The sequence below is a fragment of the Arachis ipaensis genome, chromosome B5, assembly GCF_059453495.1.
Source record: "Arachis ipaensis isolate K30076 ecotype BB chromosome B5, ASM5945349v1, whole genome shotgun sequence".
Classification (NCBI taxonomy): domain Eukaryota; kingdom Viridiplantae; phylum Streptophyta; class Magnoliopsida; order Fabales; family Fabaceae; genus Arachis; species Arachis ipaensis.
This window is the reverse complement of record NC_142440.1, coordinates 73386226-73458314: the sequence shown is the minus strand read 5'-3', so window position 1 is coordinate 73458314 and position 72089 is coordinate 73386226. Positions and strand designations below refer to the sequence as shown.

Below are 72089 nucleotides of genomic sequence, written 5' to 3'. Positions count from 1 at the left end.
AACCATTATAAATTCTCCTTATAAGTCTTTCACACACACATATATATAGATTATTAAAATCAGTTTTTAATAATTATACTAGTTATGATATTAATCTTTTTAATTGAACAAATACATATAATAATAAAAAAAATTATTTGAAAAATAATAGATTAAATTATGGTCATAATACTACTTATTTCTAACCGTGAGAATTTTAGAAAACCAAAAATTGCATGAAGTTTACCAAAAATAACTCAGTCATCAAGACCCAATATGAGAGAGCTAAAATCTTACGTGTAAATGAAATCATGAAACACGGTATATTGTCTTGTATTATATAGTCATAGATGTTGTCTTCTGTACAAAGATAAACTATTATAACATACATATATGCGACTATAATTATCATTTTATAGCACTTTATTCATCACCTCATCATAGGAAAATAGGGACTAGCTAGTAACAATAGATACACAAACCCAAGCATAAAGCTAAGACATTATTAGTTTATGATGTTTTTCTTTCCATTCTTTGATGTTAGCTTCTATTTTTGCTTGCACACTTGCTTGAAATCCAGGGTACGGTTCATAACCAAATAAAGTTTGGAGAGCCTGCATCAAAACAAATGAATGAATAAATGAACAATCAAGCAATGAACTAATATCAAGGAAGAGCATAAAGCCATGAAACATAAAAACACAATATAGGCCATATTTGATAACTGTCTCCAAGCAAAAATAGGGGGACGCTAAAAGATATAAATCTGTTTGGAAAAAAAAAAGCATACAGAGTGAGAAAAAACATGTCTTGGTACAAATTTCACTTGATTTTCTGATTTACCTCCATGATCTATGTTTATGTATCTTTTTGTCTTTTGAAATATTTCTTAAGCATAGTCTTAGAAATAGAGTGAAATTTTTCATAGATAAGTTTTGATGGTTAGTTATAGGTGAAGCTCTTTTTTTTTTTTCTTTTTTCTTTTTCAAAAAAATCACTATTTTTATTCCAGAACACCATAGGCATAAAAGTATCTTACCTCCAGCAACACAAAGAAAGGAGCCATTACAAGGGCCTGAGCGAGGTTATCAAAAAGAGCAGGTGCCCGTTTCTGCGAATGAAAAACAATTTGTTCATGTAAGATGCAGTAAGTCAATAAGGGTGTGTATTCGCGAGTATTATATTTTAAAGGAGGGAAGAGAAGGGTTTTAAAAGAGTGTCTATATAACCATGAGTTCATCTTACTTTTCAAACCCCTTTTTGATTCTCTTGTTTCAGTTTCAGAGTGAGACTCATAAACACATTTAATAAATGTTAGTGTAGCAACAACTTGCCTCAAATACTCCATGGCCAATGAACTGCGCCGTCCAACATACAACCTGAGCCACCAGGACAACCTACAAAACATGATGTTTTTCTTTGAGGATTGAGATTTAATTAAAATTGACAGCTGTGTATAAACAAAGCAAATATTAGTCTTCTTTGCATGATTATTGATTGCAATTAGCTAACCGAAAAAGAAAGACAGGTACTGATTTCAAAAATGAAGCTTTGTCAATGCCATAGTTCCATGATCAACAAGTTATATGAAAAGAAAATTAAATGTCTCTTATATCTCTCCTCTCTAATCTCTCTCTCATTCAATAACTCTTTTTCTTAACTGAATTTTCTCTCTCAATAGGGATTTGAACCTTGATCCCCTCCCTAATTTCCAAATCATCGTACTTCTAAAATCTTACTCATTATAATTCCATCTTATAAAGGGATGGGATATCATATATCTATTTATATATATATATATATATATATATATATATATATATATATATATGGATGAGGATAAATGCTTAGCCATTAATTATGATCTCTATGAATGCCTACCAAACTCGATGGTTATACTCTATGATAGTGGAGATGAGAATGAGTGAAAGCACAAATGTACAAGAAATGATGAGTTTAGGAACTAATGTACATAGTCAAAGTTATAGTAACTACAGAGTGAGAGTAAACGATCATGCCATAGCCAGAGACAACCCAAGTTACTTCACTATATGTAACAAGGCTTTGTTTGCTGTTTTCAAAGTTATTTTTTCATTGCATCTTATGTTTGATCATATTAACACATTGCTCTTTCATTTATAAGATTTTACCACTTAACACAAAATTTTCCATCTCAGAAAAGGTTGAACAGCACTCGCTGGACTTTTTTCTATCCCAATCTTAGCATGGTATGCTAAAGTAGTTTCTGATTCCATAGGTTACTTACATTGCGGTTAAGTTGGAAAATCATGTAGGGATGAAGAAAAGATGAATCAAAACAGGGGTCCTTCTCCATTATTTGTAGTCATAGATGAAAAACACATGTGACTTTATATAAAATCATTGACGTGCACAACTCAAACTCAGAGATAAACAGTTCATGATATTGGTACCAAAGCTTCTATAACTAAAATGTCTAGATTTCGATCTAGACTGTCATTCTAGATAGGAGTGATTATACCAACAACATGAAAGATAAATCTTATTTAACAAATTTCACCAACCATCAGCTAGAACTCGGTCAATCATTCAAGGGATAAATTAACGATTTTACTCAATAGAAGTTGAAGAGTTAAGAAAATAAGCAATAAAAAGAACAATCACAAGACAGTATCTCATTCTTATAATCTTATCATTTACCTTCCAAGCCAGAGAGAAGCCAAGTGGTCTTGCAACAAAACTGCTAACAACCCAACACAGAGCACAAAGCAAAGCACCCAAGGAACCAGCTTTAGGATCCAAGATTACATAATAAGCAGCGTAGATCAGAGCAACAATGAAGCCTACATTCCAAACCAAAACCACATGGCTCTGCCATAGAGAAAACTCAAGGTTTGGGAGATTGAAGAAGGGGGGGATGAAGTAGAGAATGACAAGTGCTGTGAAGAATATTGGCCAAACAAAGAACTCGTGGATTGCTATGTTAACTGGGTTGTTATGGTATGCTCCATAGAAAGCAAACTGGTCTTCAAGATTGAATAATCCAATCTTTCCCATCGAGTGGTTTTTGTTGGGGATTCTTGAAAAGAAATTAAATGGGAGCTATGAGAGAAGAATCAGGGAACACGGGATTTTTATGGTCAAGGTTTGACGAATAGGATGACGTAATTAACGTTTGGAATGAACGAGTGTAAAGTTGAGAATGTTTAGTAGTATAAATTAATACTGGTTAGGTTTGTTTAGAATGAGTGATTGATTGAACTGAAAAGCGGGGAAACAGAATCACCGATCATTCATATCGTATGTTGCTGAGATACTCTTAAGATAAGTCGTGGTAACTTACAAGGGACAAAGAAGGATCCATGGTAGGTCAAATAATCCGTCTCTGCACGCAGTGTCGGAGTGGGACGGGCAACTGTGACCAACGCCCGCTTATTTATTTTTTCTGGACCTTTCATTCAACCCAATTACTATTAAAATAAAAAAAAAACATTTATCAACTTGATATATACTAATATTTGTTTGATACAATTATAAAAATCTTTATTTTTTTTTCAAAAAAGAAAGAATAAAAAAAAATCATTGTGGCATGCCAAGTAGGCTGGCAGCATGGACCATATCCGCGGGTATCCAACTCGATACGCACCCTCCATAATATGTGTTATACTTAAATATGTTTAAAAATGTTACATATGAGAGTTGAACCAAAGACCTTAAACATGTGCAAAAAGTTCTTAACCACTGAACCAAATTTATAAATTTATAAGCTTTACTTATTAGTTTTGTCAAATATTTACAAAAAAGGAGAGATCAATTCAAAAGCAACCTTCAATCAAATAAACGGCGTCGTTGTACGTTTAGGGTCCAAATAAAGAAAAAAGCATCATTCAGTCCTTCACTTTCTCTCTCTTCGAACCATGGAAGCCTTCGCACACTAAGCCCTAGCCCCTTCGCCGAACAGCTTCGTCTTCGTCTCACTCATCGTCGTCGTCTTCGTCTGCACTTTGGGTGTTCGTCGTCTTTGCTTGTCTTCTACTCGCCGTCGTCCTCGTCTACCCTCTGCTCGCACCGTCGTCTTAGTCTGGTCGCCGAAGGTCAGCACTGCCTGCTCACTGCTCTTTATTCTTCGTTTTTTTCATGCGCTTTGTTTCTGGCTTTCTGTTCACTGCTCTGTTCTCTCTTTTTTTAACTACTCACTGCTCTGTTCTTTATTTTGTTGTGTTTGTGATTTGTGTTTGTAGTACTTGTTATTGAAGTGTGTTGTGATTTTGTGTTTGTGTTTGTGCTGATTCATCTGGTGATTCTGCTCGCCGCCTCAGATCGAAGGTTAGTGCTTGCTCACTTATTCTTGATTTTTTTTTAATTTTATTAATGCTTTGTTTAATATTCTATTGTGCTACTGTTTATGGGTGGGTTGTGATTATTTTGTGTAGTGATGTGCTGCTTTCTGTTTTATTAATGCATTTATTTGCCAATTTCCTTGGCATCTTTATCTTCGTACGGGTGATAGCTTACCATATTGTTATGGCTGATCCAAAGTATGAAGGGAACTAGGATACTTTATAGTTGTGATTTTTATGTTGTAGACTTAGCTATTTTTCTAATTGAAGTTAAGTTGATATAGAAAGGAACTTTCTTTTTTCTTTTTATTTTATTTTATATGTATGTGTGTAATTTGATTATGTAATTTGATTTTATTTGGACTAGTTGTAATTTGTATATCTGACTATTTGTACAAAGTGTATTTAAACATGTCACATATATATATATATATATATATATATATATATATATATATATATATATATATATATATATATATATATATATATATATTTGTAGGGAATTCACTTCGAAATGTCAAGTACCAACATGGATGTAGTGGCACAAGATGTGGCTGCAGAAGAACAACAACAAGAACCTCCGGTGGAAGCAACTGCTAATTTTGTTCCAGATGAGTCTGCTTCGATTGAAAATAGCAACAAATCGAGTGTGAATAATGTTTATTGGCAATACTTTAGTCGATTTCAAGAGGAAAAAGACTGGAAGGCAAAATGCAATCATTGCAAATCTGTTCTTGGAGTCAATCCAAGAAATGGAACTACAAATTTGAAGAATCATGTGCTCCACTATTATAAAAGGATCAAATTAGCAAACTCTAGGCAATCAATAATTGCTGATTCATTGTCTAAACATGCAAGGAATGCTGCGGATGCTTTTGTATTTGATCCATCTTATACAAGAAGGTGTATTGCCAAGGCCATATGTATGCATGAGTACCCTTTATCTTTTGTGGAACATGTTAGAATGAAGGAAGTATATGCATCAATGTAACCAACTTTTAAGGTGCCTAGTCGAAACACAATCAAGAAGGACATTTTTGAAATGTATGAGTTGGAGAAGCTTAATATGACTAAGCTAATAGATGGAAATGATAGTCGAGTAGCAGTTACAACCGATATGTGGATTTCCAATCAAGAAAAAGGATACATGGTTGTCACGGCACACTACATTGATAGTTCATGGATTTTGCAAATGTGCGTATTAAGGTAATCTTCTAAATTATACTTCTAGTAATTGATATGACTTTCGATATTTTTTTACTTGAAATTAATTTATCTTTTAGATAATAATTGAAATATATTTTTGAACGATTTTTAGTTTTCCTTATGTTCCCGCTCCTCATACGAGTGAAGTGCTCTCGAATGCATTAATGAAAGTTTTGTTAGAGTGAAAAATAGATAGAAAATTGTCAACTATTATATTGGATAATTACTCTACTAATGATGCTATGGTTGATGAGTTGTTGGGGCGCTTAGATTCAAAATATTTGTTGTTGGGGGATTTCATGTTGCATATGCGTTGTTGTGCTCATATCTTGAACCTAATTGTGAAAGATGGTCTAAATTTAGTTAAGGAGAGTGTGAAAAAAATTCGTGGCAGTGTGGTGTATTGGACTTCAACCTCTAAAAGACATGAAACCTTTGTGAGTTGGTGTAGTAAGTCAAATGTTCAATTTACAAAAAAATTAGCTCTTGATTGTCCAACTAGATGGAACTCCACTTATGTGATGTTAGAGACTGCATGGTTGTATCGAAATGTGTATCCTCAATTAAGACAAAAAAGGATCCTAATTACAAAAGTTTGCCAAGCAATGAAGAGTGGGACCTTGCTAAAAAAATTTGTGGTAAATTAAAGTTGTTTTATGATGTGATGCAATTATTTTCTGGGACTCAAGTTCCAACAGCCAACATTTATTTTAACAAAGTATGTGATATAAATGTTGCCTTGAAAAAATGGTCTGCTTCTCCAAATCCACTGATTTGTAATATGACATGTAATATGAGGGTAAAATTTGATAAGTATTGGGAAGAAATTTATGGCATGATGGGTGTTGCTGTCATTCTAGATCCTAGGTATAAGCTTACTAGGCTTGAGTATAAATTCTCAATGTTATGTCAAAATCAAGATGAGTGCTCAAGTAAGATTGAGAGGATCAAATAGATATGCTATGACTTGCTTCATGAATACCAACAAAATCCGTCTAATTCAAGTAACGCATTTGAGGATTATACACAAGAGCTACAGATGAATGCAGAGCAAGATGATGATGCTGCTTACCAGTTGTATATTAGACAAAAGAAGAGGAAAAAGGGTTCATTTGTGAAGACTGAATTTGATCATTACATAGAGGAAGATGTTCATCCTTTGAGTGCCGACTTTGATATTTTAGCTTGGTGGAAAGTGAGTGGGGCTAGATTTCCAACACTTTAAAGAATTGCAAGAGATATATTTGCTATCCCTGTGTCTACTGTTGCTTCTGGGTCTTCTTTTAGCACAAATGATCGAGTAATTGCTCCTCATCGTGGTAGTCTTCATGAAGATATTGTGGAAGTTTTTATGTGTAATCAAAATTGGTTGTGGGCAGCACATCGTCAAAGAGGTTATTTATGATTTAACTTTTCTATTTGTTTATGGTAATGTTAAATTTATATATAGATTGATTAATAAATAAATTTATTATCTTTGATTTTTAGGTGGAAAACCTAATTATCAAACTGCAAATGATGATGATGATGATGATGCTGTATCTGAAGTCATAGACTAGTGATGGTGTTGTTGCAACAAATGGAATGCTCATGGAGACATGACATTAAATAATTTTATTTATGTTTATGTTATTTACTTAGACAAAGACTTTTATGTGTAATTTAATATTTGATGGTTATGTTGTGTATGAGATACTTATGTTATTTGTGGGATAATTTGTGTTGTTTGAATACTTGTGTTATTTGAATGCTCATGGGATAACTTCTGTTATTTGATGGTTATGTTGTGTGTGAGATATTTGTGTTATTTATGAGATACTTGTGTCATTATAATGTTTCTTTTTGTCAACCCGCGGGTAAGGTCAGATACCCGCGGGTTGAATGCGGATAGGGTTAGGGTTGGGTATTTCTCAACCTGCGGTAGGGTTGAGTGTTGGTTAAAAACTCAACCCACGGGTAAGGTTAGGGTTGGGTTCAAACCCTACCTAACCTACCCATTGCCACCCCTAATGCCAAGTCTGTTGGCCTAACTACCTACCATTATGTAGGGTAGCTCACATTTTGAAATCACTTAAGTAGTTTTTGTTTTGAGATGCTGAGACAGAAATTGGGAGACTGAGACTTATTATCATATTTGTTGGCCTGAAATTGAAACTAAAATTTCAGTTTTCGTCTCCAAAATTTTAGTGTTTCAGTACCTCTAGAAATTGGACACCTAAGAAACTAAAATTTTTTGGGACAGAAACTCAACTATAACTAATAATTTCCTCTAAAATTATCCTTAGCCCAAATTAATAATTTCAACTTTTCCCTTTGTGCTAATTTCTTTAGATCTTCTCATCTCCTTCCCGAGTAAAATGCAGGAGTCTGTACCACCATCAAAAATTCCTAGCGGAAGCCTCAACCTTGTTGCCGCCACAAGACTACTACAACCTTGTCATCGTCGAACCCACCATTAGTCATCGTCGAACCTTCGTCTTCGTAGTCACTGTGTTCATGTCATTCTTCAGTTCATGGTTTCCTCTTCAATCCTTTCTTCTCTTCTCTTCTATATTCGCTTTTGTGTTATTGTGAATGGGTGTTCTTCTCCTCTTGTACATGGGTGTCTTTTGGTAGTTTGTCTTCTTTGAGTGTTTATCTTTTTGTTGCAGTTTTACATGAACTTGTTTGCAGTTATATCAATTTGTAACTACAGAATTTGTCTTCTCTGGGTATATGAATTTTTACTAGCAATGTGATGAACTACTTGCATGATTAATTACTCGCGTTTATGCAGAATTTGTATTTGCAGTAAGATTGTCTTCTTTATATTCAATTTTGTTATTCATTCTATATTTAAGTGTGTTACTCATTCTAGATTTGTTAACTTCAATTTCTGATGAATTGGTTACTAAAATTGAGATGCAGTGATGATGAGGAAATTAAAATGCAGTGATGATCGAAATTTATTTCTCTCTTGATACAGAAAAATATTTTGTTTTTTGATGTGCTTGGCTGATGCCATACTATATTACTTTCTTTTGATGGATGTTTCATAGTATATTATTTTAAAAACATCAGTGTCTTGTTAAATATTTTCAACTTGCAAACACGCCTTTGATAATCATATGCTAATTAACCAAAATTATGAGAATGAGAATAGCTTTGGTTAAAATTCTAATATCACAAAAATAGCTTAATAAGAAATCTGTGTCCAAACGTGAATTTCATTTTTAGCATAGACAGGTGTGCTAATCCCGTCTTGGATTTGTTTACTAATTCGACAAAACTAATTTTCAAAATGTACTTGAAAACTCTTTCACATAGCTTTTTAAATCAACTAGATGGATGGGATTTTGTAAGTGTGCGACAATGCATAATTTTTTATTACCCTGGTTTAGGATACGTGACATATAGTCCGGATTAGGACAATTTTCGAAAATTATGTTTTCTCTTTAAGGAGCTGGATTGGATTTTTGAGTTTAAACTCTTTGATTAATCAATTGACCAAGACATTGGCAGTTGGTTAATTAAAGAGAAACAGAGGAGTCAAGACATCGGAAATTGGTTACTTTAGATTCGTCGTAAACAGAGATTTGCAAACTTTAGAACTAAGTTAACAAGGTTTAATTCTCCTGAGTACATGAACATCTCCAAAATCCTGGACATTCACTCTTACTGATTTCTCACAATTCACTCACTATCCGAAACATTCAGCACTCAAGCAACCTTTATTTCAAGCTTTTCAAGATTCCAGCAAGTCTCAACAATTCTCCAATCCAGGTTTTATTGATTTGATTGGTGATTTAATCCAATATTTGTGTGTTCAATCCTTTAATCCTCATGGGAACGATATCCACTCACCATGTTATTACTTGAACGATTCAGTGCACTTGCCGATATCCGTAAAATTCTGTTTTTGCTCATCGCAGCAGGATCATGATGTCTTCAAAGTACTTGCAAGATTAATACCTTTGATCCTTAAGCTTTGGTCCTAAGTTTAATCCTTTACCCTTCATTTTGATAAGAGGAAAGTGAATCCTTTCTCTTTCTTTTTTTCCTAAATTGTTGCAGCAGATTAAGGTAGCTTCAAGTAGCTATTTTGTTTGCACATTTTGGTTAATATAACTATAACACTTTTCTTCTAAACCAGATCAGAATTTGATTTTGTCTTTGACTCTATTATTTGACTTTTTTTCTCCAATGCCTTTTGATGAAAGATTTTGGTGCCAGCAAAAAGTAGTGAACCTCCTTTCACTTGCTTAATCCGAATTGGTAAAGCTCCAACTACATCAAATGTTTTTAACCATGCAACAAGCCATGTTGCTGATCTTGTTTAAATATGGGCTACCCAAACAAAAACTGTCTTTGACCTGCAAACATAAATCATACATCAAACACATTTTGGGCTTTTAACCCAATCAAACATCTATATTTGTCATCATCAAAGATTAAGTTATTATTTAACCAAGTTGGATTGCTCGAGTGGTCAACTCACTCGTCCGCTTAAGCAAGTGTCGGGAGTTCGAATTCTTCCTTGTGCATGCAGCAACTCATTGGCCAGCGGCAGACCCTTAAATGAAACTCAGATCCGCAACGGATTAGTTCTTAACCTGTCGAGTTGAGAGATACCGTGGAAAACAAAAAAAAGATTAAGTTATTATTTCATAAACTCAACAATAACTTTGATATCTCATTAGAGATTTTGGTTTAGGTAAAATTGTCGAACCACATAAATTTTTTGTGTCATTTTGTTATTTTTGCTTGGGTTCTTGCGCAATTCTGCTTAAATTGCTAATGCCTTTTATGTCAGCATTTTCTAAATTTGTGCACGAAGAAAAAGTAAAAAAAAAATTATTGAGACCAATATTTGAAGTGTATGCACGAAAATGCAAAATAGTTTATGCAAAAAAGGAGCAATGGCGAGAGAACCATGAATGGGTGGCTGAGTGTATGATTTAAGAGTTGTGAGCTGAGAGAAAAAAAAGAAAATAAAAAAAGAAAATCACTTAATTTATTTGATTGCTATTATCACAAAATTGTTCCATTATAGAATTTTAACTTTATATAGTTCACTGGATATTTTTTTGCAAATTAAAGATATTTACAATTAAGAACTTAATTGAATCTTTAACCATATTTTTTTTAGAAGAAATATTTTATTAATTTTAATTTTTTTGACATAAAAAATTGAGTAAAGGACAAATTCGTCCCTGACCTTTTTTACCGCGAACATTTTCGTCCCCGAGGATTAGGAAATACTTAAATGTCCCTGACCCCGTAAAAAACTGGACATTTTTACCCCTCCGTTAGAGTGTCTCCGTTTGCCTTGACGAAAAATGGTGACGTGGCTCCCGTGGCGCTGAGCTGGCCGAAACGGGCTGCCACGTCGGATGGGCTTTCCAAAAGAGGACAAATGTGTCTCCAGAGTCAAAAATGCTGCCGTTAGAGCCCCCATCCACAATGTATGAAATACTGGAGCCCAAATCTTTCGAATGCATTCTGAGGGTGAAGCAGGAGAAGGAAGAAATGGAGCATTCCGACCATGGCATCCGAAGGTGTGTCCTCAAGCTCGAGAAGAGGCCCAGTTCCGACTGGCAATGATGGAAAAGAGAGTGTGTCACCAAAGTGCTTCTGTGGAGAGAACGCAATCCTGTTCATGTCGAGGATGACCAGCAATCCAAACATATTATTTTTGGGATGTCCCTTTTACAAGATATGCAAAGAAAATCTGTGTAACTCCGTTTGTGTTAGGGTTTATCCTCAATTCCTGATTTTCTGAGCTTTGAGGATTGATTTTGTGTAGGTAAGACAATCATGTTGCAAGTATTTTTTGTGGCTGGACGAGCACATAGCTGGTCTTGGTGTTGGTGTTACAAGGTACCTGGGGCAGGAGCAAATTTTGCATGGTGAAGAGCATCACTGGAACAAAGACATGGAAAACAGGATAATGTTGTTGGAGAAGAGGATAGAAGCGTTAGAGGTTAAAAAAAATCCATTTGGGTGGAGCATATGTGTGATGTTTGTTGTCCTGATATTTGCTTTATTTAGTTGTAAGAAATGATGTAAGACATGCGAAATGTTGAAAATAAAATGTATTAATCAGTTGTGTATCTGGTATCACTTTGGGTCATGTTTGCGATTATGTATGTATGAAACGAAAGTTGGCAAAATTACAGGAAATCAAAGTTTCAACCACTGATATTTAGAGTCTGAAACTATACATTCATCATGTAAACTGACATCAAAATCAAAGGAAACTAGTATGTCATGCTACCATTAACATCTTCTTACTTCACAAGTAAAGTTTGAACCAAAATAAAGACCCAAACAAAAAAAAGGAAATTGTATCTAGAATTTGTGGTTATCACTTACATTGAGTCACACCTAAACAAAAAAAAAAAAAGCTTAATATCGTCAGCCTTCACTCATGTTGATTCCTTAGATGTTGGGTCAGTTGGTGTTGTTGTTTGGGAGACTTCCTGAGCTGGTGCTACCTGCGGTGTGCTAGACTGTCCTTGAACCAGTGGTGCCGATGGCCTGAAGATCTTCTGCTTTGGTCTGAATTTTGATGGTTTTGGGCGAGAAGTGTTGTTAACCATCGATGGAACCTTGCCTAGATCTTTACATGGAGGGATTGTAGTTGGGGCTGGTGGCCTGCATGGAGTGACTCTTGCTCCCGGATGTGCTATCACAAGTGTGGATCTAGTAAACCTGGATGGAGCTGGTGCAACATTTGCAGGATTTGGTGCAGCTGCACTCATAACCTGCACGCAGGAGCAGACCAACCCATGGGAAAAAATAAAACACATCAACTGGGTTCAAACAAGTCATATATCAAATTGATCACAAAGACAACAAATTAAATAGTTACAGTAGTTGGTTGTTGCAGGGGTGTTGCTTGGTTGGCTACTTGAAGAATCCTTGAGAGTTAATGAACATGATCTATTAGTATGATAATAAGACAGATTAGTCCCCTAAGTTTTCTATACTAAGACATACTGATCCTTGAGGAATTCTATACTAATACTCATTAATCCCTAACCTATGTGGCAGTAAGACAGATCAGTCCCTGCCAAAGTTATTTCTAAATCAGCAATTCTATAGGAGTGTGTAATTCAAACCAGAAATAGAGAATGTAAACTTACCCCTGGAGATGGAGCTGACTGTGACAAAGGAAGCACAACCAGTTGTTGGGAGCTGCTTCCTCCTTTCTTCTTAGGCTTCTTTGTTTTCGGCTTCTAGTTGGGGTTTGATGGAGCTCCCTTGCAGGTTTTGTAGTTGTGACCCTTTTCACCACACTTACTGCAAGCCACCGAGAATGACTTCTTCAATTTTCCCCCTTGCATCAATGGCTCAACAGGATCTTTCTGTCTGTTGTGAACTTTTGGCCGGCCAATAGGTCTCTTGATGATGGGGGATTCTGGTTGTGAGTAGTCAGTTCGGGGCCAGAATTCTGCACTGGGACTGGTTTGATGCAATGTGAATAAGTCCTCTTGAATAATTCCATACACAACCAGGGGTGCACATAATCTTCTGCCCTGTCATGCCTCTTCACTATAGCAGCAAGTGCATGTGTGCATAGCATCCCTAACCAAAAAATGTATTCAGTTTGATCGCAGATTAAAGAGTAGTTAAATTACAGGTGAACAAACAATTAACAATTCATAGTCAAGGCATTCTAAGTAGATTTCTTGTTTACCAGTAAGTTGCCATCGATTGCAGGAGCAGGTGTATTAAATGAGGTCCACATCAACCTTGCTTCCTTTGCGGCTCACCTCAAACTTTTTTCTTTCATTATCTCCAACCCACTCTGCCGTCCACTTTGTGCTAAGAGTAACTAATTTTTCCATCCGTTTTTGCTGAACTGGTGCTAGTTTACCAAGGTGATTTTCCAATACTCCCTTGTGGTTTACCATCCTCTTCATCAGGTAACACCTGATTTCTTCACACATAGTGAGGATTGGCTTGCAGCGATAGTTAACAATTTTCGCATTGAACACCTCACACATGTTGTTAGTGAGGTTATCAACCTTTGGCCCATGCGAAAAATATGCCTTGACCCATGTCTCTGGCTCAAACTTGGAGAGGTACTGATGAGCAGATTTTTGACGGTTTAGAATTTCACAAATGAATTCTCGTTGCAAGTATAGTTTCTAAACCAACAATAATCTTTTCATACAAAAGATTGTTTGTCATAAGTAACAAACCCCTAAAGTTAATAACCGAAGTATTCAAACCTCGGGTCGTTCTCCCTAGGAATTGTAATGAAGTGTTTTGTTATTGGTTGTGAGTTATTTTTGGGGTTTTAATAAGAAACATGAAAAATAAATGGCAAGAAAGTAAACTAAGGCCTAAAAAGGTCTTGGCAAGGGTTGGTGGTCAAGGATCTCTATCCTAATCACTGACCACAATATGAGAATTGGCAAGGATTAATCTCATTAAATCATCCTCTAACTAGTAGTAAAGGAAAGTCAAATGAGCTATATCAATCCTAGTCCATAAGTCCTAACTCTCCACTAATTCAATTAGTGAGAACTAGAGTCAATGGATCCCAATCATCAATTACTTGGACATTAGTAACTCAAGAGTTCCTAAGTTACCTTTCCAAGCCAAGAACATAAAACTCTACTCTAAAATCCAACCAAGCATTTCATCAAACACTTGGAAGGCATAAAAGGAAAGCATAGTAAATCAACAACAAGAACAAAATCTAACAGCAATTATTGCAAAGAATTAACAACAACAATTAAAGGAAACAAGATCTACATGAATTACCTCCTATAGAATTGAAAGAAAATGGAAGGAACAATAGTAGATCTACAACAAAACATAAGAACAACATAAAGGAAATTACAACAAAAAAATGGAAGAAGAATGAATGTAACAACAAAGAATTGAGAGGTAAAAGGAGATGAAAGCATGAATTAAAATCTAGATCTAAGATTATTGAACTAAACCTAATCCTAATTCTAGAGAGAAGTGAGAGCTTCTCTCTCTAGAAACTAACTCTCACTAATCCTAATGAGTGTGTATGATTGGAATCCCCCTTTGCTCTTCAATCCTTGGCTTTAAACAGCAGTTTAGGCGCCAAAGTTGGTTGAGATTGGGCCCCACAACCCTTGAGAATTTGTTGGTCATGTTTTCATTAAAAAAATCATAAACCAGCACCGACGCGTACGCGCACAGCACGCGTACGCGTCCATGGGGTGATTCGCAGGTGCGCGCAAGCGCCAGGTGCGCGCGCGCGTCCATGGGCGAGTTCAACTTCTTTGACTTTTCATGATTTCTCCACTTTGCATGCTTTCCTCTTCACTCCTTTGATCCATTCCTAGCCTTTTCAATCTGAAATCACTAATAAACATATCAAGGCATCTAGTGGAATCAAAGGGAGATTAAAACCATCAAATTAAGGGTCTAAAAGTATGTTTTCACATCTAAGCACAAATAAGGAGACAATCACAAAACCATGCTAATTCATTGAATAAATGTGGGTAAAAGGTATTAAAATCTCTTAAAATCAATACAAGATAAACCGTCAAAACGGGGTTTATCAACCTCCCCACACTTAAACCAAGCATGTCCTCATGCTTAAACCAAGCATGAAGTAAGGGTATGGCGTTTATTCAATGGAAACTAACTAAATGCAGTCTATCTATATGCAACTATCTAGATGAATGCAATTGCTTGGTCAAAATAAATCATTTCCCAAGAAGCATATATGCACAAGGGCTAAGGACTAGCAAGCCTAATCCACAATTGAATTGAGTTATTAAATATTTTTACAAACTTGCATGAAAAGAGATGATCATAGGTGAAAACATGTAATTGAGCATCAAACCCTCACCGGTAGTGTTTGCACTCTATTCGCTCAAGTGTTTAGGGTCGATTCTCTCAATTCTCCCCTAATCATGCTTTCCAAGATTTGTTTTTCTTCTAACAATCGACATACATTTCATGCATGCATACAAGTATCATGAGGTCTTTTCTTTAGGTTGTAATGGGGTTAGGGTCAAGGTAGGATGCATATATGGTCAAGTGAGCTTGAAGTTTGAATCTTTGATAAGCTTAGACTTCCCACCTAACCTATGACATCCTATACAATTAAGTTCTAACCTAACTACCCATTCTTCACTTTTTCACATACTCATGCATTTTCTTTTTCATTTCGTAACACTTATGCATTGATTTTATTGGACCTTGCTTTGGGGCATTTTGTCCCCTTTTTATTATTTTTTTCTTTTCCATATTATTTTTCTTTTCTTTTTCTTTTGTTTTTCTTATTTTTTTTTCTTTTTATATACAAGAACCTCAATGCATAAGGTTTTACATTTGATCAATACATGAGTATGTACCCAATTCCCAATATTTCCAATAACATTACAAAACTACCCTTTTATTCACCCAATGTCCCAAGGTTCCCACACTTGAATGATACTCACACACACTAGCCTAAGCTAATCAAAAATCCAAATTAAGGACATTTATTGTTTTTCGCTTTAAGGCTAGTAATGTGCTAAATTAAAGAATAAGTGGGTTAAGCGTAGGCTCAAATTTGGCTAACAAAGGAAGATAAAAGGTAAGGCCATTTGGGTAAGTGAGCTAATGAAATGATGGCCTCAATCATATAAATGCATGAATACACAAAATAATGGACATAAAGAATCAAACAAATCAAGGATTACAATCATAGAAAGAGAATAATGCACACAAGAAGGAAAAATAAATGGTTATAAGATGTAACCACACCATTAGGCTCAAATCTCATTTGCTTGTGTTCTTAGCTCAAAAACATGATCCACAATATATATAATTCAAGCAAGTTCTATGAAAGGTTTTCACTCAAATCAATTGAGATGCCCTATAGATAGAAATCTTGAAAAATTTCATTATTTGAAAAATTTCATTATTTTGATTAAGCTTATTGTGTATGCATATGCAAAAATAAGAAAATGAAAGTAAAAATCCTAAAAACCTAAAATGAAATGCAAAAGTGTTGGGATTAGAAATTTGTCACCCAAAATCGCCAACCGGTCGGACGACCGTGACTAAGCTTATTGTGTATATATATGCAAAAATAAGAAAATGAAAGTAAAAATCCTAAAAACCTAAAAATGAAATGCAAAAGTGTTGGGATTAGAAATTTGTCACCCAAAATCGCCGACCGGTCGGACGACCTCCCCACACTTAAAAGTTTGCACCGTCCTCGGTGCACTCAAAGATGAGCAAGGGGGTACGGTGAGTCTCTGGATTACTATGTGTTCTTTCTTCCGCTTCCATGGTTGCTTGTGGTGCATTCGTTATGAAAAACAAAAATATAACACCATAAGATGAGAAGATATAAAAGCAAGGAAGCATACATTATTGGAATGAGGTAAATCACTAGAATTGAGTGAGTGAATTAGTGTGACATTAAGAAATATTAGGTGTGTGAATTCTAAATTGCGCGGTTTAGAATACACATTAGCATAAAAGCTATGTCACAAAAGAAGCATGCACTTCGCTTATCCTAGTGTGCTTGAGATGCTTTGAGTAAACTTGTAAGGTAAAACAAGTATTAGAGGAGCATGAAAGCATTCAAGTCAAACACATATGGATGCATATGATCATAAAATATAATGCATTAAGGTAAATGCACAACATCATCCATCAAGAGGTTGCCTAATCGAGGAAAAGGATTCAAATTACATGGTGGCCAAATCATGAAATTCAAGAAGAGTTACAAACTCGAAGGCAATTCTCATCACTTTGTATTTTCAAAAGGTATGCATGAAAAACTCAAAACCAAGTAGCAAAATATAACCTCAATCATAGAATCCAACAAAGATTATCTAAAAACATTCATGCTAAAATAGCATTTAGGCAATAAGGGATATAGCAATGTATAGTAAACAAAGTCAATACTCCAACACTTATGATGAAAAGAGAGAAAATAAAATGAAAACTAAACTAAAACTAACTAATCAACTAACTAACTAACTAATTAACTAACTAACTAACTAACTAACAACCAACTAAAATAAATGGTTATCGATGGTGTTTGGAAGTGTTGGATGAGGGGTAGGAGAAGGGAAGAAAAAAGGAGAAGGAAAGAATTGGAAAGAGGAGAAGAAAAGAAGTGGATGGGAGAAAGGGTATCCACGCGTACGCACGCATGGCGCGCGCGCATCGTTGGCTTATTTTAAGAGTGGCGCATACGCGTCATGTGCGCGTGTGCGCAAGTGGGGTTTGTGCCAGAGGCACAACGTTGGCGCGGCGCAGGCATAACTCTCTGGAAAATGTATGGAGGTTGGAACTTCTCAATCCACGCGTACGCACGCATGGCGCGCGCGCGTGGATGGTTGAAAATGCTGGAAGTGCGCGTACGCGCCATGTACGCGTACGCGTGGATGGTGCTCTGTTTTTCAAAAAGTTTTTCTATGTTTTTGCACCAATCCAAGCATTCCAAACCTCCAAACAGCTACCAAAACACCATAAAACCTTATTTAACATACTTAAACTACCAAACATACTCAACTAACTAAACAAAACATGAAATTAAACTAATTCTACCAATATATACAAAAGAGAAAATGAAAGGATTTTACCATGGTGGGGTGTCTCCCACCTAGTACTTTTGTTTATTGTCCTTAAGTTGGACTTATGGGGAGCTCCTCATCAAGGTGGCTTGTGCTTGAATCCATCCTTGAACATCCACCAATGCTTGGACTTCCATTGTGCTTCATCATTCAAAGTTAATAACTCCAAGCTTTGATGGAGTTCTTCACAAACCGTAGGCTCCCAAAGTTGGTTTTCCTTGTGCGATCCGGGATCCCACACTTTGTTTTCACACCCGTCCTTGAGTTGATCATGGTGATTTCCTCCGGGTGGCAAGAGAGATGAATTCTCATGAAGGCACCAAACTATCCTCCTAGACTCATCTAGGTGAGCACTACTCCAACCTTTATATCTCATGTTTGATGCATCAACCATAATGAGCCTTGATTTGCAACGCCAACCACGAAACATCTTTCTTTTACGCTTCATCCCACAAAGCATCCTAAGTTGGCCATCCGTTTCAAGTAAACCATATTCAAGTGGGATAATAAAGCTAATAGAAATGAGTTTCAACCACTCAAATGAAGGTGTAGATGGCAACCTAGGCAAAGGTGATTCCAAAGGTCTTGACAAAACGTATTCAATTCCCATCCTCCTTTTTCTAAGGACTTCCACCTCTTCACAAGATCTCTTACTTTCAATCCTTTGTTCAACAATTTTATCTAAACCTTTTTCCTTACTCAAATCACAAATGGGAGGACGAGAGAGATTTACCTCCATATTGCTATCAAATCCAATGGGGGAAAGTTCTTCATGTTCAAAGGATTCTTCACCACTAAGACTTGATGCTTGATCTCCATCACCAAGGGAACTCAATGCTTGCTCTATCCCATCCAATTCTTCATAAGAGATATGCCTTGGAGGTTGTGCACATTTCTCCTTAGCATCAAATTTAATCATCTTGGAAGGGTTTTCTTCAACTCTATGTTCCCAAGGATGTTCCGCATCTCCTAAGTCTTCAATCACTTCTTCCTCTTGTTCAATAATCTCTACCTCCTCCTCTTGTTGCATTACTTGCTTTAACTCCTCTTCTTCACCTTGGAGCTTCAAGTTCACTCCCTCACTAAGCTCCTTGGTTGCTTCTCCACATTCCACAATGGAAGTGCCTTGATCGCATAGGCTTAGGCGGGATGAGACTATGTTGCTAATGGCTTCTACCATGATAGCCGTTTTTGCTCTTAACTCCTCAAATTTCTTTTCATCCTCCTCGTGTCGCCTTGAGATATGAGATCCAAGATCCCTTAATTCTAGCATAAAGGCTTCATCGGGGGGTGATGGTGGAAGAGAGGGTTCATTGTTTGAGGGAAAGGTATTATCATCGGAAGGTGATTCTTCTTGGTAAGGTTGTGGTGGTTCAATATTTTCCATTCTTTCCATTTGTTGCACAAAACACTCCATGGTTGCCTAAAATTGATCCAATGTCTCCTTGAAACGATCCCTTGACTCTTGTTCTTCTTGGATATCATGAGTAGGATCATATGACTCTTGGGTTGGAGGGCATGAATATTCTTCCATGGGAGGTTGTGGTGGAAAGTAGAATTCATCTTGTGGTTGAAAATTTGCATGCATTGGAGGTGGTTTATCTTGGTAATAATATGGAGGGGGTTGCTCTTGAAAACGTTGATGTTGGAGTGGTGGTGGTTCTATGTGTGGTTCATATGGCTCATATGATTGTTGGTAGAATGGATATGGATTAGGGTCATATGAAGATGGTTGGTGAAAGGTGGCTTGTGAGTATGGTTGATGGCTATGTTGAGGATATGGCTCATAGGTGTATGGTGGTGGTTCTTGGAAGTCACAAGGGGATTCACCATAGCCATTGGATTGGCATGCATCATAGAATGGCTCTTCTTCATAGTGCATTGGTGGAGGTTGTTGCCATGCGGATTGATCATATGCATATGGCTCCTCCCACCTTTGGCTATCCCATCCTTGATGCACATCTTCATTGAGGTTCTCATTTCCTACAACATAGTTAGAACCAAACTCATAGCCAAAGTGAGAACTCATGATAGCAAGAGAGAAGAAAAATAAAAATCAAATAAGAAACAAAGAAAACCAAATCCTAAAACTAGCAAGAACTCACAAAAGCAATATTCACAATATTCACATATATACAATAACCAATAACATAACACCATTGCAACTCCCCGGCAACGGCACCATTTTGATGAGCAGATTTTTGACGGTTTAGAATTTCACAAATGAATTCTCGTTGCAAGTATAGTTTCTAAACCAACAATAATCTTTTCATACAAAAGATTGTTTGTCATAAGTAACAAACCCCTAAAATTAATAACCGAAGTATTCAAACCTCGGGTCGTTCTCCCTAAGAATTGTAATGAAGTGTTTTGTTATTGGTTGTGAGTTATTTTTGGGGTTTTAATAAGAAACATGAAAAATAAATGGCAAGAAAGTAAACTAAGGCCTAAAAAGGTCTTGGCAAGGGTTGGTGGTCAAGGATCTCTATCCTAATCACTGACCACAATATGAGAATTGGCAAAGATTAATCTCATTAAATCATCCTCTAACTAGTAGTAAAGGAAAGTCAAATGAGCTATATCAATCCTAGTCCATAAGTCCTAACTCTCCACTAATTCAATTAGTGAGAACTAGAGTCAATGGATCCCAATCATCAATTACTTGGACATTAGTAACTCAAGAGTTCTTAAGTTACCTTTCCAAGCCAAGAACATAAAACTCTACTCTAAAATCCAACCAAGCATTTCATCAAACACTTGGAAGGCATAAAAGGAAAGCATAGTAAATCAACAACAAGAACAAAATCTAACAGCAATTATTGCAAAGAATTAACAACAACAATTAAAGGAAACAAGATCTACATAAATTACCTCCTATAGAATTGAAAGAAAATGGAAGGAACAATAGTAGATCTACAATAAAACATAAGAACAACATAAAGGAAATTACAACAAAAGAATGGATGAAGAATGAATGTAACAACAAAGAATTGAGAGGTAGAAGGAGATGAAAGCATGAATTAAAATCTAGATCTAAGATTATTGAACTAAACCTAATCCTAATTCTAGAGAGAAGTGAGAGCTTCTCTCTCTAGAAACTAACTCTCACTAATCCTAATGAGTGTGTATGATTGGAATCCCCCTTTGCTCTTCAATCCTTGGCTTTAAACAGCAGTTTAGGCGCCAAAGTTGATTGAGATTGGGCCCCACAACCCTTGAGAATTCGTTGGTCACGTTTTCATTAAAAAATCATAAACCAGCACCGACCCGTACGCGCACAGCACGCGTACGCGTCCATGGGGTGATTCGCAGGTGCGCGCGCGCGTCCATGGGCGAGTTCAACTTCTTTGACTTTTCATGATTTCTCCACTTTGCATGCTTTCCTCTTCACTCCTTTGATCCATTCCTAGCCTTTTCAATCTGAAATCACTAACAAATATATCAAGGCATCTAGTGGAATCAAAAGGAGATTAAAACCATCAAATTAAGGGTCTAAAAGAATGTTTTCACATCTAAGCACAAATAAGGAGACAATCACAAAACCATGCTAATTCATTGAATAAATGTGGGTAAAAGGTATTAAAATCTCTTAAAATCAATACAAGATAAACTGTCAAAACGGGGTTTATCAGGTACTCCCAAGCCCCCTGATTCACTGTTTTCAGCCTTTCCATACAGTCCTTGAATTCTGGAACTGTTGTGCATCTGGCACACTCCCAGACAACCTCTCTTATGTATAAATCCTTGAACCTATTTATGAAGTTCTTCCACATGTGCATGACGCAGTTCCTGTGCCTGGCCTGTGACATTACCTCCTTTAAGGCAGGGAGTAAACCCTGCATTGAATGGGAGCAGCAAACATTTACAATTCAGCAAATATATAAAAGGTACAATAATCAACCATTAATGCATCATACCTTCTGTTGGTCTGAAATGAAGTTCCAGGCGTGGTTTGTTTCGTCTCCTATGTCTGCCTGAAGGTTAGTCAGGAACCACTTTCAGGCATCCTTTGTCTCAGCCCTGACAACCCCATATGCAACAACATAGAATTGGTTGTTTGCGTCTTGGGCAACTGCTGATACTGATAGAAGCCACCCCATGTAGTATGTCTTCAGAAAGCAACCATCCAGGTGTAGCAAAGGCCTGCACCCTTCCTTGAACCCTCACTTACAGGCATCTAAGCATATGTATATCTTGTCAAAAACAGGGGGGATTCTGGAATTGTCATAAGTTTCAATCTTGCAGTAGATCCTGGATTACTATTCAAAATCTGCTCACAATAGTCCCTTGTCCTCTTGTATTGTTCCTTCTCGTTTCCCATTATCTTATCTCTGGCCTCAAATACTACTCTATACACCATCTTGGGATGGGGAGCTAACAAAAATTTCTCCCTTAGGAATTCAGTTGCCTCCCTAGTGGTCATATGTGGTTGGGTAGCCATCCGCTTCACTATCTTCCTGCTTATCCAATGCTGGTCAGCTGCGTTGCTCCCTAAATCTCTTGCACAACTATGCTCTGGTTGGTACGTCTTAACTTGGTAACATTGCAAGATTAAGACAGGTGAACCAAGAAATTGCACTCTTCATTCTTGCAGCCCACTCTCACTCTCTCCCTATCATTCTTGATCCACTTAACCTCCCTCCCCTCAGCAATGAATGAGTCCTTCACCACATCTTTAAACCGTTCAACAGTTGCAAACCTCATCCCTAACTCAAATCTACCCTGACCATGAGCATAGTCATCATCAAACTCTGGAAACTTGTGGCCTTTACCTTTATCCTCTGACCCCATAGGTGTGTGCAATTCCTCCAACTCATACTCAAACATAATTTCCTCAGGCTCTATCAGGACTTCACTTACATACCATCTGCCTACATTATCAGGAACCACTTCAAGCCTATTGCCACCACCTCCTCCATCATTCGGCCCAGCAGCTGAGTCCATTCCACCATCACCAGCTGCTCCTGTGTTAGCCTGACCACTCCGTTCTCCACTTGCATTCTCCCTCGCACCATACTGCACCTTCTTCTTACCTTTCTTATGATTATCATTCATCCCTTGTCTCTTTGTGACTTTCTTTTTGGGGGTTATCACCTTCTTCCTGGGCTCTCTTTTTCTCTTGCCACAAGCAGCCCCGCTATTGCTGTCAGAATCACTTTCATCACTCTCAAACCCAGCTGGTGGAGGTTTATACAATACATCTTCGGTGCTCTCGTACCCATCATCCGATGGAGAGGATGTCTTCAATTCCTCTAGAATTTCATCCACATCCACTTCATCATCACCATGCTTACCAGCATCATCTACTACCTCCGGAGCATCAACGAGGTGGTCAAAGTAAATGTGGAACTCAAGAGAGTGTTGGTCCTTCAGTAAGTTTTCTTGCATTGCATTGATCCCTGCGTCCCCGGTTAACTCGTTCAGTCCAGACTCAAGATTGCCATTTCTTTGATCATACCAGTATACTGCCTTGTATGACTGGTATCCCAAACCCTTAAATAAGGTTACAAGGTCCCCGAAGTTCACAAAATCTAGATCCATCTCCGGGAACCTCTCTTCCTTACCATTTTGATATACAAGGACACCATCACTACCTCTCACGAAGTTGCCTCCGTGGTGAAAAACTGGCACCACAAAACATCCACCATCTGAAATTTACCAAGAAACAACTTTGTGTCAGTACTGGATACATTGAAAATTTATTTCAGAACCCCCTTGCCCTAACACAATACTTCCTACTACTACTTCTACACACCATGCTCTAAAAACTATTTTTAGCCCTCATTACACCGCTGTTACACAGTGTCAACATGCACACATGACGACTTCACCCTTAGTACAAACATGAACTACATAAACTTCAGGGGTAAGGAAGGCGATCATACCTTGACAGGAAGACGGTAGTGCTAACCTCGACAGTAACATTCTTTCCTACCTCCGACAGCAACTCCACTGCACACCAATTGCTCTTCCACGTAGTGCAGTTTTTGGAGGGAGAAATAGGGGGGAACTTTGATCGTTTTGGTGTTATGGGTGTTGCGTATGTGAGTTAAGGTCAGTTTCGAAAGGTTGGGGAGAAACGGCAGCGTTTTTGACTCTGGAGACAAATTTGTCCTCTTTTAGAAAGCCCATCCGACGTGGCAGCCTGTTACGGCCAGCTTAGCGCCACGGGAGCCACGTCACCATTTTCCGTCAAGGTAAACGGAGACACTCTAACGGAGGGTAAAAATGTCCAATTTTTTACGGGATCAGGGACATTTAAGTATTTCCTAATCTTCGGGGACAAAAATGTCCACGATAAAAAAGGTCAGGAACAAATTTGTCCTTTACTCAAAAAAATTTAATTACAAAATTAAAAACATTGTACAATTAAAATAAATATAAAAATCTAATTATAAATTTGGTTAGAAATTTTGATTTAGATAAAATTATCGAACCACATAGGTCTATGGTCACGGTTTTTTTATCTATGGTCACGGTTTCTATGGTCACGGTTTCAATTTTCAAATTCTGACACTTTAGGCCACGTTTTTTCACCGTGACCATAGGTTAATCTATGGTCACGCGTAAAAACCGTGACCATAGCCTTATCTATGGTCACGGTTAGCTCTATGGTCACCCCACCTTAAAACCGTGACCATAGCCTTATCTATGGTCACGGTTTTTGCCGTGACCATAGACTCTATGGTCACCCCTCCTTAAAACCGTGACCATAGCCTTATCTACGGTCACGGTTTTTTGCGTGACCATAGCTCTATGGTCACCCCACCTTAAAACCGTGACCATAGCCCTATCTATGGTCACGGTTTTCACTGTGACCATAGCCTCTATGGTCACCCTTCCTTAAAACCGTGACCATAGTCCTATCTATGGTCACGGTTTTTCGCCGTGACCATAGCCTCTATGGTCACCCCCATCTTAAAACAGTGACCATAGCCTTATCTATGGTCACGGTTTTTCACCGTGACCATAGCTTATCTATGGTCACCCCACAAAACCGTGACCATAGCCTTATCTATGGTCACGGTTTTTACCGTGACCAAAGCCTATTTTGTTTTATGAGATTTTTTTTAAAGCATAATGACATCCCAAAATGATGATGATCACAAAATAAATCTAAAAATAAAAAATGATAATAAAAAATTAAGATAAGTTGTGATTAAAGTAACCATCTAACATATCAATATAGTTGAGTGAATACACTTGTCTCAATCTTAGTTTCATACAGTGATATATACACTAACACTAAGTAGACACTATTAACAAAATTGTTCCACAGGCGTGAAAGCAATACAATTTAGACTCTGCCAGGAAATATTGTTTCTGGTATTGCTATTCTTTCTTCTCAACGCTCGAGAACATTTATTTCAGCCACTTAAACATTTGAAAGCTCAACACCTGCTTCATTAACATGCAAAGTAAAGTCACATTAGACATAAACACCTACATTTATTCTTCTTCAACTTAGGAAAAAAATATATCATTAAAACATATATACATCACACATATAATAGCTAGTACACACTATACAGCACACATCCACATCATAGTATATGACACATCATAAAACAATATAAAGTACTTGAAGAGATAGTTGTATATATTACCAAAGTACTTGAAATCCTCTGAGTAGCTTCTTTTTGTTTTTAACACTTTATTTTTGACAGACTTCATTGCAGCTCTCAATTCCTATAAAGCACCAAATAATATAAATATACCACAAGTAAAAAGAAAATGGAAATAAAAAATGAAGCAACATAAACAACAAAGCAAACCTGAAAAGCCCTAGATTGGCAATCGACAAAACTTAGGTAAGTATGCTCCTTATCATTCCAATTTACAGATCTGGATTCTGAAAAAAATCCTAATTTTCAAGTTTCTTCTCCTCAAATTTACAAATTTACTTTGTTCAAGCTGCAAAGAAATTATTAAAGCATGTTTTGTTCAAGCTGCAAGGAAATAGTGTAACTTGTGTGTCACTTGATATTTTATATATAAAATGCAACTACTTTCAACTATTTATAAGCCAACTGAACTAACATGGTGTCATGTGCATTTTAGTCAATATCTTACTAAAAACCCTAAGAGCATCACCATTCAATCATTCCCTTAAATACCTCTTTTTTCCAAATAAAAGGAAAGTGACATGTCATGTGGATGTAACTTTGGTAGACTGTCACTCAATAGTTTAATTATTATAATCCCTCATGGTTTAAGCATGGTAGTTATTGTTGAAATAACAGTAGCACCAAGCAACCAAAAAGAAAAAAAAGGATTCATGCGCATCAGTATATCTATAATAACATAATATCAAGACATGTAATGGGTGTTATAAAGATAACATAATTCAGATATCTATAATAACAATGATATCCAAACTTTTCTCAATATGAAAGTTGCTCAAGAATTGATAATTTTAACACAAATTTAAAATTTACAACATATTTAACATAAATAACATTTTTAGGCATGTAGCTATTATATTTGGCTTCTTAATAACCATGTACTTCCAAATTGTAGGAAACTTACCACATTATCTAGTTCAAGCATCTCTACATATCTCTTTTTCGATACATCGTTACTTGAAGTGGCCCTTTCAATAGAAGCAGGATCCTGAGACATATAATCCATGATTAGCTTAATGAATAAACCTCATACTTATTTAAATGTGTCAGCCATAAATCTTGATGATATATTACAGAAGGAAAAAGTTAACACAACATACAACTTCCCACTACCTAATCCTTCTATGAGTATATAAGAATACATGATAAAATGGGGATTTCTAATCTTTATCAAAAAGTAACAGAGCCTATCAATGAAAAAGAAAGAATTTTAAGCCATACAGGAAAATATTATCTTGCAAGAGTATAGAAGCATACAGGCCATACAGGAAATACTCCCATGTCTCACAAGAGTCATCTATACCCTTCTAATATGAATGTAATAGATATTTTACACAACCTTGGAGCAAATTCGACTATCAACTCAAATTACTTTGAATCAAAACTTGGCCAAGACCTTCAATTCAAAATTAATGTTATGGATGCGATATAAGCTTGGGTGGGATCAAATATGATAAATAATATGGACAAGAGAAAAAATAGTATCGGTAGAACTTAAAAGTAGTTATAAATTTTAATAAATGGAATACCTTCAACTAACAGCTATACTAACTTTCTTCGCATGCTATGTTGGTCAAGCTCAATAACAGATTTGACAAAATGAAAATAATATTGAACACAATGGAAAAGTTACATACTTTGAAAGGGCAAGAAACAAGCATGCCAATAAATCCTCTGTCAAATCAGCAGCTCTAATTGTGTACAAGGCACTCTTGAGTCCACGTGAAACAAGATAATTCTGAGTGTCCTTCGACAAAGAATATCCCTTGTACACACTAACAGGAGGATCACATACCTGAAAGGCAAGACAATAACACAATGGGAAAAGTCAATACCTCATTCTCAATAGCCTTTGAATATTCCTTCTACATTTCACTATTGTCATGGGAGACAAGAACCACAAACAAAACAACCACATAAATAGCCACTAGTGTCCTGTCCAATAAAACAGATAAAGTAACCACACCACCCATTGTAATCATGCAGAGAAGAGAATAATTATCTAAAAAGGGGAAACAACAAAAAGTAATTCGAATAGCAGCAACAATAGAAACTAATTGTTAGAAACATGAATAAGAGAGCATTATAGAGAAACTAGTTGTTAGAAACATGAATAAGAGAGCATTATAGATAATATAGGGTTCCAAAAGAGAATAATTACAGAGGATCCAACTTGAGACTGGCAATCAACGAGTGTATCATATACTCCAACGATGTCCCCATTTCGGACTACAAAGAAGGTGACCTTCTCCTCGTGCTCCATAACAGACGCCACAGGTTCAGGCTCCACCACCTTCTTCTTGCGGCCTTTCTTGGCAGAGGAGGAGGAGGAGTAGCAGCAGCGAGAGGGAAACCTAGCGAGCACGAATTGAGGGCGGGGAGAGAGAGTAGGAGGAAGAGTTAGCTTAATGGGGAAGTTGCAGAGGGAACGGCGGCTGGATAGGAAGCGAGCGAAGATGGCGGCAGTGTAGGATGAGAGGTTGGAGAAGCAGTTCATGACACAGCTGCAGGGTTAGTTGCAACCGATTCCCTGCTTCTTCTCAGCTCGATCGCCCTCACTCTCCCTCTCTTCCTTGCGAGCATCGACTGCGACGGCGGCTGCCAGCTCCGTCGGCGCCGTCTCCTTCCTCCTCCCTCTCTTTCCTTCTCCGTTTTCCCTCTCTCTCTGCGTTTCCGTGGGTGTGTGCGTGTGTTACCGTGAGGAGGGGGTGTTGAGGGTTTGTATTTTGGGAAATTAGGGGTTTGGGGTTTAGGGTTAGGGATTGTGATTTTTAATTTGGGAATTAGAGTTTAAAATTAAGAATTTTATAAAAAAATTTGGATTGAATAGATATTTTGATAAAATCGATGGATAGAATAATAATTTTAAATTAAATATATTCTATTAAAAATATTTTAAAATAAATCATATAAACTATTATTAGTTTTTAATTATTAAAATTTTAAATTTTAAATATATGAAAAACTCAAAAATTAATTATTTTTATTTATATTTAACAATTAATTTTTTTTAATTTAAAAAATTAATTTTTAGTCAATATTTAAAATTTAATTATTAATACAAATTATATACTAATTTTATAAAAAAATATAAAATAATATATATTATTTTTAAAAATTAATCATTTTGTGACAAACCGTGACCATAGACTCCTTTAAGTCACTCTCAAAGTCGTGACCATAGACCCTTTTAGGTCACCCTTCCGAAAAACCGTGACCATAGACGCTTTTTGGTCACTGTAAAAAATCGTGACCATAGACTCCTTTAGGCCACCCCCAAAATCGTGACCATAGACCCTTTTAGGCCACTCCCAAAACCGTGACCATAGATCCCTTAGGCCACTCCCCAAAACCGTGACTATAGACCCTTTTAGGCCACCCCCAAAACCGTGACCATAGATCCCTTTAGGTCACCCCCAAAATCGTGATCATAAACCCTTTTAGGTCACCCTTTTTTGAAAAACCGTGACCATAGCCCCCTTTTGGTCACTGTAAAAAATCGTGACCATAGGCCCATTAGGTCATCCCAAAATCGTGACCATAGACCCTTTTAGGTCATCCTCCAAAACCGTGACCATAGACCCCTTTAGGCCACCCTTAAAACCGTGACCATAGACCCTTTTAGGTCACTCTTTTTTGAAAAACCGTGACCATAGACCCTTTTTGGTCACTGTAAAAAATCGTGACCATAAACCTCTTTAGGTCACCCCTCAAAACCGTGACCATAAACCCTTTTGGGCCACCATTTTTTCAAAAAACCGTAACCATAGGTACTCTATGGTCACGCTTTCCAAAAAAACCATGACCATAGCTTTTTTTTTTTTGGTCACCCTAAGTCTATGGTAACCGTGGCTATAGACTCAAAATGTTGCAGTGGTTATTTCTGCTTTGATTTTTGCGCAACTCTACTTAAATTGCTAACGCTTTTCGTGTCAACATTTTTTAAATTTGTGCACGAAGAAAAAGAAAAAAAATTATTGAGATCAATATTTGAAATCTGTGCACGAAAATGCAAAATAGTTTATGCAAAAAAAGGGGCAACGGCTAAATAATTAAACATTTTACTTAATATGTTTCGCATGTATCTTAAAAATACATATTAGCTAAAACTTAATAATATTATGAAATACTAAATTTATCGCTACAAATATTTTTCTTTTAATATCATTGTATTTTTTATTTGAATACATTGAGTGCAGACAAAATAATAGAGGCTAAAGTCATTCATTTATATCCACAATTTGAATTTGTGAGTACGACTCATGGCTTTGAATTCCTAGTATTCTTCTTCTTCTATAGAAAAAAAAATAGTAAATCATCAATCCAATCCACCAAGTTTAATAATCTATTCAAGTTCTTTTCAAAAAACGAAATAGAAGATAATGGTGGCACGTGGCATAACCTTGAGGCACAATTATACTTGGGCAATATCAGCTGAACTGAACCTGCTCACTACCATAGCCACTCACCAATTACATAATCCACTCTATCTAAGCAAACTTATCCAAAAAAGAAGTGACGACACACAACACCATGTCCAGCTTCACTCACGCCACCACATTACTCCATGCCCACATCAAAACCAAGCAGAAAACAACCACTCTGGCCGCCGCCACCACCACCAACAACCAAGCACCATTTTATGCTGAACAAAAAGATAATAATAGCACCAACAGTAGTAGTAGAAGAAAAGTAATGTCAACATTTGTAGCAACTTCGATGGGAGTAGTTCTGGGCGGCACAACGACAATGACACCACAGGCGGCCGCTCAGAATTGGGGGACTCGTTCGTTCTTGAGAGAGCATTTCTTTGAGGCGGGGCTGTCTCCGGAGGACGCAGTGGCGAGGATAAAGCAAACGGCGGAGGGGCTACATGATATGAGGGAGATGCTGGAAACAATGTCATGGAGGTATGTGATGTTCTACATAAGGCTGAAGCAGGCTTATCTTGATCAAGATTTGAAGACTGCAATGTCCACTTTGCCCGACAACCGCCGCAATGATTACATCAAAATTGCCAATGAATTGGTAGATCACATGACCGATGTAAGTTCACAAATCTCTTATATCTGCTCTCTTTTACCGTTTCACTCCTTCAACTTAGAATTAAGTGATATGGTATATGTTTAATTGGATGATGTACCATTAAATAAATTCTTTTATGACACTAGTTTTTCTTAGGTTAATAGTTAAATTAGTTTTTGAAAAATAAAATATTTTTTAAATTTATTTTTGAAAGATTTTTCAATTAAATTGATTTTTTAAACATTACGAATTAATCATATTGTTATTTAGTTACTCTATTCATAATTTTTATCAACGATTGATATATAAAATGTTAACTGATAATAACATATATGACACATAACATGTTCAATTGGACGTTGATTATTAAATGTGTTTACGGAAATCTATATCAATTTAGTTAGTAGATTATATTGGGAATATGATTTTTATAATTGGAGAAAATGGCTAAATTAATAAATTTTCATAAACATATTTAGTCAATATCCAATTAGAGATATCAAGTATTATATATGTTATTAATTAACGTTTTACAATATCAATTTTTGAAGAAAATTTTTAATGAAGTGACTGGAAGACAAATATGATTAATTCGTAATCTTTGAAAAACCAATTTGATTGAAAAATCTTTTCGAAATGAATTTAAAGAATATCTTATCTTTCAAAACTAATTTGACTATTAACCCTTTTTCTTAATATAATAGCTACTATTATATATATATTGTATATAAAACTTTTAATCTAAAATCATTTCATATATTTTTTAAGTTTAATTATTTTGTAGTCTATATAATTTTATTAAAGTTTTAATTAGGTCTTTACGATTTTAAAATTTGTAATTTGGTTTTTACTAGTTATTATTTTTCAAAAAATAAATTGTAATGATCCTAAAATATTTATTTTTAAAATATTTTATAGTTCATCTCACATCAAATATAAAAACAAATATCTTAAAAATGTCCTGTATTTTTTTAATAAAAATTAGTTTGAGAGAACTTAATTAAAATTTTTTATCTAACATAAGGATTTAATTACAATTTTTAAAATTATAAAGACCTAATTAAAAATTTGATAAAATTATATAAAATCTAATAGAGTAATTAAACATATTTTTTATAATAAATAAAGTTGACGGGAATATTAAAAAAGAGTTTAAAATGTAAATGAACATGAGTCGTTACTTGTTAGATATGGTCATGTTGTACCGATACCAAAAAAACAAAAATAGCACCAATCAATTATTGTATATATATGGATACATATTTTGTGTTTATGAAAATTGATTTTGTTGCAAAAAGATGTTTTATTATTCTAATGTGAAATATTTGATTAATGTTGAAATGTGTACGAAATACATTTAAATATACATATAGGTAATAACTTAATTTTTATGTTTATGGAGTTTCTAAACTTATTTTTTGTGTTTTTGAGTTTCTTTGTGATAATATAATGTTGATGATACTTAATTTTACAAAATTTAACACAAATAATCTTTATGATAGGTTATCGATGTAACTTTTCTTAGTTAAATTCACTCCAGTAGCATTGGATTGTAAGGATGTTTTAATATATATAGCCATTTTTCTTTTCGAATCCTGCTAGAGAGTTAATGGAGTATTTGTACAATGTATACAATGAATTATTTATTTAGCCTAATATGAGTTAAAAAATGAACATCTAAGGTAAAATACTACTAATTTCTCAAACACAATACACCCATACTATCCAAAATAACCATCTAGATACCAGGAATAATAAACATCTGATATCTATTAAATCGAACATCCCTAAACTCTATTGTACACATTGTACAAATACTCCATTATTTCCTATACTTCCTCTTTTCTTAATTATAGCATACTTTTTTCCTTATCCAATCTTTTCCGCTAATTTTTCTTATCTAATGATAGATCTCAACACTTTTCTTCATGCTATTGCACAAGGTGTGGAGGTAGACTAGTATTTTTTCTATTGAAAAAGTTTTAACTCTAGAGAGAAAATAAAAATATATCTTAAATAAATCCATAAACTTGAGGGCCATGCATATAATAAATTTCTAATAAAATATATAAATACACAAGACTGCCAAAATGATCTTGTAATATTATAAAATACTTATTATTTTATATCAAATATATTTTTTAGATAACAAATTTAAACATTAGTTATCTTAATGTCCTGTGATATGGTTATGAAAGACTAGCGCGTTAACTTATAATTAATAACTGTGTACCTTTCCAATTGATGTTGTGGTTTAATTGGTCTTTTTTTTTCCCCCTTCAGTTTGACAGGTATGTTCGGACACCAAAGGTATATGAATCTTACCTATACTACGAGAAGACCTTGAAATCAATAGATCAACTTGTCGCTATCTTAGCATAACAGCGGCAGGGTATATTTGGAATTCTAATTTTTGTGGTTTTTCCAATTTAAATATCAAATTGAAGATATACATACATCACAAGGTATTTGCACACAAAATATCAAGTATATGTTTATGTACACACGTGTGTCGTTAGAATATGAAACCTTTCTCTTTTTTTGGTTCGGAATTAGAATGTGAAAGGTTGAAGTATTTCATGTTTATTAACTTAGAAGGTATTATGAGAAACAGAAAGTGAACCCTATTATACATAGAAAGATACATTGACTCATAAATGTACAACTACACAACACAAGTTCAACATTTTTAAATTTCTCATCATATAGGTATATTAAAGCGCCCAACATACACTAGAGAAATTAAACACACACTAGGAAATTAAACTTTTCATTAAAGAAAAGCATAATTGGAAAACTAAACATACATACACAGCACAAGAGATTAATAATAATAATAATTAGTTTCTGGAGATTGCAACAGCTGAAAATATGATAAGTATAACGAGGATAGCAGCAGCAAGATAAGAGCCAATAAGAGAAGCGGAAATGCGTTCACAGAAACTGTTGTATTGTTGACAAATAGCGAACCAATTGGGTTTTGGATTACCATAATGTGCTATGTATACAATTGCTGCTGCTGCTGACGCTGATGCTGTCGCCAGACCCAACATAATCTTCACAACAAAAAGTTAACACTTTACTTGTTAATAACAATTATTATTTATCTTAAAAATGACTAGTTAATTAATTATCATTAATAATAAAGAGAAAAAATACTTATACTAATGTTCTTAAGTAATAAAGGTGAAAATTCAGATGCATTTATTTTTTTTATGAAATTTATAATTAAAAATTATTAAATAATTTAATAAATTTAACTAAATTATTATTCAACGATTTTTATTTATCAATTTTAATTTATATAAAGACCAATAATAAAATATGAATACAGACCTAAGATATATGTATATATTTTTAAAAATGAATAATTATAACTGTCAAATTAAAAATATTCAAGCTATACCACCAATATTCAAACAACCAATATCGGCATTTTGAACAATACTAACGCTATATCTGTTATATTTTAGGTTTCTTCAAAAAGAATTATATATTTCTGGTGTGAATAATTTTATGAAGAAAAAAAATTAATTAGATAATGACATACGCTTGTCAAAAAAAAAAAAAAAAAAAAAAACAAACAAACAAAACAGATAAAGATGCGTATGACATATGTCGTACGAATGTTTAATATTGTAACACATTGGCACCTGTTAGATACAGGGACACATTGATTGATTTAGTGTATTCGTGCTTCATAATAATTTAGAGAATTTTTTTTTAAAATTATATTTAAAAAAAAGGATTAAAATTAAAAGACAAATTAAAAAATAAAAATTTAATTAAATTTTTATATTATATTTGATATAAAATATTAATGTATAAAATTGAATTATATTTCAATATTTTATTCCATTTAAAATAAATACAAAAACTGAAACAAATAAAATTATTTAAATAACCTTTTTCATTCTCATTTTGGCATTGCACTCATTCACTCACGTCTACACCCAGATATACGAAACATCAATCGGTCACTCTTTTTTAACACCGAAGACTACTCATCAAAGATTGTCCGCTTTTTCTCACGTTCGTCCTTCTTTGTCGCATTTTTTTCTTACCGCTCTTTCTTGCGTTTGCGTTCATCTATCCCTCTTCGTCGCGTTCTTCCTCCCACCGTTAGTCGTTCTCATCGCCACCTCGCGCCCACAATCGTTCTCACTGCCTCGTCGGGTTATCACTATCAATCGTTTTTGTTGTTTTGTGTTCATTGTCCGCTCCTTGTTCTGCAACAGTGAGTTTTTCTTCTCACGACTGGAGCCGTTCATCAGCGTGTTCCCTCCATTTCTTGTTCAGCAGCGACAATGACTTTTTTGTTGCTGCTATCTCTTCTTTCTTTCTTTCTCTCTTCTATTGCTGTCTATTCTATCTTTTGTCTCCTATTCTTCTCTTTCCTTTTATGATTTTGAAATCCTCTTATTTACAAAATTGTTATTATTCTTGGTATTATATATAGTTGGTTGTGGTGGTGGATCAGTGATGGAAGAGGTGGGATAGTAAGTTTAGGGTTGGCAAAGGTGTGAAGAAGTACATTAGAAATGGGAATGGTAAAGGATAGACTTGAAATATGAAATTTTTAATGAGATTATTTTAGGAAAGAAATATTAATAAAGTTTCAACTGCCTTCTTCTAAAATTTTCAGTTTTTTGTGTCTCTACTTTTTGAAGGTACTGAAAGAGTTAAAATTTTATGTATAGGGATTGAAAATTTAGTTCCAGTCTCTAACTATCAAATACAATACTGAGTCTCAGTCCCCCAATAGTCTCAATACCAGTATCCTATGCCAAACGCTACCTAAGAAATGCTAAAATGACACTTCCGTTCCCTCTATTTGTAAAATATACAATTTCTTCTCTTATATTTTTTAAAAAATCTCTTTTTTTAACTCATTTTAAAATTTTTGTGTTAACTAATAATGTCAATTTTACTCATTTTTAAAGAAAAATAAATTATTTTTTATAAAAACATCCTATAGCAAAAATTTTATTTTTTGTGATTAAATTTAATATACTAAAATATTCTTTAACAAATTATTTTTTTAATGATTAAATTATATTTTTACTAAAATATCTTTTAAAATATTTTGTAATAATTAAATTATTTTTTATTAAAATACCATTTAATATTATTTTTCTAGTGATCAAACTGTGATATCAATGCAAATTATTTTAACATTAAATGGAAACATTATTTTCTGTCAAACTAATAGTAAAATATATAAAAAAAACGGTAAACCAAATTTGTAAAACCATGTTTAATAATATGCATTGATATCATGATCAAGATTAACAGTAAAACATACAAAAATATTGTTAAAAAAATTTTGGTAAAATTATAATTTAGTAATTAAAAAAATTATTGAGAAATATCTTCGTAAAAAAATAGTCGATTATGCTACGGATATACCAAAATCAGCCACGAAAGTCTGTTACCAGTATAAAATACATATTGAAATATATATACACATTGAAAATAAATTAAACTACATATGTAGATAATCATTAAAAAATATGTTGAAGGATATTTTAGTAAAAATACAATTTAGTCCTAGAAAAATAATTTGTTAAAAGATATTTGATAAACAAAATTTAATTAAAAAAAATAAAAAGTTTTTCAAAAGGATATTTTTGTAAAAAATAGTTTACTTTTTTCTTAAAAAATCATTAATTTATTTCATTAGAAAATAACGTTAGTTAACACAAATTTTAAATTGGATTAAAGAAAAAGGTTTTTAAAAATTATAAAAGAGATGAGAATGGTACATTTTACAAATAAAAAGAATATTATTTTAATATTTCTTAAGGAAAGGAAATGGAATTTTTTTCAATAATTTATTATTGTTTTTATGGAGTGCTTGTATTTCATTATCAAAAGTATTGGTCAATAATTTCGAATTTGATCAGTAATATTTATGATAATCACCTATATTTGATTTGTATTTTGTACATATAATTCAATCACATCGGATCCACAGATAAATAAGATCAAATATCAGATTTTAGAGTTGTATCCGTCTATTTAATCTTAAGTTCTGATTAAATAATAAAAAATATTATAAATAAATAAAAATATAATATCTAAGGATTTCTTTTCTTAATCTAATTTTTAATTTGTAGTGCATTCTTAAAATATTAGTATATTAAAATTTGTAATTTTACATGTTTCTGTTAAAATTTTAAATAATTAAATTTGATTATTTTATTTTTATTATTATTCATATATGTGTGGTTATTTTATTTTTATTAATTAATAATATTTCAAAAATAAAGAGTGAAAATAAAAGAGAATTTTTTACTTTTCAATTTCTATTATAAAGAAAGGATATTTTTTTTTCAATCATATAATATCTGATTTGATCGATTCACAAGATCTCGAGCCTCAAAAATTGCAGATATTAATTTGTCTATATATATTTTACCCAACTTCTAGATTTAATCTGCGTACACTTCTAATCAAAATATGGCCTTATAACTCGTTTTCTTTGTAATTGAAAAAAAAAAAAGCAAAAATCAACACCAATCAGAAGCCAAATAAAACAGGTAGTGACCTTTGTTTTTTTTAAAGTTTTGATTATTTTGTAGAGATCAGTAAATATATTTTTAAGTTGGTTATTTTCATTAAATATAAATTGATTTTTGTTAAGTGAATTATATCAAATCAACTTTAGTTATAATTTATTATGTATATTTTTTTTTTGTTATCCACGGTATATTTTAGTCTATAAAAATTAGAAGTTCTGGAACTTGTTTGTGAGTGCGAGGTGGGGAAGATGAAAGTGAGAGAGAGTGCGACGTGGGGAAACACAGGGAGGGGAACAAATACATTGGATAAACATGGTAAAAATTCCTAGGGTTTGGAACAAAGAAGAGTATCAACGATTGGAGTTTGATTCTTTCTTCATTTTCATTGATAATATGTCGGGCGACATATCAAAAAGAGAACTTTTTAATATATTCAAATAGACAGGTAGAATCATCGACATATATTTGTCGCGAAAGAATAAAAATGGCCAAGTATATCTGTTTGCTTTTGTCCGCTACACTACAAAGGGAGGAGCGTTGAAGGCTGTTGCAGAAATGAACGGTATGGTATTGAGAGGCAAAAGAATGTTCGTAGGTGAAGCCAAATATAGAAGAGGAGATGCGATGAAAAATACGAAGGGTACAGTAGCGAAGGTGATCACCAGGCACGAAGTGGGAGGAAGCCAGACACGGATAACAAGTGTGGGAGAAGCGGAATTGAAAGCGGGGAGGCAGCCGTCAGATGTTCCTGTCAAAGATCCAAATAGTAATGGATGGACTAAGAAGATAGAAGTACCGATAGCGAATGAAAATGTCGTTTGGCTACAGAGAAGCATTGTCAGAGGTACGAAATCGGCAATTAATTTTCAGTTGCTGCAGGAAAAGGTCAATAAGGACTGGCCTTGTGTAACATAGGTAAGAGAGTTGGGGGCATACAAAGCAATGATTACGTTCGATACGGTGCTTAGTGCTGAAGAGGCCTACACTTTTAGAATAAACGATTTATTAAAATTGTTTTATAAGGTATGGAGATGGGATGAGACTGAGCAAAGTGAGTCTAGAAGAGTTTGGTTGGAGTGTTATGGAATTCAACTGCATGCATGATCGAATGATACTTTTTGCAGAGTAGGGGAGCAATGGGGCGAAGTGGTAGAGTGCGATAAATTAACGCGATCGTGTACCTCATTCAGTGTGGGTAAAGTTCTAATCGATACGTGTGTTTTCGATATGATTAACAAATGGATTCACGTCACAATAGGGACAAGTGGATTCGACGTTCTTGTAAGAGAAGTGGGTGGAGAGGTGTATCGGGAGGAATGTTTTCGAAAGATAAAGGAAGAGACAAGAGACAGGCACATGATTAATATAGAAGAGACGTGGCATGGAAGCTCTAGTTGCATATTGAATCATGGAGCTGAACAGAGAATGGCAAATTGCGATCAGGCGGCGGTGCTGATGACGGTAGAACGTAAAAATGAGGAACAAGATAAGGATAGGATGGTCATTTCAAGCTTTGATTTGAATGAATGGAATCACAAAATTCAAATTTTTCTGAAGGAAACGGCAATAATACGACATTAATTGACAAGGCAGATTCCCAAGGATCATATGATATTGATTCAGAGGAAACAACTTCCTATAATTATGCTGAAGGATTAGATTGCCAAATAAATCATAGAACTAGACATAATATTGGGCTGGGAAGTAAAAAGTCCAATAAGAATTTCATGGACCACGTTTGTCAGGTGAGGGAAAAGGCTTGCTGGACTATGCCTCCCGCTGGGCTACCAAACCGGGTTGGGTCTGACCCGATCCCATCCTCGACCCGGCATGACTACACGTCCACGACTCAGACTCCTGTGAAGACGGCGCCTCCAAGGTACAGCTGCGAGCACGATGGAAAATGGCCTGAGGGGGAGCACGGTCCAGGCTGCCCCGAGTCGGGGGTAAGGGGTAAGTCCGATCTGCCAGCCTGGGAAGGATGGAGCAAGCCAGCAGCGGGCCTGGAGCCTGGAAGATCGAAGGTTTCACGGTGCGAGGCGCAAAACTGGGTCAAGGAGGGCTGCGGACAGCGCGGCGAGATGGAGGAGGGTCCACCAGAGGCAGAGGCTGGCGGGCTTGATGAAGGTTTGACCCCCGCAGTGGAAGTCACCAGTGACGAGAATGAAGGAAGGTTGCGGAGGAAGGAGTAGGTCCTGAGCACTGAACCTGCACATGTTCAACAAACTCCCTGCAACTTGGACGCTTCGAGGAGGACGCGAATTCCAGGAGTTATGGGCCAGGGTACTGTTGTTGGCCTGATCAGGAAATGTAATGTACCAGAAGTAGACAGGCGGATTCGGGGACTGGAAGAGGGGGAGATCTTGCTAGATGGATTGAATCAGAACGGCAACGGACAGGATGAAGAAAGGGAGAATAATCCAGAATCAGGTTCGGAGATGGGAGATCGTTTGGATGATGGTAGGAATCCAGATACTGAGGAACAGAGGCCGAGTTGCGAAGAGGAAATAGCTGAGAATAAAGCGGCTTGAAAACTAGCTGTGGAGTCAGGAGCACAATGCAGTGATGAGGAGGACATCATGGCTATTTTACAAGAGCAGAATGAAGCTATTGCTATGAAATGGAGGCAGGCTAAGCAAAAAGAAAAAGTCCAAAGAAGCCGGCCAAAAAACCGAAAACAGGTGTATAATAGTTTCGTTAAATGATTTTTAGTTCTTGGAATATACGGGGGTTGGGAGGTGCTGCAAAAGTTAGTATGCTAAATACTTTCAAAAATAAGTTTAGGCTGGATATGCTGGGCCTAATAGAAACAAAAAAGGAACTAATAAATAAATTTGATGTTGTGCGTATCTAGGGAAGCGACAGAACATGTTGGGAGTCTCTCAGTTCTATTGGGACTTCTGGAGGGTTATTGCTAATGTGGGATGGAGCGGATTTTAAACTGTATAACTGCTATAAAGGGGATAGATGGTTGTGTATAGAAGGAGTTGTGGTAAAAGATAACTTTCATTGTGCTATTTTCTTAGTGTATGGATTGCATGAGAGAGCTGAGAAGATCTCCATGTGGAAAGAATTGAGTTATATTGCAGGATTGTGTCAGGTGCCGCTTTGTTTTTTGGGGGATTTTAATGAAATTTTGCATTTGGAGGAAAGAAAAGGAGCGACTACATTACCAGCGTCTGCGGCAGAATTTAGGACATGGATAAATGATATGGAGTTGATTGATTTGGCTCTGAATGACTGAAAGTATACTTGGTTCAGAGGACAGTCGTGCAGTCGCATTGATAGGAGCCTAGTCTCCTTGGGGTGGCTTGATGTGTACCTGGAGACGCGTCTAAGGAGTGGTCCGAGAGGCTTATCGGATCACTGTCCTTTGGTTATGGAAGACAGCAGAAGAGTTGAGGGTCCACGACCATTCCGTAGCTTGGACTCGTGGTTCACGCATGAAGGGTTTTTGAGAATGGTGAAGGAAGAATGGAGGAAACTGGGTGATGTACAATTCTTACAGAAGATGAAAGCACTGTCAGAACCACTACGTAGATGGCATAGGCAGCATTTTGGGAATATGGCTGAGTGAATTAAGAAGCTTGAGGAAGAAATCAGGAAGGTAGATAATATGGTTAGTAGCAGACAGTATGACGGTACAACAGAGGCTAGGAGTTGGGCATTAGTGAGTTTTTGCGAAAAGTGGTATCTAAGACAGGAGATGCATTGGAAGCAAATGTCAAGATCTCGACACACCAATGAGATGGATCGAAACACAAGGTACTTCCATAATATAGCTTCGGCGAGAAGAAGGAATAACCGGATTGAGTCATTGGTGATTAATGGGAGGCTAGTGAGGAATCAAGCAAGAATCAAGATTGTGGTTCGGAACTTTTACAAGTGCCTGTACCACCAGGAAGCGTCCCCAAGGGTGACCTTTAGGGATGGATTAGTTAATCGTCTAGAGAGGGAGGAAGCGGAAACCTTAGAAGCACTACTATCAATAGAGGAAGTGAAGGAGGCAGTTTGGGATTGTGAATCTTTGAAGGCTCCAGGGAGTGACAGATACAACATGTATTTTATAAAAAAGTGCTGGGATGAGATTGGAACAGAGTTCACTGTAGCTGTGATGGATTTCTTTCAAACAGCAAGACTGCCGGCAGAAGCTAATGTCACCTGGGTAGCGCTCGCTCTGAAATTCGTTGGGGCTAAGGAGATAAGAGATCTCAGACCTATCAGTATGGTTGGGTGTGTCTATAAGGTAATCTCTAAATTGCTGACACGAAGGATGAGGAGTGTTATGCCAGGCCTAGTTGGAGAATCACATAGTGCCTTTGTGAAGGGGAGAAAGATACATGATGGAGCATTAATTGCTTGTGAAACTGTGCAATGGTTGAAACTGAAGAAGAAGGCATTAACGATTGTTAAACTTGACTTCCAAAAAGCCTATGATAGAGTCAAATGGTGCTTTGTTGATACTGTGCTGGAGAAGATGGGCTTCGGAAGAACATGGAGGGCGTGGGTTAAGGAGTGTCTTACATCGGCTTCTATCTCTATTCTAGTTAATGGGTCACCATCGAAACCATTCAAAATGGAGAGAGGACTACGTCAAGGCGACCCTTTATCGCCGTTTTTGTTTGTTCTAGTGGTGGACGTGCTTAACAGGATGATTGGAGAGGCGGTTAGAAATGGTCGGATATCTCCACTCTTAGTCGGTAGAGATAATATAGAGCTATCATATTTACAATTTGCTGATGACACTATATTATTTTGTCCGCCGGAGGAGGAGACAATGAGGAACTATAAAAGGCTTCTGAGGTGCTTCGAAATGATGTTTGGCTTGAGCATTAATTTTGAGAAGTCTAACTTGATACCAGTGAACTGCAGTTCGGAGTAGGTTGATCGGATGTGCCAGCTACTAGGTTGTCAAGAGGCAGCTCTATCGATGAGGTATCTTGCCATTAGCCTAGGAGAAAATCCGCGGTTGGTAAAAACTTGGAAGCCGGTTCTAGATAAGGTGGAAGAGAAACTCAGCTTATGGAAAGCAAAGGTCCTTAGTAAGGCTGGTAAACTGGTACTTATTAAGTTGGTAATTAACAGCCTACCTACCTATTACCTGAGTTTGTACAAGATGCCTAATGTGGTTACACAAAGAATTATATCCTTGCAGAGGAGGTTCTTTTGGAGGAAGGACGATGGTCGACCTGGTATGGCCCTTGTGAAGTAGGAGCTGATCTAGGCACTGAAGAAGCTAGGAGGATTAGGGGTGGGTGATGCGGTGATCCGGAATAAAGCCTTACTGTTTAAATGGTGGTGGCGGTTCTCTAAGGAGGACTGCCCTCTATGGAAGAAGATTGTATACTCCTACAATAGCTTGAACCCAAATCACTTGCTGTCAACTCAGACATTGCCGAAGAGACGGGGTCCGTGGAGAGACATATGTCAAGTGCAAATAAGGGAGAAACATGTCAGGCAGAAGATGATTGATGGCCTTGCTATGGAAGTAGGAGATGGAAGATCCACCAGATTTTGGGAGGATACATGGTTGCAAGTGGGGAAGCTGAAAGACTCATTTATGAGACTCTTCTTAATTTCAAACCAAAAAGGATCAGTAATTGGGGAGTGTGGATTCTGGGATGGGATAGAGTGGGTTTGGCACTTCCAATGGAGAAGAGAACTACAACAATGGGAGACAGATACTCTGAACCAACTGCTTCATGTCTTGCAATCTGTTAGACTGATAGCAGATGTACAAGATAGAGTGGTGTGGAAATTTGATAAGGAAGGCATTTATTCTACTAATTTATTTTTGCAGGCTTTGCAGGAAGAGACTTTAGAGGAGGAGCTTCTGAGATACAAGTTCACAAAGGAGATCTGGAAAGGCCTAGTCCCGCCTTTGCTTGGTTTGTACTAGTAGGGCGGGTCAATACAAAGGACCGGCTAAGTAGGTTGGGGATCCTACAACAGAATGAGGTTTTGTGCGTGCTGTGTAAGAAAGATGTTGAGAATATACAACATTTATTTATTACTTGTGAGTACTCTTGGCAGGTGTGGTGTGCTTGGATCTTAGCGTTTGGACAGACGTGGGTTGTCCCTAGGACCTTGAAAGAGCTTTTTGAGAGTTGGAGATCCGTGCCGATGAGAAAAGAGAGGCGCAAGTTTTGGATAGTTGGATTCTTCTCAGTTATATGGATTATTTGGTTGCGCCAGAATGATGCCATATTTCACAGCAAGATAACAGGAATTGGAGACTGTGTGGAACAATCATTTTCTTGTGCTACGGAATGGTGTTGTAAATAACTCATGTTGTTGATGGCTATGCCAGAGATCACATAGGAGTTGTTATGTCTTTATTGTTATTGTATTAGTGCTACTCTGCTCCACTTGAGTGTTGAGCTCTTACTTAAAAAAAAAAAAACGGTATATTTTAGTCTGATAGATTAAGGACTAATCAGTCATAAATTTAAGTTGGGTTTGTCATTGGCTAATGAGTTACTGCATGTATAAGGTAGGATTCGAATCTCTTACACTTATTTAAACGGACGAGTGAGTTGACTACTCGACCAATTCAAGTTAGTTAGATGTATATCTATTTGTTTGTGAAAAAAAGAGAAAAGAATCCTTTAGATATTTAGACCATTTCTTACTTTAATAACTAGTGCATTTTAACAGAGAAAATATAATTTTGTCCTTTAAAACAGTTAGCGTAAAATTTTACAAAAATAAAATTATACAAAAAAATTTACCGTGTCAAGCACAACGAGGAGCAATTTACTTTTCACCGCGCTACTCTTAACTATGTGGAGTAACGATAGGATAAGAGAAAGAACTAGATATCCACAAACTAGAGAGTTGGCCACCACAAAAAACCTGCACAGTCATAAACAAAGAGATACATAACAATTAAGTAGATATAGGAAAAAATGAAAATAATTTTCATATTTTGAAATGAAAAATTTTAGAATAAAATATATTTTTTTGTCTATGAAATTTATTATAAATTTTAAACATATTTTTAAATTTTATTTTATTTTAATTTTTTTAAAAATTTTTTAGTCACATCAAATGTACTCCTCTCAATAGGGGTGGCAGTGGAGTGGGTTTGGACGAGTTTATATTCTATTCGGCTCTGTCTCACCCTTTCTCACTTTAGATACTACTCACTTCATCTCTATTTGCAAATTTTAAATTACGGTACCTTAACCTATCTTTACGGATATTCATTCTATCTCTACCCGTTTCTATAACAATTAAATAATACTTTAAAATTTACATATTTATACATAAATTAAAATAAAAACATAAGATTCATTTTATATATTTTTAAATTTATTGATTTTTATATATTTATATTAATATTATTATTATATAATATATATCTCGGGGCAAGTTCATTCTAAACTTGACCCCACCCCGTTCAAATACTCGCCCCACTTTCGAGGTCGGATTATCACCCGTTCCGACCGGATAGAGACGAGGCGGGTACTACTGCCAAACCTACCTATTAGCTACAATTTTTTAAGAAACTTAAAACAATTTAGCAATAATTTATGAGGATAACCTTTTAACACAAGTTATACTAACTCTTAGTCGTCAAGCATTATAGTTGAATTAATTCTAAGTTTCTTGAAAATTTAATTACCAAGGATACAATTGATGTAATAAAAAAAATATTAGAACGAAATTGAAATAAAGTAAAACTTAAAAATATTTTTAAAATTTTTGACAAATTTTAGAGATAAAAAATATACTTTAATCTAATATTTTTAATATCTATTTCATTATTTAGTAAATAAATTTAAGGTAAAGTATATTTTTTTCTCTAAAATTTTGCAAAAATTTGAAAAATACTTCTAAGTTTTATTTTGTCTCATAAGTTTTCGATTTGTATCAAATATACTCCTGACGACTAATTTTTCAAAATAAAATTAAGACTAATTCAACAATAAATTTATAAGAATAACCTTTAACACAAACAAATCAAGTATAATTTTTATGTATTTTTGTTAGATTGATCTTAATTTTTTAAAATTTAGCTATCAAAAGTATATTTGATGCAAATCCAAAATTTTTAAGACAAAATTAAAATAAAATAAATTTTAAAGATATTTTTAAAATTTTTACTAAAGGATAAAAAATATTTTTTACCCATAAATTTATGTATATAGTCCCTATATTGTTTAAGTACTATAAATAGCTTCTAAAAACTAAAGAAGTTTTTAGGTATTCATAAAACAATACTATTATTTTATAGATATAGCCATAATTAATTAAAAAATATTTTTATAAAGTATGATCTATCATTAAATTAGGCTGTCTATATTATCTATATTTTCTTATTAATTATAGAGAGTATATACTTACACAAAGGAGGGGAGGTCATCAAATTCAGCTCTGAATCTTATAAACTGAGCTGCAAATGGAAGCGTCTCATCGGTAGTTCCCATGGCAATTGCAGCAGCTAATGTTCCAACCGCCGCAATAATTCTCAATATAAAGTCCATTATAGACAACCCTCTTGCCAACCCTTTTCTACGAGATATTACTACACCACCTTCAATTGTTGAACCCTTCATCATTTTCTACCAACTTGCAACCTTTGATTCTCTTTCAATCCTCTCACACAAATGTATGTATATATAATACTATGTTAGTTGGTGCTTCTTAATTATTTAGCCAGTGGTTTGTGATCATAACTAACCGTAAAATGCATTTGATATATATAGTTGATGAAGAATGATAAGCAGCGACATTTGAATTTGTTTTGGTTAATCTAAAGCTTGCTACGTGGATGCTTGTGATTGGTGTTGCTAACATACATGATCGTGAATGACGCTTATTAATATAAAAATTAAAAGCTAAGAAAAGTGCCTATGTTCCTGCTCCAATAATAGAAGCATTCTGTTAACTTTCAACCATTGAGATTTGGTTGTGGTAGTTTGCACATGATCACAATATGCAACATTGTAAGTGAATTATGGATAAAAAAACCCGTCCTCTAGAAATAATTGTCTTTGAATGTTTATTTTATTTAACTTTATTAATATTAATACCCCTCGAAGAAATACTAGACTAAGTAAGAAGGGTATTCTTTAAATTCGTTTTTAAAAATTAGTCTCCGAAAAATACGATACTTTTTAAATTTGTTTCTAAATTTTTTTAATCAAATTATTTTTTTAATAATTACGAATTAATCATATTGTTCTTCAATAACTCTATTAATAATTTTTGTCAACGATTGATGACATAGACTAATGTTAACTAACGACATACAGTATACATGATACCTAGTATGTCCAATTAGACGCTGATCAAATATGTTTATGAAAATTTATCAATTTAGTTATTAGATCATATTGAAAATATAGTTTATGTAGTTGAAAAAATTGACTAAATTAATAGATTTTTATCATGAATATATCTAGTTAATATCCAATTAGACATTTCAAATATTATGTATATTGTTAATTAACGTTTCATATCATCAATTATTAACGAAAATTTTTAATAGAATCACTCAAGAATAAATATGATTAATTCGTAATTTTTGAAGAACTAATTTTATTAAAAAATCTTTTAGAGATAAATTTAAAAAATCTTCATCTTTCAAAAATTAATTTAACTATTTACTCAATTTTTTTTTTATCGGCGACTTTATAATTATCATCACGACAAAATATAAGAAATTAATGTAGTCTAATTATCGGTAGATGTGTTAGTAACTGTCTAAAAATAATTTTTCTTGTAATCTACATTTTATTTTAGAATTTTAATATAATATATATTGATTATTATTAGTTCTTTCCAATTTAATCTTATCCTAATTATCATCTCAGTCAATTTGAAATAATTATTTTTCATACAAGTATCTAAAGTTTTTCTTTTTAAAATTATTATAAAATTTAATTTTAATGCATTCACTTCAAAAAAATATTTCACATAATCATCTAACCACTTCTATTCTTTTAGACATTCACTATATATATGATAGTACATGGCAATTAAAATTTTATTAAAATAATAAAATTCTTTTCTAAAGTTGTGTAATTTTAATTAGTAATTTTTTAATAGGTCAGGGCTATGATGGCTAGCTACTATTTTAATGACTATTGTGGATATAAATTTACCGTGACATATGTTTGCAATAGTGATAAGTTAAGTCAAACAAAAACTTTTTAAACCTATTTAATATTTGTAATTATTACCTCGAGGTACAAATCTAAGCTGTATGAAACATGGGTAGTTAAAATTAAAAATCATTGTTAAAATGTTGTATAATAATATTAAGTGATTTTATGTTATAATATTGATCATTTATGTAAAATTAATTGATACAGATATACTCTTTTCACTTAAATAAAATCAATTATCTCCCTCAATCCTCTCCCAATAATAGTTCTAAACTAAATATTAAGATAAGAAAAACTCTACTAGTATGTAATATTTCTAGCCTAAACTTTAATATTAATCATCGAGTTAGTTAATCCTAATTAGAGTACGTAGCCTATTCATATGCTTCATTCTACTTTTAAGCTCAAAATTTTGAGATAATTGATTTAATGATATGAAATCAGAACTATATTAAAAAAATTTAAAATTCGATTCTTATTAAAAAAAAAAAAGTATAAGACAAAAAAAAATAGTCTATTAAAAAAATGTAAACTCCCACAAAAAAAATTTATATAAAAAATATATTAAAAATATAATTATTTATGTATTTTTGTCTACCATTTTTTAATTTTTAACTAGATAAATAATTTTATGACAGGATTAACTGTAAAATTTTTAAATTATTAACTTATTATCCTTCTTTTAAATAAAGATTAATATGTTTGATTTTTTAAAAAAGCAAATGACTAATAATAACATGTCCTTTTTTTAAATGACTAATTTGTCTTAATACAAAATTTTAAGAAATTATTTTAGGAGTTTATTCTATAAAAAAGTTATAGAAAGTAAAGCTGTGTAGTAGTGGCTTCGGTATAGGTTACTCGTAATATATATTATCTTTTTATCGTATACTTTCAGATTATTCATTATTCTATAGTGGTTTGATGCTTTGAGCGTTTTCCTTTTTCTATTTCTGTTTTGTTTCCTTTTGGGGTTTGCGCATAGTGCCTTCGAAACATAATACTTTGCTATTTTGGGATATAAATAACTTACTATGAGTTGTAAACGAATTGAAGTTGTTGCTACCGCGTTTATGGTCTTGGGTAGAGATTGTTTTGTTCCGTAGAGTAGTTAAGATATGAAAGTGTTCCTATCTGCTCTCATCTCATATATATATATATATATATGCATAATTTTGCTATCATTTTTTTATACGCCCGCCCTCTATTTGCGATGAAATTAGAGTCTGATTGTCAATATCTTTTCATTTATCAAAATAAAAGGTTTGCTTCAAATTTTTCGACGTAAAATCTAATGCTAATTACAGTGAGATAAATACCATTGAAAATCCGACGGTAATAAACATATTTTAAGTAGTATCTTAATTAAAAATCATAGCAAAAGACTTTTGGCTTTGTATATTATAAGTGTGTTATAGTTACATGCCATTGGATGGCGAATATTTTATGAATCCTATGAATTGTACTTGATCTCATTTTTATATTTATGAATTTCAGTTGTACCGGAAAAAATCAACTTGTCCCATGTACTTGTTTAATCTTGTGCTGTTGAATACTAAAAGTATAGTCATTCTTTTAAACTTCTTCCAGTTCTAACATAACCTAGTTACAAACTATTGGATGGAACGATCATATTTTATATTTAAACATTCAACTTCCTTAGTATTAAGTATTTAAATTCATTTGCCAAAATAAAACAATTATAATAGCATAATTGTTCTTACTTGTTCAAGAACTGGTTAAATTGATCGAACATCACCTATAGATGGAGGCCAATGTGATTTCTAATATATAACTCTTTAAGTCAAATCAGAAAGGAGAAAAGAAAATTAAATCAGCTAGCAGGCTTTTAATTACTTACTTTCACTTTGGATTTGTTCTGGTCCAGCCTGTTATCGAGTTGGACCCGGATACCAAGTCGCTGACCCGACGTGTCCTCCAACCTACAAGATTCCCTTTTTTCCTTCCTGGTCACAGCACCTGGACAGTTGGAAGGAAGCTTCCAGAAAAGAGGGTCTGCTCATGTGGGACCCACTCGAGCACAGAGTATATAAGGGGAGGGTCCTACCCCTCCCAGAGGTACGTCACCTACCCTAACCTTAAATGCCGCTTTCGTACAGACCCTAACTTGAGCGTTGGAATCCTTACAGGTGGTCTCCCCTCGCCGCTCACCATGACAGTTCGGTGGAACCTCATCCTTGGAATCCATTCAGGTCCAGCCGCCAGCGGCCCACCAACCCCAGACCTTCATCACTCCCGACCCATTCAAGACGCGAGTCACCGAACATTAGTACCGTCTGTGGGGACCCTGGCGTGAATGGATTCCTGTTGGGCCCGAGGGACGAACACGAGGAAGAGGAAGCACATTAGGAGGAGGGAACCCGCTTGATGAGCAGGTTAGCCTCCGTGGCATCCTCCCACGAGCACACGAAAACATGTTCTCGCAGAGATGACCCACCCTCCAGCTCCCACGAGAGACACCCGTTCGGGGGTACGGGTAACGATAATGCCAGAATCATGCAGGAGCTATGCCACCGGGTGCAAAACCTAGAAAGAGAGCTAGCAGCAAAAGATCACTACCGTCCTAGCCCAAGTCTCTCCTGCACCCGATCTCCTCCAAGGAGATCGGAGGCTCGGGGCAGAAGCCCTCGAAGAGATAACAGACACTGAACAAATGCCCGGTCCCAGACGACCCAGGACGGGTCGGAAGGACATGAAGAGACCAAGCGAGAAAGACCGAGAAGACGACGAAAATCCATCATCATGGGAGCTACCCCTTTCCACTCCTACATCCTCAAAGTCCAGCTACCGAAGCATTTCGACAAGCCGACGGACATGAGATACGATGGCACCCAAGATCCCCAGGAACACCTGACGGCTTTCGAGCTCAGGATGAACCTGAAAGGTGTCGGCGACACAGTGAGGTGCCGAGCTTTCCTGATAACGTTAGCGGGTCCCGCGATTTGGTGGTTTAACGCTCTTCCATAGGGGTCCATTACCGCCTTCTCAGATATAAGTCGCAATTTTTTTTGCACAATTTACCACGCGCAAAGCCAAGGCCAAACATCCGATCAACCTTCTAGGCATCACCCAGAGAAATGGGGAACCGACTCAAAAATTTCTGGATAGGTTCAACGACGAATGCCTTGAAATCGATGGCTTGACCGACTTGGTAGCCAGCCTGGACTTGACGAATGGTCTACTGAACGAAGACCTTAGGAAGCATCTCACTACTAAACCCGTCTGGACCATGCAGAAAATCCAAAACGTGGCAATCCAAAACGTGGCAAGAGAGTACATCAACGATGAGGAGGTTAGCCAGGTTGTGGCAGCCAACAAATGGTAGCCGACCAACCCACCTACTCGTCATCCCGGGTACGCGGAAAAACCCAAGGAGGCCCCCAAGGAAGGGACACCAGTAAAACAGTTTAAGCCGTTTCTACGGGTGGGGAAATTCACAAACTACACCCCCTCACGGCCCCTATCGCGGAAGTGTACCAGCAAATCGCAGACAAGGGGATTCTGTCGAAGCCCCGGCAACTAAAGGACAGGACAGGCGGGAACAAGAGCTTGTACTGCAATTATCATAAATGTTATGGCCATAAAATGCAAGACTGCTTTGACCTAAAAGACGCCTTGGAGCAAGCCATTCGTGAGGGGAAATTGACGAACGGATTTTTGCTAGTAAAGAATTTCACAAAAGTAATCACGTTGTAAGTATAGTTTTTAAACCAACAATAATTCTTTCGTACAAAAACTTGTTTGTCACTAAAGCAAACCCAATAAAATTAATAACCGAACTATTTAAACCTCGGGTCGTCTCTCAAGGAATTACAGGGAAGGATGTTACTATTGGTTATGAGATAGTATCTTTTTGGGTTTCTGAAATAGGGAACAAGGAAATAAAACGGCAAGAAAGTAAATTACTAACTAGAAAAGATTCTTGGCAAGATATGAGAACTAGACGTCCTATCCTAGTTATCCTTATCAATTGTGATGAGAATTGTTCATTGCTCCCACTTAGTTAACCTCTAACTATGAAGGAAAGTCAAGTGGACTAATCAATTTGATTCTTCAAGTCCTAGTCAACTCCTAAGGAAGGACTAGCTTTAGAGGGATCCAAATCAACCAACAACTTTCAATTATCAATCAACAAAGGAGTTTGGTAACTCAAGAGTCTCCAATTACTCTACCAAAGCCAAGAACATAAAAATCTAACTTAAAACCCTCCCAAGCATTTTAACAAACACTTGGAAGGCATAACATAAAAACATAGGAAACTAATAAGAGATAATAAAATCCAAACAACCAATTGAAAGCATCAATAACATAAATTGAAGAAAGCAATCATAAATATGAAATACCTCAAATTGCATTAATAAGAAAATCAAATCTAACATTAGAATTCATAAACTAAATTGGAGAAATAAATGAACCAACAAGAGAAACAGATAAACTAAAGTACTAGAACAAATAAAAGTAGAAGAGAACTTAATTAAAGCAAAGTAGAATTCTCAAATTAAGAAAAGCTAAACCTAAAATCCTAACCTAGAGAGAGGAGAGAGCCTCTCTCTCTAGAAACTACATCTAAACCTAAAATTATGTATAATGAGAAGTGTAAAAAAATGAATTATTGATTCCCCCACTCTGCAGCTTTTAATCTGTGTTTCTGGGCTGAAAATTTGGTCAAAAATAGCCCAGAAATTGCCCTCAGCATTTTTCTGATGCGTCCAGCACGTGGCTCTGTCATGCGTACGCGTCGTCCACGCGTACGTATGGATTGAACTTTCGCCAGGTCACGCGTACGCATGATCCACGCATACACGTCACCTAACAGCATGGCAACTATGGCAAATTATATATCATTTCGAAGCCCCGGATGTTAGTTTCCAACGCAACTGGAACTGCTTCATTTGGACCTCTGTAGCTCAAGTTATGATCGATTTAGTACGAAGAGGTCAGGCTTAACAGCTCAGCAATTCCTTCAATTTTTTGTATTCCTTCCACTTTTGCATGCTTCCTTTTCATCCTCTAAGCCATTCCTGCCCTATAAACCCTGAAATCACTTAACACACATATCAAGACATCGAATGGTAATAAGAGAGGATTAAAATTAGTAATTTAAGGCCAAAGAAGCATGTTTTCAATCATAGCACAGAATTAGGAAGGAAAATGTAAAACATGTGAATTATATGAATAAGTGTGAGTTTAGTGGATAAAATCCACTCAATTAAGTACAAAATGTACCATGAAATAGTGGTGCATCAAATCTTCCCACACTTAAACATTAGCATGTCCTAATGCTAAGCTCAAGAGAAGCTATAAGAGAGTGAAGAGGAATGGTAAAACTTATGAAATGCAACCTATCTATATGAATGCAACTAAATGCAAAAATACTTCTACCTACTTGGTTAAAAGTAAACAAATTCTCCAAGACAAACATAAATCGGATTCCACTAATTCAAATCACACAATAAAAGACGAGTAAACTTGTAAGAAGATAGCTCATGAAAGCAGGGAATATAGAATCAAGCATTGAACCCTCACTGGTAGTGTATATGCACTCTAATCGCTCAAGTGTCTTTCTAGACTTTGTTCTTCATCTAACCAATCAACAAAAATTTAGTATACCAATGCAAACATCATGAGGTCTTTTCAAGGTTGTAATGAGGCTAAGGTAAGGGTGAGGATATATGTATGGCCAAGTGAGCTATAATATGAATCTTTGACTAACCTAAGCTCTCACCTAACACACACACACACTCTATATACTTCTAAAATCATGCCTAGCTACCCATAATTCCCACTTTTGTATCACATACTCATGTATCCAAGTTTTCCTTTTAATTTCACCACATATGCATTGATATTTTATTAAACTTGACACTGGCGTAATTTTGTCCCCTTATTTTATTTATTTGAATCCCCCTTTTTTTTAAGATAAAGGTAAACATAACATATCAATGCACATGAATTTTTAAATTTTTTTTCTGGTCTCACATGAGTAGGTATCCAAATTTCCAATATTCAAATAAATTAGAAACATAACACATTCCCATTAACCCAGGTTCCCACAGTTCCCCATACTTAATTGATACACAATCTCTATCTTAAGCTAACTAAAGATTCAATTGGGGTAATTAATTATTTTTTCGTTTAAGGCTAGTGATGTGGTAAAATACAGAACAAATGGGGATTAAAAGGCTCAAAGTGGCAAACAAAGGTAATTGAAATGGTAGGCTGTTTGGGATAAGTGAGCTAATAACAAATGATGGCCTCAATTATATGTATGCATGTAAATACACTAAACAATGGACATATAGAATAGAACAAAGCAAAGATTGCAATCATAGAGAAGAAAACACACAAGAATAAAAATCATGGTTAAATAGTATAACCATGTAATTAAGCTCAAAGTCTCACAGGTTGTGTGTTCTCAGCTATGATTCATGTTCCAAAGTACAATCCTCAAACAAGTTTAGCATAAATTTTTAATTTAAATTAGTGAAATACTATAAAAGAGGGTCTTGAAAAGAAATTTATTACTTTAATCAAGTAGTGATAAAATATGCACAAAATCAAACAAACATGCAATCAAATATGCAAATGTAACAACTAATTTAACAAGAAAAATTAAACATTGGTGTTGAGAAGGAAATAACTAACCCACGGAAGTCGGTATCGACCTCCCCACACTTAAAGATTGCACCGTCCCGGTGCATGTTGAGATGTGCAGGTGGACGGGTTGCTACACTGATGCTTTTCTCCAAAGATTGTGCGTAGGAACTTGTCTGTCGCCCCATGTAAAATTTTTCCATTTCTCTTCCTCGTTGGCCATCCTGAAAGAAGAGGAAAAAGAAGAAAAGTAACCCAGAAATAAAGAGAAGAAAACAAATGAAGTATGGGTGGGTTAATGCCAAATAATGAGAGTCTCAATTACATGGTAGCTACAACATGCAAGTGAGAAAACGGTAAAAGCAAATGGTGTATCAATAGTGTAAACATTGCAACAAAGGGGAAGAGTGTGGGTAATTGATGAGCGGATAATTTATACCCTTTTTGGCATTGTTTTTACATAGTTTTTAGTATGATTTAATTACTTTTTATTATATTTTTATTAGTTTTTATTCAAAAATAACATTTTTGGACTTTACTGTGAGTTTGTATATTTTTTTGTGATTTCAGGTATTTTCTGGCTGAAATTGAGGGACCTGAGCAAAAATCTGATTCAGAGGCTGAAAAAGGACTGCAGATGCTGTTGGATTCTGACCTCCCTGCACTCGAAGTGGATTTTCTAGAGCTACAGAAGCCCAATTGGCGCGCTCACAATTGCGTTGGAAAGTAGACATTCTGGGCTTTCCATCAATATATAATAGTCCATACTTTGTCTGAGATTTGATGGCCCAAACTGGCGTTCAAAGTCTGCCTAAAATATCTTGGCGTAAAATGCCCAAACTGGCACCAGAATTGGAGTTAAACGCCCAAACTGGCACCAAAGCTGGCGTTTAACTCCAGGAACAGCCTAAGCACGAAATAGCTTCAATGATCAGCCAAAGAATACACAAAGTGGGCCCTGGAAGTGGATTTCTATACTATCTGCACTTAGTTACTCATTTTCTGTAAACCCTAGTTACTAGTTTAGTATAAAAATTACTTTTAGAGATTTATTTTATGTCTTTTTACCTTTGACCATCTTTGGAACGTTTAGTCCTTAGATAATGGAGGCTGGCCTCACGGCCATGCCTAGACCTTTTTCACTTATGTATTTTCTACGGTGGAGTTTCTACACCCCATAGATTAAGGTGTGGAGTTCTGTTGTTCTTCATGAATTAATACAAGTACTATTGTTTTTCTATTCAACTCACGCCTACTTCTTATCTAAGATATTCACTCGCACTTCAACCTGATGAATGTGATGACCCGTGACACTCATCATCATTTTCACTTATGAACGCGTGCCTGACAACCACTTCCGTTCTATCTGCAATAGTTTGAGTGTGTATCTCTTGGCCTCCTGGTTCACGACGCATGATTGCCTCTCCTGACAATAGAGTATTTTATTCTGTGAGATCAGAGTCTTCGTGGTATAGGCTAGAACCATTGGCAGCATTCCTGAGATCCGGAAAGTCTAAACCTTGTCTGTGGTATTCCGAGTAGGATCTGGGAAGGGATGACTGTAATGAGTTTCAAACCTGCGAATGTGGGGCACAAGTGACAGTGTGCAAAAGGACAATGGTCCTATTCCGACGCTAGCGGGAACCGACAGATGATTAGCCGTGCGGTGACAGCACATATGGATTTATTTTCATCCGAGAGGATCATACAGCTTGGCATGGAAGGAGGTAACGCATGGTTGGAAGAAGGCAGTAGGAAAGCAGAGGTTCTGAAGCAACAAAACATCTCCATACGCTTATCTGAAATTCCCACCAATGAATTACATAAGTAACTTTATCTTATTTTATGTTTTATTTATATTTTAATTATCAAAACCTCATAACCATTTGAACCTGCCTGACTGAGAATTACAAGGATGACCATAGCTTGCTTCAAGCCGATAATCTCCGTGGGATCGACGCTTACTCACATAAGGTTTATTACGTGGACGACCCAGTGCACTTGCTGGTTAGTTGTGCGGAGTTGTAAAAAAGAGTTGAGATTATGATCGTGCATACCAAGTTGTTGGCGCAGTTGAGATCACAATTTCGTTCACCAAGTTTTTGGCGCCGTTGCCGAGGATTGTTCGAGTTTGGACAACTGACGGTTCATCTTGTTGCTTAGATTGGGTAATTTTATTTTATGTTTAAGCTTTTTATTTTTTATTTTTTATTTTCAAAAAATACAAAATTTTTTTAATGGAATCATAAAATCCAAAAAAAATTTTGTGTTTTTTGTTTGAGTCTTGTGTCAAGTTTTAAGTTTGGTGTCAATTGCATCTTTTTAATCTTTCTTTAAATTTTCGAAGAACACATGCATGGAATTGTTCTTCATTGATCTTCAAGTTGTTCTTGATGATTGTCTTTGTTTGATCTTTGTATTTTCTTGTTTTGCGTCTTTTCTTGTTTTTCATATGCATTCTTGAATTATTAGTGTCTATAGATTAAAAATTTTTAAGTTTGGTGTCTTGCATGTCTTTCTTTTCTTAAAAATTTTCAAAAATATGTTCTTGATGTTCAGCATGATCTTCAAAGTGTTCTTGGTGTTCATCTTGACATTCAAAGTGTTCTTGCATGCATTTTTTGTTTTGATATTAAATTTTTATGTTTTGTTTCATTTTTGTGTTTTTTTCTCTCCTCATTAAAAATTCAAAAACCAAAAAAATATCTTTCCCTTTATTTTGCTCATAAATTTTGAAATTTTGGATTGACTTAATAAAAAATTTTTAAAATATAGTTGTTTCTTGTTAGTCAAGTCAAAATTTCAAATTAAAAATTCTATCTTTTTCAAAAATAAAATCTTTTTTATTTTTTTATTAATTTTTTTCGAAAATTTCATAAAAAATTAATTTTCAAAATCTTTTTCTTAGTTCATATTTTCGAAATTAATGCTAACAATTAATATTTTGATTTAAAAATTTTCAAGTTGTTACTTGTCTATTAAGAAAGGATCAATCTTTAAATTCTAAAATCATATCTTTTGGTTTCTTATTAGTCAAGTAATCACCTTTAATTTCAAAAATCAAATCTTTTTAGTTTCCTTTTCAAATCTTTTTCAAAATAAAATTTCAATCATATCTTTTTCAAAATTAATTTCAAAATCTTTTCTAACTTCTTATCTTTTCAAAATTGATTTTCAAATCTTTTTCAATTAACTACTTGACTTTTTGTTTGATTTTAAAAGTTTACTATTTCTTATCTTTTTCAAAACCACCTAACTACTTTCCTCTCTCTAATTTTCGAAAATCACTAACCACTTTTTCAAAAATCTTCTTAATTAATTAATTTATTTAGTTTTCAAATTTTATTTTATTCTCCTTCTTAAATTCGAATTCTAACTAATAATTAAAATAAAAATAAAAATATTTTTCTTTTCTATTTAATTAAATTCGAATTCTCCCCCCTCTCATCTCTTTCTATTTATTTATTTATTTACTAACACTTCTCTTCTTCTTATAATTCGAACCCTCTCTCTCTCTCTCTCTCTCTCTCTCTCTATGTTCGAATTCTTCATCTTCTCTCTTCTTCATTCTACTCTTTTATTCTTCTACTCACACAAAGAAATCTCTATACTGTGACATAGAGGATTCTTATTCTTTTCTGTTCTTTTCATATGAGCAGGAGCAAGGATAAGAACATTCTTGTTGAAGCTGATCCGGAACCTGAAAGGACTCTAAAGAGGAAGCTAAGAGAAGCTAAAGCACAACACTCTGGAGAGGACCTGACAGAATTTTTCGAAAAAGAAAAAAAGATGGCCGAACCAAACAACAATGGTGGAGATGCAAGGAAGATGCTTCGTGACTTTATTGCACCCTCTTCTGACTTCTGTGGAAGGAGCATCTCAATTCCTGCAATTGGAGCAAACAACTTTGAGCTTAAGCCTCAATTAGTTTCTCTGATGCAGTAGAACTGCAAGTTTTATGGACTTCCATTGGAAGATCCTCATCAGTTCTTAGCTGAATTCTTGCAAATCTGTGACACTGTTAAGACCAATGGGGTTAATCCTGAGGTCTACAGACTTATGCTTTTCCCCTTTGCTGTAAGAGACAGAGCTAGGACATGGTTGAACTCACAACCTAAAGATAGCCTGAACTCTTGGGAGAAGCTGGTCAATGCTTTCTTGGCCAAATTCTTTCCATCTCAAAAGTTGAGTAAGCTTAGAGTGGAAGTCCAAATCTTCAGACAGAAGGAAGGTGAATCCCTCTATGAAGCTTGGGAAAGATACAAGTAATTGATCAGAAGGTGTCCTTCTGACATGTTCTCAGAATGGAGCATCATATGTATATTCTATGATGGTCTGTCTGAATTGTCCAAGATGTCATTGGACCACTCTGCTGAAGGATCTCTTCATCTGAAGAAGACGCCTGCAGATGCCCAGGAACTCATTGAAATGGTTGCAAATAACCAGTTCATGTACACTTCTGAAAGGAATCCTGTGAATAATGGGACAACTCAGAAAAAAGGAGTTCTTGATATTGATACTCTGAATGCAATATTGGCTCAGAACAAAATATTGACTCAGCAAGTCAATATGATTTCTCAGAGTCTGTCTGAAATGCAAGCTGCATCAGGCAGTAGTAAGGAGGCTTCCTCTGAAGAAGAAGCCTATGACCCTGAGAATCCTACAATGGAAGAGGTAAATTACATGGGAGAATCCTATGGAAACACCTATAATCCTTCATGGAGGAATCATCCTAATCTCTTATGGAAGGATCAACAGAAGCCTAATCAAGGCTTCAATAATAATAATGGTAGGAGAGCACAGTTTGGCAATAACAAACCTTTTCCATCATCTTCTCAGCAACAGACAGAGAATTCTAAGCAGAGCCACTCTGATTTAGCAACTGTAGTCTCTAATCTATCTAAGACCACTCTTAGTTTCATGACTGAAGCAAGGTCCTCCATTAGAAATTTGGAGGTACACGTGGGTCAGCTGAGTAAAAGAGTTACTGAACTCCCTCCTAGTACTCTCCCAAGCAATACAGAAGAGAATCCAAAAAGAGAGTGCAAGGCCATAACTATAACCAAAATGGCCGAACCTAAAGAGAAAGGAAAGACAGTGATTTCCAGTGAGGAAGACCTTAATGGACATCCACTGGCCTCCAAAGAGTTCCTTAATGAGGAACCAAAGGAATCTGAGGCTCATACAGAGACCATAGAGATTCCACTGAACTTACTGTTGCCATTCATGAGCTCTGATGAGTATTCTTCCTTTGAAGAGGATGAAGACATTGTTGAAGAGCAAGTTGCTCAATATCTAGGAGCAATCATGAAGCTGAATGCTAAGTTATTTGGTAATGAGACTTGGGAGGATGAACCCCCATTGCTCATCAATGAACTAAATGATCTGGTTCAACTGAAATTGCCTCAGAAGAAACAGGATCCTGGAAAGTTCTTAATATCTTGCACCATAGGCACCATGACCTTTAAGAAGGCTCTTTATGACCTTGGGTCAGGAATAAATCTCATGCCCCTCTCTGTAATAGAGAAACTTGGGATCTTTGAGGTGCAAGATGCAAGAATCTCACTAGAGATGGCAGACAGTTCAAGGAAACAGGCTTATGGACTTGTAGAGGATGTCTTAGTGAAGGTTGAAGGCCATTACATCCCTGCTGACTTCATAGTCCTAGACACTGGGAAGGATGAAGATGATTCCATCATCCTTGGAAGATCCTTCCTAGCCACAGCAAGAGCTGTGATTGATGTAGACAGAGGAGAGCTATTCCTTCAATTGAATGAGGACTACCTTGTATTTAAGGCTCAATGATCTTCTCCTGTAACCATGGAGAGGAAGCATGAAAAGCTTCTCTCAGTATAGAGTCAAACAGAGCCCCCACACTCAACTTCTAAGTTTGGTGTTGGGAGGCCAACATCAAGCTCTGAGTCTCTGTGAAGCTCTCTAAGAGCTTCACTGTCAAGCTATTTGACATTAAAGAAGCGCTTATTGGGAGGCAACCCAATGTTATTTAATTATATTTATTTGTTTTCCTTTGTTATTTTATATTTTCTTTAGGTTGATGATCATGTGAAGTCACAAAAACAAATGATAAATAAAAAACAGAATGAAAAATAGCATTAAAAACAGCACACCATGGAGGACAGGCTTACTGGCGTTTAAACGCTAGTAAGGATAGCAGAATGGGCGTTTAACGCCCAGCATGGCAGCATTCTGGGCGTTAAACGCCAGAATGGGCAGCACTCTGGACGTTTAACGCCAGAAAGGACTGTCTAGCATCTGGCTGGCGTTAAATGCCAGAAATGGGCAGCAGACTGGCGTTTAACGCCAGGAAAGGTAGCAGAGCTGGCGTTAAACGCCAGGATTGGCACAGAATGGGCGTTTAGACGCCAGAATGGTGTAGGGACTCAAATTCCTTGACACCTCAGGATCTGTGGTCCCCACAGGATCCCCACTACCCTTCTTCTTCTTCTCTCCTCTTCACACCTTTCCATAACACTCTTCCCCATACACCCTTGAGCAATCACCTCAATACCTCTTCCCCAAATACCCTTCACTTATCAAATCCTACCCTCTTCCCCTTATTCTTTTCACCACTCACATCCATCCATCATTAAACCCCACCTACCTCACCATTCAAATTCAGACCATTTTCCTCCTAAACCCACCCACACATAGTCGAAACCCCCCTCTCTCCTACACTATATATACCCCTCCTCACTACCTTCATTTTCACACATCACAAACACTTCTTTCCCCCTTGGCTGAACCTACACCCCTTTCCATCTCCTCCATTTCTTCTCCTTCTACTCCTTTCTTTCTTCTTTTGCTCGAGGACGAGCAAATCTTCTAAGTTTGGTGTGGGAAAAGCTAAAGCTTTTTGTTTTTCATAACTACTAATGGCACCTAAGGCTGGAGAAACCTCTAGAAAGAGAAAAGGGAAGGCAATTGCTTCCACCTCTGAGTCATGGGAGTTGGAAAGATTCATCTCAAAGGTACATCAAGACCACTTCTACGAAGTTGTGGCCAAGAAAAAGGTGATCCCCGAGGTCCTCTTCAAGCTCAAAAAAAGTGAATATCTGGAGATCCGACATGAAGTTCGAAGAAGAGGTTGAGAAATCCTCACCAACCCCATTCAACAAGTCGGGATCTTAATGGTTCAAGAGTTCTATGCCAATGCATGGATCACTAAGAACCATGACCAAAGTGTGAATCCGAACCCAAAGAATTGGCTCACAATGGTTCGGGGGAACTACTTGGATTTTAGTCTGAAAAATGTGAGGTTGGCATTCAACTTGCCAATGATGCAAGGAGATCCTCACCCTTTCACTAGAAGGGTCAACTTTGATCAAAGGTTGGACCAAGTCCTTAGAGACATTTGTGTGGAAGGCACTCAATGGAAGAGAGATTCAAGAGGCAATCCGGTTCAACTAAGAAAGCTTGACCTCAAACTCATGGCTAGGGGATGGTTGGAGTTCATCCAACGTTCTATCATTCCTACTAGCAACCGATCTGAAGTTACTGTAGACCGGGCCATCAGGATCCATAGCATCATGAATGGAGAGGAAGTAGAAGTTCATGAGATCATATCCCTAGAACTCTACAAGGTGGCGAACAAGCCCTCTACTTTGGCAAGGTTAGCCTTCCCTCATCTCATTTGTCACCTATGCAATTCAGCTGGAATTGTCATAGAGAAAGACATCCTCATTGAAGAGGACAAGCCCATCACTAAGAAAAGGATGGAGCAAACAAGAGAGCCCACTCATGGACCTTAACAAGAGCATGAGGAAGTTCCTCATCATGAAATCCCTGAGATGCCTCAAGGGATGCATTTTCCTCCACAAAACTAATGGGAGCAAATCAACACCTCCTTAGGAGAATTGAGTTCCAACATGGGACAACTAAGGATAGAGCACCAAAAGCATTCCATCCTCCTCCATGGAATTAGAGAATACCAAAGAGCCATGAGGGAGGAGCAACAAAGGCAAGGAAGAGACATAGAGGAGCTCAAGCACTCCATAAGATCTTCAAGAGGAAGAACTAGTCGCCATCACTAAGGTGGACCCGTTCTTTAATTTTCTTGTTTTTATTTTTCTGTTTTTCTTAAAAATTATGCTTTATGTTTTGTCTATGTTTGTGTCTTTATTACATGATCATTAGTGTCTATTGTCTATGTCTTAAAGCTATGAATGTCCTATGAATCCTTCACATTTCTTAAATAAAAAATGTTTTTAATTGCAAAAGAACTAGAAATGCATGATTTTGAATTCTATCTTGAAATTAGTTTAATTATTTTGATGTGGTGGCAATACCTTTTGTTTTCTGAATGAATGCTTGAACAATGCATATTTTTGAATTTGTTGTTTATGAATGTTAAAATTGTTGGCTCTTGAAAGAATGATGAAAAAGGAGAAATGTTATTGATAATATGAAAATCATAAAATTTATTCTTGAAGCAAGAAAAAGCAGTGAACACAAAGCTTGCGAAAAAAAAAGAAAAAAAATATGCGAAAAAAATAAATAATAAAAAAAAGAGAAAGAGAAAGAAAAAGCAAGAAGAAAAAGCTAATAGCCCTTTAAACCAAAAGGCAAGGGTAAAAAGGATCCAAGGCTTTGAGCATTAATGGATAGGAGGGCCCACAGGAATAAAATCCTGGCCTAAGAGGCTAAATCAAGCTGTCCCTAACCATGTGCTTGTGGCGTGAAGGTGTCAAGTGAAAAGCTTGAGATTGAACGGTTAAAGTCGTGGTCCAAAAGAAAAAAGAGTGTGCTTAAGAGCTCTGGGCACCTCTAACTGGGGACTCTAGCAAAGCGGAGTCACAATCTGAAAGGGTTCACCCAGTTATGTGTCTGTGGCATTTATGTATCTGGTGGTAATACTAGAAAACAAAATGCTTAGGGTCACGAATAAGACTCATAAAGTAGCTGTGTTCAAGAATCAACATACTGAAATAGGAGAGTCAATAACACTATTTGAATTCTAAGTTCCTATGGAAGCCAATCATTCTGAACTTCAAAGGATAAAGTGAGATGCCAAAACTGTTCAGAAGCAAAAAGGCTATAAGTCCCGCTCATCTAATTGAAGCTAATCTTCATTGATAAGTTTGAAATTCATTGTATTTTCTCTTCTTTTTATTCTATTTTGTTTTTAGTTGCTTGGGGACAAGCAACAATTTAAGTTTGCTGTTGTGATGATCGGATAATTTATACCTTTTTTGGCATTATTTTTACATAGTTTTTAGTATGATTTAATTACTTTTTATTATATTTTTATTAGTTTTTATTCAAAAATCACATTTTTGAACTTTACTATGAGTTTGTGTATTTTTCTATGATTTCAGATATTTTCTGGCTGAAATTGAGGGACCTGAGCAAAAATCTGATTCAGAGGCTGAAAAAGGACTGCAAATGCTGTTGGATTCTGACCTCTTTGCACACGAAGTGGATTTTCTGGATCTACAGAAACCCAATTGGTGCGCTCTTAATTGAGTTGAAAATTAGACATTCTGGGCTTTCCAGCAATATATAATAGTCTATACTTTACCCGAGATTTGATAGCCTAAACTGGCGTTCAAAGTCAGCCTAAAACATCTTGGTGTAAAACGCCCAAACTGGCACCAGAATTGGAGTTAAACGCCCAAACTGGCACCAAAGCTGGCGTTTAACTCCAGGAACAACCTAAGTACGAAATAGCTTCAATGCTCAGCCCAAGCACACACCAAGTGGGTCCCAGTAGTAAATTTTTGCACTATCTGCACTTAGTTACTCATTTTCTGTAAACCCTAGTTACAAGTTTAGTATAAAAACTACTTTTAGAGATTTATTTTATGTCTTTTTACCTTTGACCATCTTTGGAACGTTTAGTCCTTAGATAATGGAAGCTGGCCTCACGGCCATGCCTAGACCTTTTTCACTTATGTATTTTCTACGGTGGAGTTTCTACACCCCATATATTAAGGTGTGGAGCTCTGCTGTTCTTCGTGAATTAATACAAGTACTATTGTTTTTCTATTCAACGCAAGCCTACTTCTTTCTAAGATATTCACTCACACTTCAACCTGATATGTGATGACCCGTGACACTCATCATCATTTTCACTTATGAACGCGTGCCTAACAACCACTTCCATTCTATCTGCAATAGCTTGAGTGTGTATCTCTTGGCCTCCTGGTTCACGATGCATGATTGCCTCTCTTGACAATAGAGTATTTCATTCCGTGAGATCAGAGTCTTCGTGGTATAGGCTAGAACCATTGGCAGCATTTCTGAGATCCAGAAAGTCTAAACCTTGTCTATGGTATTCCGAGTATGATCTGGGAAGGGATGACTGTAACGAGCTTCAAACCTGCGAATGTGGGCACAAGTGACTGTGTGTAAAAGGACAATGGTACTATTCCGATGCTAGCGGGAACCAACAGATGATTAGACGTGCGGTGACAGCGCATATGGATTTGTTTTCATCTGAGAGGATCATACAACTTGCCATGGAAAGAGGTAACACATGGTTGGAAGAAGGCAGTAGGAAAGCAAAGGTTCTGAAGCAACAAAGCATCTCCAGACGCTTATCTGAAATTTCCACCAATGAATTACATAAGTAACTTTATCTTATTTTATGTTTTATTTATATTTTAATTATCAAAACCTCATAACCATTTGAATCTGCCTGACTGAGAATTACAAGGATGACCATAGCTTGCTTCAAGCCGACAATCTCCGTGGGATCGACCCTTAATCATGTAAGGTTTATTACTTGGACGACCCAGTGCACTTGCTGGTTAGTTGTGCGGAGTTGTGAAAAAGAGTTGAGATTATGATCGAGCGTACCAAGTTGTTGGCGCAGTTGAGATCACAATTTCGTGAACCAGTAATGAAAGACAGTGTAAGTTCATGTCAATGCAAAAGGAATACATGTATCATAAAAGATTGGCATTGACAGAAAAATAATATCATCCAACAGTGTAAAACAAGTCATTAAGCACCAAAATAATACCAGAAAAGATACAACAGTTGAATAAAAACATTTAACACCAAAGGAAAAATAATAAACTTAGAAAAAGAGAATAAAAACATGCACAAAATTAAAATGCAATGAGTGAAGGTATGCAAATGCAATAAAGATAGAAGTTAAAGAAATGAAGAAGAAGAAAGGGAGAAAGGAGAAAGAAAGAAGGAGAGAAGATAGAAGAAAAGAGAAAGGAATGAAAAACGGGATGTGACGCGCGCGCACAGGGCACGCGTGCGCGTGAAAACTGTATCAGCCATGCGATGCGTATGCGTCTGGCACGCGTACGTATGGGTGTTCTGAAAGTGGAAGGATGTGTACGCGTCAGGAACGCATACGCATGAGTGATTTTGTGTCTCTAGCACAGTACCAGTACCATCCCCAGACCATCACAACTCTCTGTTCAGCACGCTTTTACGCCGATTTTCATGCCCACGCGTACGCGTTGCTAACGCTTACACGTGTGTTGACTTGCTACAGGGGACGCGTAAGAGTGTGGTACGTGTAACACCCTAACTATCAAAATGTCACGCTTCCGGCTGCGCCACTCTGATAGCTCGAGTATTACGATGACTCTTCTAATATTTAATACTAAAATATGAGCCTGTTTAAAACTTAAAACCGCATAACCTTTCATAAACACTTCTTTCGTTGAAAACATAAACATACATGTACATACCAGCCAGATACAATACCTTAAGATATATCTACATGTATATATATATAACATTAGCTTACAAATATACATATCGTAATTTCCTATCCCTCTTACAAACTTAATAAAGACAAATGCGAGGGAAAAATAATAGTTAAGGTAATACAAAAATACCGAATAAACAGAAAATAAACATAACTCTTCTGAAGCTCCGTCATCCATATCCTGAAAGGGAAAAACCTGTAGGGGAGTGAGAACGTCGTCCTCGCTTGTTCTCACTATAGGATTACAGAAATTGCTATAACAAGATACGTAAAATAAAATTTATTCTTAGAGTACAGTGATCATTGCTCGTCTCATGAGTCTTTCCAAAAACATTGGGTACACATTCGAAATCCAGAAAATTCCTTTTTGAAGACTTGGTAAATTTCTTAAATAATTTAAAACAAAACCTTTTTCCTTTCTTGTAAAATCTGAAAAGTTTTTCCTAGACAGTATGAATGACCAACATGTCCCAAACATAGGTTCAATTAAGTCTATGCTGTAAGAGTTTGATTTTTCATACTTTTATAGACCACAACCATGAAAGCAGTTACCTACGCGGTATAAATGACCATCCCGTTCCCAGCATCGGTTCATTAAGTCTATGCTGAACCGGTCAGATACTTTATACAAAACTAGAACTCAATATACCAATAATGGCCTCAAGCCCATCCCATCCAACACGGCCCCCGGCCCAAACAACTCAATCATCAACCAATTCATCACAAACCAACCAATCAAATACAATCACAAATAATATAGTTCAAACACAATCAATAGCAAAGACAACAAATATAGCAGTTAGCAATTAACATAAGTATTCACATAGGCAAACCAATTACAATATGCACACCCAAACAATGTTACATAGATGCAAATGATGAATGTCTGCCCTACCGGTTGTGATATCACATTGTCGGTTCAACTGCCAACCCGACACATTCCCATGGGAATGGTGCCTTTCAGTCACGTATAAATGGAAACCCTCTGGGATAACGTGCCCGCCACACGGTCCAGGATGTCAGTGCCTGCACACTCTTGTGATCCGAAAGAATGTGAGCGGGATACTCTGCCTCTGACCTCACATCTGCACGTAAGCAGAATTAACCGCCGTCCTTATGCGGGCGCTGCAACCTCGACAAGCGGGATTAACCACCGTCCTTGCCAGGCGCAAGTGACTTATCAACAATCTCATCAATATCAAATCTCTCAGCATAAGCGGGACGAACCCGACCCTTACGCCTACCAAACAATAACTCATCAATCTTGATATCCATAATCACTCAGGCTCAATATCTTATTTCAAAATCATTCTTGGCCTATTTACTTTTAAATAGCACATGTATTCAATTCACATCTTGCCAAGAATCACTTTTCATAACGGAGCCACTTTCCACATCTTTCCAGAACTTCCAAACAATATCAAAACCATGCCAAATTCAAAATCTCTTTTCAAAGACTCAAAATCATTCATTTCTAAATCAAGGTTTGGTCATAAAGTTCCTCAACGGAGTCTCAAGACTTCAGGGGTGAATAACCTAACTTATTTCCTTAAGCTCATCAAAAACCTCTAAAACTTTAGCTTCTTGATTTGAGTAAATAAAGTAGAAGTTAAACCCAAAACCAAGTCATTTAAATCCAAAAACTAATTTCAGTTTCATTCCAAAATCTGAAGTGTTTCCAAAGGGTTCGAAAATTGTTTTTGTTTTTCTAAATCAAGATTTCAAAGAGTACTTCAAACTTTTCCTAAAACGTCGTAAAGTGAAATCAGTCAATCGAAATTCAGTTTCCTTTAAATTCACTAAAACTCCTTCAATTTGTTTACTTAAATCAAATTCCAAAACATGAAAATTTTCACATTTAAATTGACTTTAAAACATAATTCCCTTCTTAAATAAATTACTTCCAAAATGTATAGTTTTCTTAAGAAGGTAAGTGATGAGCGGATAATTTATACCCTTTTTGGCATTATTTTTACATAGTTTTTAGTATATTTTAATTACTTTTTATTATATTTTTATTATTTTTTATTCAAAAATCACATTTCTGGACTTTACTATGAGTTTGTGTGTTTTTCTATGATTTCAGGTATTTTCTGGCTGAAATTGAGGGACCTAAGCAAAAATCTGATTCAGAGGCTGAAAAAGGACTGCAAATGCTGTTGGATTCTGACCCTCCTGCACTCGAAGTAGATTTTCTGGAGCTACAAAAGCCCAATTGGCGCGCTCTTAATTGCGTTGGAAAGTAGATATCCTGGGCTTTTCAGAAATATATAATAGTCCATACTTTGCCCGAGATTTAATGGCCCAAACTGGCGTCCAAAGCCAGCCTAAAACTTCCTGGCGTAAAACGCCCAAACTGGCACCAGAAGTGGAGTTAAACGCCCAAACTGGAACCCAAGCTGGCGTTTAACTCCAAGAACAGCCTATGCACGTGAAAGCTTCAATGCTCAAGCCAAGCACACACCAAGTGGGTCCTGGAAGTGGATTTCTGCACTATCTGCGCTTAGTTACTTATTTTTTGTAAACGTAAGTTATTAGTTTAGTATAAATAGCACTTTTTACTATTGTATTCGCATACTTTTAGAGCTTTAAGACCATATTTCATGTTTTGGGGGGCTGGCCATTCGGCCATGCCTAGACCTCCCTCTCTTATATATTTTCAACGGTGGAGTTTCTACACCTCATAGATTAAGGTGTGGAACTCTGCTGTTCTTCATGAATTAATGCAAGTACTATTGTTTCTCTTTCAATTCACGCCTACTTCTTCTCCAAGATATACTCTCGTACTTAATTCAATTATGTCAGAATGAAGGGGTGACCCATGACAATCACCCAATCTTCGTTACTCGCTTAGCCAAGATCCGCGTGCTTGACAACCATAAAGCGGTCTACATGATATTCAACGTAGTCATTGGACGACAGCTGGAGTATATTCTCTTGGATATCTAATACACGGACTGAGTCCGTGAGATTAGTATCTTCGTGGTATAGGCTAGAATCATTGATAGCATTCCTGGGATCCGGAAAGTCTAAACCTTGTCTGTGGTATTCCGAGTAGGATCCGGGAAGGGATGACTGTGACGAGCTTCAAACCTGCGAATGTTGGGCGCAGTGATAGTGTGCAAAAGGATCAATGGATCCTATTCCGACGCTAGCGGGAACCGACAGATGATTAGCCATTCAGTAGCTGTGCCTGGTATCTTTCATCCGAGACGAGAAATCCGACAGTTGATTAGTGATGAGAGAACTTTTGCGTGGTCTAGAAATTTGCGGATAAATCCTCGTTGCAAGTATAGTTTCTAAACCTTCAAAAGTCCTTTCATACAAACGTTTTGGTTGTCACAAGTAACAAACCCCTTAAAATTGATAACCGAGTATTTAAACCTCGGGTCATCTTCTCAAGGAATTGCAGGGAGGTATGTTCTTATTATTGGTTATGAAGATTGTAAATTGGGGATTTTGGAAGTAAGGTGGGAATATGTTATATGACAAGTAAAATAAAATAATAATAATAAAATCTCTTGGCAAGGTATAAGAAATTGGAAGTCCAGACTTAATTATCCTTATCAACAATAATGAAAGTTGAGTCTTAATTCCACTTAGTTAACCTTTACTAAAGCAAAGGAAAGTCAAGGGACTAATTAGTTTGATCTTTGAATCCTATTTATTTCCTAAGAAAAGGTTGGGATTATTTGAAGTTCAGTTCAATTAGCAAAGATAACAGTTATCAATTATATTGAGCTAAGATAACTCCTGAGTTACTGATTTCTTAACCAAGACCAAAAGGGGAAAAGTAAATCTACTGGAATAAGAATGCCTTCAGATGGGAAGCAATAATTATGTAAATAAAAGAAAGCAATAATAACTGAAATACCTCAAAGAACATTAATTCAAGTAATCTGGAATAGTTCATAAACTAAATTGGGAAAATAAATAAAAATAAAGAACCTGGGATTGAGAGTTACTCCTAAAACTAAGAGAAGTCCTAAATCTTAATCCTAAGAGAGAGGAGAGAACCTCTCTCTCTAAAAACTACATCTACTCCTAAAATTGTGAATATGAGAGCTTCTTCCATGAATGGATGCATTCTCCCACTTTATAGCCTCTAATCTGTGTGTTCTGGGCTGAAAACTGGGTCAAAAGCAGCCCAGAAATCGCCCCCTGCGATTTCTGTTACGTTCAGGTCGCGGAAAGGTGACGCGGCCGCGTCGTCCATGCGGCCGTGCGGATTGGGTGTTGGCCAGGTTACGCGTCTGCGTGACCCACGCGTTTACGTCGCCTGGATTCGAGGCAACTATGACAAATTATATATCAAATCGAAGCCCCAGACGTTATCTTTCCAACGCAACTGGAACCGCATCATTTGGACCTCTGTAGCTAAAGTTATAGCTGTTTGAGTGCGAAGAGGTCAGGCTGGATAGCTTAGCAATTTCTCCAACTTATTGTATTCCTTCCACTTTTGCATGCTTCCTTTCCATCCTCTGAGCCATTCCTGCCCTATAATCTCTGAAAACACTTAACACACATATCAATGCATCTAATGGTAATAAGAGAGGATTAATATTAGCAAATATAAGATCAAAGAAGCATGTTTTCAATCAAAACACATAATTAGGAAGGAAATATAAAACCATGCAAATAGTATGAATAAGTGGGTAAAGAGTTAGTAAAAACCACTCAATTGAGTACAAGATAAACCATAAAATAGTGGTTTATCAACCTCCCCACACTTAAACATTAGCATGTCCTCATGCTAAGCTCAAGAGAAGCTATAAAGATGAAGAGGAATGTAAGAAAGTATGAAATGTAACCTATCTATATGAATGCAACTACATGCTAAATGCTTTTACTTACTTGGTTAAGAGTAAATAAGTTCTCCAAGATAAATACAAACCAATTTTCACTAATTCAAATCAGACAATAAAAAGCAAGTGAACTTGTAAGAAGACAGCTCATGAAAGCAGGGAACATAGAATTTAAGCGTTGAACCCTCACTGGAAGTGTATATCATTCTAATCTCTCAAGTGTATAGGGTTATTCACTCTACTCTTCTCTAGTCATGCTTTCTAAACCTTGTTCTTCATCTAACCAATCAACAAAAATTTAATGTACCAATGCAAACATCATGAGGTCTTTTCAAGGTTGTAATGGGGCTAAGGTAAGGGTGAGGGTATATATATATATAAGGCTAAGTGAGCTAACAAAGTGAATCCTTGATTAGTCTAAGATCTCTCCTAACATATACATACTTTATATAATTTAAAAATACTTTACCTAGCTACCCAAAATTTTTCCACTTTTGTATTACATGCTCATGTATCAAACTTATTTTTGAATTTTGTCCCATGTGCATTGATTTTTTTATTTTGCATTTGGGGTATTTTTTTCATTTTTCTTTTTTTTTTGTATCCCCTTATTTAATTACTTAATATATTTTTCTTCAATGCACATGGTAATTTAATTATTTTGATTTCACATGAGCATACTTCCCAAATTTTCAAATAACTTATTCAATTTAATTCCCTACTTTTTCATATCATCCCATGTTCCCATAAAATTTCCCAGACTTAAATTTTACACAATATCTATCTTAAGCTAGCCGAGGATTCAACTTGAGATTCTTATTTTATTTTTCTGCTTAAGGCTAGTAATGTGGTTATAAAACAAAGGGGATTTAAAAGCTCAAGGGGGCTAACAAGGGTGATGTAAAAGGTAGGCTAATTTTGGGATAAGTGAGCTAAAATCAAACAATGGCCTCAATCATATGCAAACATGTAAATATACTAAATATTGGACATATAGATTGGAACAAAATATAGATTACAATCATAGAGAAGAAAACACACAAGAATAAAATATTTATGGTTAAATAATGTAACCATGCAAATAAGCTCAAAATCTCACAGGTTGTGTGTTCTTAGCTTTTTAAACTATGTTCCAATTACAACTTCAAACAAGTTTTAACATAAAAATTTTTCAATTTAAATTAGTGAAAATTTTCAAAGAGAGGGTCTTAAAAGAATTTTATTACTTTAACCAAGTAGTAACTAAATGCACAAAATCAAATAAATATGCAATCAAATATGCAATTGCAGTAACTAATTTAACAAAGAAAATTTAAACATTGGTGTTGAAACAGAAAGGTACTAACCCATGGAGATCGGTATCGACCTCCCCACACTTAAAGATTGCACCGTCCTCGGTGCATGCTGAGATTTGCAAGTGGACGGGGGTTGTGGTTCCTCAGCTGGGGCTCTTTTTGTTCCTTTCCTTGCCGGTAGTTTGGGAGTAGCTTTCTCTTTACCCTTCTTGGTGGCCATCCTGAAAAGGAAAAAAGAAAGTGACTTATAAAGCTAAGGGTTAGAGCAAGGAAGAGAGCGGGAAAGGTGGTAATCAATGCACAATAAAGAAGAATGACGTTAACAC

General features: G+C 35.8%; 4 protein-coding genes and 1 non-coding gene across 12 annotated transcripts; 1 reads left to right on the top strand and 4 right to left on the bottom strand.

Annotated features, from left to right (window-relative positions):
• Positions 1 to 277: 277 nt before the first annotated feature.
• LOC107643592 (2-hydroxy-palmitic acid dioxygenase mpo1) lies at positions 278 to 3433 on the bottom strand. The gene is made up of 4 exons (XM_016347280.3): positions 2659 to 3433; positions 1314 to 1376; positions 1019 to 1090; positions 278 to 593 (listed from the first exon to the last, which is right to left on the bottom strand). The coding sequence occupies exons 1-4, from the start codon at positions 3013 to 3015 to the stop codon at positions 474 to 476; spliced, it is 612 nt and encodes a 203-aa protein (XP_016202766.1). The 5' UTR covers positions 3016 to 3433; the 3' UTR covers positions 278 to 473.
• A 21784-nt stretch (positions 3434 to 25217) lies between these two features.
• LOC107643591 (uncharacterized) lies at positions 25218 to 28455 on the bottom strand. Of its 8 annotated transcripts, none has more exons than XM_088486087.1 (6): positions 27851 to 28455; positions 27327 to 27484; positions 26594 to 26677; positions 25840 to 25978; positions 25672 to 25753; positions 25218 to 25462 (listed from the first exon to the last, which is right to left on the bottom strand). In XM_088486087.1, the coding sequence occupies exons 1-3, from the start codon at positions 28184 to 28186 to the stop codon at positions 26617 to 26619; spliced, it is 555 nt and encodes a 184-aa protein (XP_088342213.1). In that variant the 5' UTR covers positions 28187 to 28455; the 3' UTR covers positions 25218 to 25462; positions 25672 to 25753; positions 25840 to 25978; positions 26594 to 26616. The 8 variants fall into 8 exon arrangements, with proteins under 8 accessions (XP_088342213.1, XP_088342214.1, XP_088342212.1 ...); XM_088486088.1 differs by having other exon boundaries at positions 25840 to 25916; positions 27851 to 28395; XM_088486086.1 differs by having other exon boundaries at positions 25840 to 26013; positions 27851 to 28388.
• Positions 28456 to 30076: 1621 nt separating this feature from the next.
• Positions 30077 to 33373, top strand: PNSL2 (PsbQ-like 2). The gene is made up of 2 exons (XM_016347275.3): positions 30077 to 30735; positions 32998 to 33373. The coding sequence occupies exons 1-2, from the start codon at positions 30223 to 30225 to the stop codon at positions 33094 to 33096; spliced, it is 612 nt and encodes a 203-aa protein (XP_016202761.1). The 5' UTR covers positions 30077 to 30222; the 3' UTR covers positions 33097 to 33373.
• A 44-nt stretch (positions 33374 to 33417) lies between these two features.
• Positions 33418 to 45826, bottom strand: LOC107643590 (casparian strip membrane protein 1-like). Its single transcript, XM_016347277.3, has 3 exons — positions 45588 to 45826; positions 43970 to 44093; positions 33418 to 33770 (listed from the first exon to the last, which is right to left on the bottom strand). The coding sequence occupies exons 1-3, from the start codon at positions 45800 to 45802 to the stop codon at positions 33555 to 33557; spliced, it is 555 nt and encodes a 184-aa protein (XP_016202763.1). The 5' UTR covers positions 45803 to 45826; the 3' UTR covers positions 33418 to 33554.
• Positions 45827 to 58159: 12333 nt separating this feature from the next.
• LOC148564626 (small nucleolar RNA R71) lies at positions 58160 to 58263 on the bottom strand. The gene has a single exon (XR_015884446.1). It is a non-coding gene; the product is annotated as a small nucleolar RNA R71 (small nucleolar RNA).
• Positions 58264 to 72089: the final 13826 nt, after the last annotated feature.

What these genes read in the sequence shown, in the direction of transcription:
- LOC107643592 (XM_016347280.3), bottom strand. Translation starts at nt 3,015, where the DNA reads ATGGGAAAGATTGGATTATTCAATCTTGAAGACCAGTTTGCTTTCTAT. An exon ending in TTGGCCATGGAGTATTTGAG is followed by an intron (nt 1,091 to 1,313) that starts GCAAGTTGTTGC and finishes TTTCATTCGCAG; the next exon opens with AAACGGGCACCTGCTCTTTT. An exon ending in CTTTCTTTGTGTTGCTGGAG is followed by an intron (nt 594 to 1,018) that starts GTAAGATACTTT and finishes GTTTTGATGCAG; the next exon opens with GCTCTCCAAACTTTATTTGG.
- LOC107643591 (XM_088486087.1), bottom strand. Translation starts at nt 28,186, where the DNA reads ATGAACTGCTTCTCCAACCTCTCATCCTACACTGCCGCCATCTTCGCT. An exon ending in AGTCTCAAGTTGGATCCTCT is followed by an intron (nt 27,485 to 27,850) that starts GTAATTATTCTC and finishes CTTGCCTTTCAG; the next exon opens with GTATGTGATCCTCCTGTTAG. An exon ending in TTGTTTCTTGCCCTTTCAAA is followed by an intron (nt 26,678 to 27,326) that starts GTATGTAACTTT and finishes TATATGTCTCAG; the next exon opens with GATCCTGCTTCTATTGAAAG.
- LOC107643590 (XM_016347277.3), bottom strand. Translation starts at nt 45,802, where the DNA reads ATGATGAAGGGTTCAACAATTGAAGGTGGTGTAGTAATATCTCGTAGA. An exon ending in GATGACCTCCCCTCCTTTGT is followed by an intron (nt 44,094 to 45,587) that starts GTAAGTATATAC and finishes ATGACTGTGCAG; the next exon opens with GTTTTTTGTGGTGGCCAACT. An exon ending in TCCTCGTTGTGCTTGACACG is followed by an intron (nt 33,771 to 43,969) that starts GTAAATTTTTTT and finishes TTTGTTGTGAAG; the next exon opens with ATTATGTTGGGTCTGGCGAC.
- PNSL2 (XM_016347275.3), top strand. Translation starts at nt 30,223, where the DNA reads ATGTCCAGCTTCACTCACGCCACCACATTACTCCATGCCCACATCAAA. An exon ending in TGGTAGATCACATGACCGAT is followed by an intron (nt 30,736 to 32,997) that starts GTAAGTTCACAA and finishes TTCCCCCTTCAG; the next exon opens with TTTGACAGGTATGTTCGGAC.